The 72089-nt window shown below is 46.6% G+C and overlaps 1 protein-coding gene across 5 annotated transcripts; it reads right to left on the bottom strand.

Moving 5' to 3' along the window:
• Positions 1–11715: 11715 nt before the first annotated feature.
• Positions 11716–71413, bottom strand: ZNF652 (zinc finger protein 652). 5 transcript variants are annotated; one of them, XM_037033540.1, is made up of 8 exons: positions 71112–71413; positions 32273–32397; positions 31777–32169; positions 31237–31692; positions 28443–28590; positions 27995–28110; positions 27413–27557; positions 11716–18817 (listed from the first exon to the last, which is right to left on the bottom strand). In XM_037033540.1, the coding sequence occupies exons 3-8, from the start codon at positions 32134–32136 to the stop codon at positions 18306–18308; spliced, it is 1737 nt and encodes a 578-aa protein (XP_036889435.1). In that variant the 5' UTR covers positions 32137–32169; positions 32273–32397; positions 71112–71413; the 3' UTR covers positions 11716–18305. The 5 variants fall into 5 exon arrangements, with proteins under 5 accessions (XP_036889435.1, XP_036889433.1, XP_036889430.1 ...); XM_037033538.1 differs by having other exon boundaries at positions 31237–32169; positions 32265–32397; XM_037033535.1 differs by having other exon boundaries at positions 31237–32169; positions 71112–71412.
• Positions 71414–72089: the final 676 nt, after the last annotated feature.

Below are 72089 nucleotides of genomic sequence, written 5' to 3'. Positions count from 1 at the left end.
AATGTCCACATGCTGAATACCGACTGTTCTCAATTTTCAGTTCAACATTCCTGACTCCAGGGGACATCCCTCGTTCCTGCGACTGGCTGATCCATCATTCCTCTGCTTGTGGTCCCTTTCAGGGCTTGACCTGGTCACCTCACACTTGTGGGGCCACAGGAGGCCCCACTTGCTTCTGCATCCGTCCTGCAAAGACCCCAACCCACACCTACACCTGTCCATGCACCCAAGGGGGAGACTCTCAGCAAAAGTCTTCTCTGGATTGGTCTGCACCCACCCACTCAGGCCGGCCACACCGTGCAGTCACCCTTCCTGTCATCCCCTGACATCATATGATGTGATTTACTGCCATCTGTGGTTATTAACACTCACCGGGCATCAGCGGGCAGCACAGAATACCAGCCCCAAGCGCGGTGGCCCTGAACAGTTTTCTCATTCCTGATACTGTCTTTAACGTCAAGTCCGAGTTAATGGGCACCACCCGTCAGCTGTGAGGACAAGGCCTGGCCTTCAGCTGGGTGCCCTGGAAACCGGTGATTTGGGGATGGAAGAAGACGTTACCGCCCATGCCCTCTCCTCTGTTTTAAAATAAGCCCTCAGACAGTGATGCAGGGCTCCCTCCGCCAGAGGAACAGAACGAGTAGTAGATGTGAGAGAGTTTTGGCCTATATATATAGTTTTGGCCTATATACCTATATAGATATAGATATAGATATAGGCCTATATCTATATCTATATCTATATATAATTATATAGGTATAGCCTTGGCTGGTGTAGCTCAGTGGATTGAGCAGGGGCCTGTGAAGCAAAGGGTTGCTGGTTCGATTCCCAGTCAGGGCACATGCCTGGGTTGCAGGCCAGGTCCCCAGTAGGGGGCACATGAGAGGCAACCACACATTGATGTTTCTCTCCCACTCTTTCTCCTTCCCTTCCCCTCTCTCTTAAAAATAAATAAATAAATAAATAAATAAATAAATAAAGAAGAAGATATTAATTATATAGGTATAATTTTAGATATAGATACAATCGATTTACTGCAAGGAACTGCACAGTTGTGGGGGACTGGCTAGAACAGTCCAAAATCTATTAGGCAGGTGGCAGGCTGGAACTCCCAGGTGGGAACTGAGCAATTCCACAGCGGAATTTCATCTTTCCTGGTGTTGATCCTCGGGCCTTTCCACTGATTAGATGAAGCCCGCCCCCTTGGCGGGGTACTCTGCTTTACTTGAAGTCAGCTGCCCATTGGTGTTGAATGCCATCACACCTATACTTGTGTTTGAATGAATGAGGGTATGAGTGCCTGGCCAAGTTGACCCGTGGAACGAGCCACCACAGGCCTTGAGGCAGGAAAGGCGAAACCATCCCCAAAGTGTGTGTTCACTCCAGGCAAGGCCAGCTGTTGCCTCACCCAGAGTGGAAGGGAGCCGATGCGATCGACTGCTCTTCACGGGGGGAGTTGGTCTCCGAGGAACGGCAGTGCTCCATCAGGACCATGGCATTGGTCTCTTCCTGGCAGGCTGGTTGGCAGTGGCCAGAAGAATCTTGAGGAGCGGGAGCCCGTGGTATCTGGTCCAGTTCTAGCTGTCCTTCCCTACCTCCATGGGTCTTTATGGGCCCACTGAGTGAGCGCTGGATCGACCAATGGCAGGCTGGCTGACATCCGCTGACCCTGTCCTTCTGTCCACTTAGTGTGTAGTTAGGGCTTATTCTGTGCTGGATGCTCTCTGATGGGCACTAACGTGTAATGTGAAACCCCTTCCTCCTGCTAAGCTCCTTCGTGGCCCTCTAGGAATGAAGCTTAACATTGTGCCAGTAGGCAAAGGAGAAATATTAAAGGGCTTTGTTCCATTCTCACTAGGCAGGCCATGAAGGGTGTCTTTGGAGCTAAGAGGCAAAAATTGACAACTGCCTCAGCCTTCCCTCCTTGAGGAAGACCAGCACTTCCCTGGCGAAGTTGTATTGGACCCTCCTCGTCCGCCTGGTGGCCGGGAGGAGAGATGAGACAGTCCAGAGAGGTGTGCGTTGTGGCAAGGCGGAGGCCTGTGCATCTTCTTCGAGCAAGAGGGGAATGGGGGCCTCTCACAGGGAGGGGCAAAGCACTCCCGGAAGGTCCGGGTGTCACCATTACAAATCTCAGGGTCCCCTCCTTCCCCAGCACAGCCTTGACCTTGTCATTGTAGGCTTTCAGTGGACGAGCATTCAACTCTACCGGGGGCCTGACCCTCAGCTGTTCTGGCTGCAGGAGCCGAGTTTCTTCTTATCTGCCTATAAGGCAGTTGGTTTTCTCTTGCTGTGTAACAAATGATCACAAACAGCTGCTTGAGACAATATCCATCTATCAGGCAATTCTGTGGGTAGGGCGTCTGGGCAGGCTGGGCTGGGGTCTGCCCAGGGTGTCAAGTTCATGTGTGCCAGAGAGTATCACAGGACTAGTAGCTCGTCACAGTAGTAAGCTCCAGGGATTAGGGTGTGGTGTCTCGGGGGTTCCATATTTAGAATTCTGTCTCCTGCAGTCCGCTCTCTGGCCCCCAGAAAGTCACATCCCTCCCAAATGCAAAACACATTCACATCCTTCCAAAGTTCCTGAGGGCCTCCCCCTGTTACATCACCAATCCAAAGTCCCAAATCTCATCTGAACACCATCAGCTCATAAGTTCAAAATTTCACCCTTAAGATCGGATGCAGATGAATCCCTGGAGTAGATCCCTGTAAGCACGGCTCCTGGACACTATTCTTCTCCATCTGCGGGCCTGTGATGCTAAGGAAAAGGGTTCCATGCTGCCAACACTCCCAGCACACAACGATGGGACAGGCATGGGCAACAGTTATATTCTGGTTCAAAACGGGGGAAATGGCCCTGACCGATGTGGCTCAGTTGGTTGAGCATCGTCCGGCAAAGGGAAAGGTCGCTGGTTCGATTCCTGGTCAGGGCATGTGCCTGGGTTGCAGGCCTGGTCCCTGGTTGGGGTAAGTGCAAGAGGCAACTAATTGATGTTTCCCTCCCTTCCTTCCTTCCTTCCTTCCTTCCTTCCCCTCTCTCTAAATATAAATACATAAAATCTTTCCAAAAAAAAGTATGGGGAGAATGTCACCTGTCCAAAGCAGTCTTTATTATTTATTATTTATTTATTTTTAAAAAGATTTTATGTATTTATCTTTAGAAGGGAAGGGAAGGAGACAGGGAGAGAAACATCAATGTATGGTGGCCTCTCATGCGTGCCCTGCTGGGAACTGTCCTGCAACCCAGGCATTTGCCCTGATTGGGAATTGAACCTCAATCCTTTGGTTCACAGGCCTGGGCTCAATCCAGTGAGCCTCATCAGCCAGGCCAAAGCAGTTTTTAAGCCTAGTTGAGCAGACTCCATTAGGTTTCAAGGCCTAGAAATACCCTCATCCCTCTTTTTTAAAAAATTATATTAATTTTGAGAGAGAGAGGAAGGGAGAGATATTGGTGGATTGGTTTGCTGATCCGCTTATTTATGCGCTCATTGGTTGCTTCCTGTGCGTGACCTGACTGGGGATGGAACCCGCAACCTTGGGGTATCAGGATGATGCTCCAACCCACTGAGCTACCTGGCCCTTCAGGGCTCTCGACTCTGCCCTCCAGGCTGTTGGATTCCCCTTCTGGTCACTCGTCCTTTCTCTGGAAAGACAGCACATCTTTGCGGCTGAGGCTTGTCATCCTGCTTCCCGCCAGTAAATCCTGGGGACCCAGCAGCCTTCCTTCATTTGCTGCTCAGTCTCTCTCAGCCTAAGTTCACGGTGTTTCCACGGATATAAATGCTTCATGAACCTCGTGTGGTTTGTGCGGACGGCACAGGGACTCACTCCTAACGGGCCTTTCTGGGGTCCATTCCTTAGAATTTGGCTTTTGCTGAGAAGGCTAAGGGAAAACCAAAATCCCCTGGCTTGACTGAGATCTGAAGACTACCTTTGAGGGAGGTTGAGCTGAGTCTCTCCCAGCAAACTCACTGTTGGAATCCTAACCCCTGGTACCTCAGAATGTGACTTTACCCGGGAAGGGGCTCCTTGCAGATGTGATTGGTTAGGACGAGGCCAATCAGGAACTGGGTGAGCCCTCAGTCCAGTGTGACCGGTGGAGAGTGGGATGCAGACACGCACACAGGGGGCACCATGTGGAGATGGAGGTGACGCTCCCAGAAGCCAAGGAAGCCGACGGTGGGGGGCAGACCACAGGAGCCAGGGCACAGGCCGGGGACACGGGCTCAGTCTCCAGGAGGAACGGACGGACTGACACTCTGATCTCGGTTTTGTCACCTCCAGAACTGTGAGACAGTACATTTTTGTGGTTCAAGCCACCCACTTGGTGGTGCTTCCTGGCGGCAGCCCCAATGAACGAACGCAACTGAACCTCTTGTGACTGACCTTTGGGGCTTCCTGAAATTTTAGCACGAGGCTGGAGAGCCGCACAGCCGGGCTTTCCTCTGTCAGTTTTTGGCGGCCATTTCTGGCTTTCAGCATCTTTTGCAATCCTGATAGGCTGAGAATTTCCCAGATCAACACGTCCCGGTTCCTGTTTGCTGAGCAGTTCTTCCATTAATTTTTTCCTCTGCTCTTGTATTTAACTACCAGCGGCAAACAGAACTCAAATCGAGCTTTGCCTAGAAAACCTCCTCAGCCAAACATCCAGGCTCATCGCTTACAGGCTGTTTTCTACATGACTGGCAGACGCAACCCTGCTGAGCTCCCTGCCTCTACACACCAAAACCGCCCTTCCTCCAGTTCCCACGGCGTGTTCTTCACTTCCTTCTGAGCCCATCGGGGTCTGAAAGTCCAGGTTCCTACTCACAATCTACCCATGGGGACCGAAGAAGCTTTCTCTAAGGCGAGTTCCGATCTCTCTAATTTTCCCCACGTCCCTCTGGCCGTTGTGTTACCCCCAGCGGTGTGCTAAGGCACCCTAGGCTCCTTCTGCTGGGCTCCACAAAACCTTTCCAGCTCCCACCCACTTTCCAATTCCAAGGCCAGTCCCATGCTCTTTGGGATGGGATGTGGCGCCCTCCATGCAGGTACCCACACCTGTTTCAGTTTTTTGTTGCTGTCAACAAGTGAATGTCACAAATGCAGAGGTTCCCTCCGTGCCTTTGGTCAGGGATGGACACCCCCAGCGTCTCACCTTTCGCTTGCACGGCAGAGGCACTCGCTGGGAGCCTCCAGAGTCCAGTCTTCAGAATTAGTGTCCCCCTGACTGGTGTGGCTCAGGGGGCGGGGGCAGGGTCGAGGGTGGGGGTAGGGGAGGGCGTTGTCTCAGAAAGAGAAAAGTCAGCGGTTCAATTCCCAGTCAGGGCTCATGCCTGGGTTGTGGGTTTGGTCCCCATTTGGGGTGCGTACAAGAGGCAATGAATCGATGTTTTTCTCTCCCTTTCTTTCTCTTTCTAAAAATAAATACACAAGATCTTAATACCAACATCTCAAAAGCCCGTGACACTGCCACCCCCAGCCCAAGTGCTGTCCCTTCCGTGGTTCGCCACCACAATTGTACCAGTTTGGCACGAGTAGGGTATCTGTTCCACTTACCACCAGAGTTGGGGTCTTCATCACCAGGGCCCAGCAAGGGTCCGCAACCCCCTCTTAGGGTCTGCTTCCCTGAACCACTCCTGCCTGGCACCACACATGACGTTAGACCAGTTCCCCGGGAACTGACGCAAGTCTTGAGAATCGCAACCTGGGGTCTGTAAGAGAGCAGGATCGGCCGGGGCTCCGGTTGAGCACGGAGGTGGGATGCGATGCATTCACACCAAAGCCCTCAGCCGACCTCACAGTGCCTTCGGGAGAGGGCGGCTCTTGGGAACTGTCCCACCTTGAAGCAACGGGAACTGGTGACTACACCTCTGCACCAACCAGTCGCTGGATGCGGGCTGCCCCTGGGGAGGGCACGGGATGTGACTTTGGGGGAGGTGGCTCCCTTCAGCTGACAGCAATTCCTGGAGAGGGGCTGGGCACAGAGCGGCTGGCACATCCTCAGGAGCAGCTGGGGGAACAAGCGACTTGACCCTGGAGGGCGACTCTGGGTGGCACGGCCAGCATCCGCTGTGATGACCATTCTCTGGGGCTCCTGAGAGCTTCGGTTTGTACTCTGCGTGGACTGCCTAGTGCTGCATGACGGATCACCCCCAACTCAGAGCTCGAAACAGCATTTACAGTATTATCCCATCTTTTCCGTTGGTCATGAACCTGAACTCAGCCTAGACAGTGTCTCTGGCTCAGGCTGTCTCCTGGGGTTACCACAAGCTACTGGTTTGGGCTCCAGTCACCTCGAGACTCTCCGGGACCGGAGAGCCCACTTCCAAGCTCACCCACGTGGCTGTGGGCAGGCCCCAGAAGATCCACATTCAAGTTCACTTCCCTGGTTGCCAGTGGGCTTCAGTTCCTGGTCAGGTTCCCCTTAGGCTGCCTCTTAGTGCTCTTGTGATGCGGCAGCTGGTGACTGGAGAGCGAGAGACCACACTCAGCTAATCTTGGAAATGACCTTGTATCACTTCTGTCATCGTCTACTCCTTAGAAGCAAGTCACTGACTGAGCCAACTAAAGAGGAGGGGGACATGGGGTGAAAACCAGGAGGTGAAGAGCCCCGGGCTGTCACAGAGCTGCCTGTCACCAATGCCACCCAACACAGACTGGCCCGAGCATGCTCCCTGTGTTACTGTATTCAATTCTCACAGTGACCCTAAGGGAGCCACTATCCATCCCTCTTCTGCAGACGTGGAGACGGGCTCGGGGCGGCCGAGTCACTTGCCCCCCGCCACGCCACCACCGTGCAGGAGAGGGGGGACGGCCCCGGTGTGTCTGGCCCCTTACCGTCTCCCTCAGTGATGTCTTGGGCAGCTCAAAGGTGTCACAGAATACGACCAGGTGGACACTAGATCCTCCTTCCTGGTATGAACTGGGAGTGGAGGTGACGGGTGTTACCAGGAAGGGGACCTGGCCCGGAGTGGGTCTGCCTAGGGCTGGCCGGTCGTGCATGGGCACTCGGCTTCGGGCAGGAAAGATTTTACGACATGAGTCCTGGCAATGTGTAGGGAATGTTTATTATGGCTGGGGACAGGGGCACATGGAGGGCTCGGCATGGTGGAAGCGAGGAGAGCCTAGGTGGGGCTGTGTTAGCTCACTAAGAAGAAGTCAGAGAAAAGGGGGCCTTGGTGACAGGGTCAGGGGGTTGCTGATGCCCACTGCTCCCTGGTTGCGGGCCTTGTGGGGCCCCTTTGAGTTTAGGAGACACATGCCAGTGGGGGCAGAGAGAGAGGAAAAGATAGATATAGTCTTACTCCTAGGGGTGGAGAGCACGGGGGCACCTTGGCAATTTGGGGGGGTTTGAAAGGCTGGGAGTCTGGGGGAGGTGTCAGGGGAGGGTCTCAACAGACTATTCATCGGTTTTATGCTGATGTGTCAAAATGAGGTTTGTTTCCTTAACCTCATCTGTCCTCGGGTGTGGGGTGTGGTTGGCAAACTGAATTTCTGCTCTCTCTCTTCCCGAGTGAGGTCACCGGGACTGTGTACCCTCTGGCTGGGCAGAAGGTGCCCCTGGTTTAGGGACGCTAGGGTTTACTGCAGGGCCGCACACGCCCCGGAATCCAGACTGACCAGGTGGTGGCGAACTGCTTGGCCACCTGTCTCAGTTCCCCGGTTCCCCTGGTCCTGGCTCACCCGCCTGTCCTCAGGGACCTAGAAACGAGCAGGCCAGCGCTGTTAGTTACGGCCTAAACAGTAAGCTGCTTCGAGAAGGGGCCATGCAAAGGGATGAGCTCTCTGTAACCGTTACACCAAACCTGAGGGCTGGTTCAAATGACCTACTGCTGTGTGACAAAGCACCCCAGATCTTTAGTGACTTATAACAGTATTGCTATATTCCTAAGTCTTTGGGTTGGCTGGGCAGTTGTCCTGCTGGACTCCCCTGGGCTCCTGAATGTGCATTTAGTTGGGGGGGTCCACAGAGCCGAAAGGCCTGAGATGTCTTTAGCTCCAAGTCCTCAGCCTCGGCAGGACAGCCGGGACGTCCCGGTGCGGTCCCTCGCCACACAGCCATCCGGCCTGAGCTTCTGCACTGGGCAGCTGCGTGCCAAGAGGAGAGAGGCAGGAGCCGCATGGCATCTTGAGGAATGGGCATGTTATTTCTGCCACAGTCACTCGGTCAGGGAAACCACAGGGCCAGCCCAGATTCTAGGGAATTGAGAATGGCCACGCCGCTTACTGGGAACTCAGTGGGAGGAGAGGCAAGGCACAAGAGGGTGTGATCACAAGGAGGTGACTCATTGAGGGTCATCATTATTGCCACTTACTATGGAGAACTTGAAAAAGGAGTTTATGTTTAAATTGCAAGGAAGTGGGGAGGGTGGGGGGTGGTTGTGCTGGGAGAAGGTATAAGGGGAGACATGGTCACGGAAAAAATACAACAAAAAATTTAAAAACTAAATAGCAAGGAAGCAGGTCTGGCTGCTCTGGTACTGGCGGTGGGTTATGGAGCCGAGGCAGGGCTGCGGGTGGCTGAGGCTGGAAGGTCCCCGCCTCGGGCGCTGGACAGGCCCGTGGCCAATCCGTGCTCGGAGCTGCGGGCTCCGACCCAGCCAGCAACGGAACCGTGCACGACACACAACCCGACTTGGTACAAAACAATTCAGGCAGGCCTCCTCAGTGCACTTTAAAATTAGTTTAGTTCATGATCAGCATTTTCAAAAACTGGGAAATATCAAAGTGTAGCATAAAGGTATTTTCTTGAGTTTTTAATTCGCTTGCATAAATAAGCTCCTAAATATGTATACCAGAAAACCAAGTAATGGAAAAATACGTATCTCACCACGGGTCCCAAAGTTTGAAACCCGCTGATCCGTAGGTGTCCGGGGCGGAAGCACCTGCAGCGTATCCACTAGAGAATGCATTAGTTAGCACCGGTAGGTGTGCCGTCAGAGGGCAGAGAGGAAGAACGGCGACCATGGACCCGGGCAGTCTCGCTCCCTCAAGAGAAGTCTGAGACAAAGCGGACCCAGCACAATACGGTTTCCTTCCTGAACACTGGAGTCCTCGCCCGGAACAAAACAGGGTGGATCCTGAGCTGGAGACACTTGCCACTGAGGGTAGCCGATCTCCCCGCTGGCTCAGCAACGGCTCAGAGGGCAGGCCCACCGCTGACCTCGCCACCTGACCCTGCGGCAGACGACTGTCTGTCTACCTCGGGGTTTCCTCCACTGGGACAGGGGCTCCCTGAGAGCAGGGCCTCCACCTGGCGTGCTGCTGGGTCCCCGGGGGCTGGATCAGCGTCCAGCATGGACTAGGCGCTCAACCAGCACGCGGGGAATAAACAAATAAGCGGAGAAAAGGAACCTCACCCTGAGTGCCATATTTTATAGTCCCTGCTTTTCACTGAATGTACTTTGTGAGCTGTTTCCATCTGTGCTTATTTTTCTTCAAACCAGTTCGGAACCCAAGCGAGATCTTTTTTTTTTTCTTCCAAATACTGTTTTCTAGGGTATGTTCAGGTTACCACTCAGTTAGATGGAGTAGTATTACCAAAACCAATCAGCATGGGGCCGGGCAGCGCCCAGGGAAGAGAACTGACCTGTGCGGGTGGGTGGCGGCCTGGGAGACGCGACCTCCTTCGTGGTGAGGGCTGCAGGGTTTGTGGGCCGTGCAGCCTGCTCCCGGGGCTAGAGACAACCAGTGACAGCAGACAAGGTTGTTCATTTTCCAGAAAAAAGACAATCCATTGAACACGGAGACCTCAGAACGACGTCGATGGAGGATGAGGAAGAAACGGAGTGAAGAAAGACACAACAGATATGGCTACTTTTTTTTTTTACTTTGAACATTAAGTTGGTTACCGTACACATCCAAAGGCCCAGCATCTCGGGAACATGGTGAAGCGGTACACTGGTACCAGAGTCTCACAAGAACAAAATAGACAATGCTACATCAAGTGGTTAAAAATACACACAAAAAAAGTAGTTTTAACAGTCTATAAATTTCTTATACTTAAAATCATGATTGAATTGAAATAAAAAAGTGCATTTCAATTGCTAAAAAAATAATATTGGTATAGTTAATGCAAGGGGGGGAATCAGTACATCGGGGGGCCCGACAGGACGCTGGGAGAAAAGACGATGACGACGAAGGGAAGCCGGGCCAGCGCGGAGGTCTGGAGGCAGCCCTGTCCCACCCCGCTGCGGCTCCCGGGCCGGCCCGCTCTCCTCTCCCAGTAGCTCTCCCATCTTCAGAAATCCCGTCCTTCCTCTCTGTCACATCCCCAAGCTTCCGAACTTCTTTGCAGCATAAGAAGTACCTGCCCTACACGGATCAACCTGACCTTCAGTTGCGTCTTGGCAGAGGTAGGAGAGGGACACTGCCCCCTTCTGAACTTGACACAAGCACCCCAGCCACATGGCCTTCACCCTCACGACCTGGCAGGCAGAACAGGGACCAAGCAGCTTCTGTTTCGTCAAACTCCTTTGGACAAATGTTCAACATTCACCAACAAGCTTTGTAAACCTAACACTACACAATTTCTGGCAAGCAAACTGGATTTTCTTTTCTTTAAGGAATGAGGAAAAGTGCAAGTGATCTCAGTACTGTTGGGGAAAACAAAAATAACACGAACAAGTTACACCTGGCCACCTGTCACCTAACCCAATCACAGCTTCAGTTTCACCTTTTTGTCACATGGTGGAGTTACAAGTGGACACCTCCATCTCCCTGTTGCTCAGGGTCCGACTTGGCCCGGGACAAGGAGACAGACAGACGGACATGCGTCAGGAAGGCCATTCCAGGGGCAGACACGGAACTCACGGCCAGAGAGCTCTGAGGGTCAGAAGCCCCAAGATAAGTGACGGAGAGGGAGCACAAACTGACCCCTAACCTGGAGGAGCGGCGGCTGCAGGGGACCTCCCTGACCCCGGGTCTGGCTCCTCAGTGTGACAGGCACCCATCTGGAGCAGACCCCGCGAAGAGCATTTCCTCGCTCACACTGCAGAGCTACCCCCGCCGCCCCCGTCTTTCTCAGGGATGTCTGGGTCCTGCTGGGGGGGGGGGGGTTGGAAGAAGGAGGGTCGCTTTCCTGCTTTAGCAGAGAAAACATCTCCCACGAGAAGGTCAATCTTGGGCACCATTATTTTAAATGTTTTATTTATCTGAGGGAGAGAAACATTGATGCGATCGAGAAACATCATCCAATCAGTTGCCTCTTGTACACGCCCCAACTGAGAACTGAACCTGCAACCTAGGCACCTGCCCTGACCGGGAATCCAATTGGCAACCTTTCCACTTTGCAGAAAGACGCCTAACCAACTGAGCCACACTGCCCAGGGCTCGGGCTCCATTATTTAAAAAGACTAACGTGCCTGACCCACAAGGGCCTCTGACCCCCACATCAACCCTTGTTTGCATGCATCGTGAAGTCTGAGCAACTAATGGACACAGTAATAAGGAAAAATGTCTTAAAAGTCAAGATCTATAAATAAACATGGAGTCAAAAGAGGATATTCTATAGGAAACCTAAAGCGGGCTCTTTCTTTAGAAGGCTTAGAATGGAGAAGCTGAAGTACTTTGTTGCCCCCTTGTGGACAGAGCCAGTACTGCCGATGAAACAGAATCGGTTCCTGCGGAGCAATGAATGAATGCATCTACCCGAAGGGCCCTTTCCAGAGGTTGTACATACATCCTTGGGGGTACAACTGCAGAAGCAAACAGCAACAGGGTGCCACACAGTTCTTTTGTTTTTAGTTTTGAAATATCTAATGAGTTGAATAGTCAAGCACAGACGAGATATTTCTGGGAGGGTTAGATTCTAAAACAGTATTTCCCACCAACTTGCAAAGGCAACCAAACAGTCTCGAGGCCCAGGCAGGATGTGAGCTGGCACCTCTGCCCTTCTGGTCACATGGTCCCTCTCACCTGTAAAAGACAGGTAGGAACAACCTGATTCTTTGGCACATCGGGTACAGAGACAGGCTCTTTGGTTGGTGAAAACCAGCAATGCAAGTATCAGATTTCCTCCTGAAGTTAAGCAGGATTCAGCTTCTGGCTCTTCTTGCCCCATCCCCATTTCCTATGCCCCCCAAACAGTTTTCAAGTAATGCACAACACCCCCAGTCTCAGCAGAGAAGGTCCCCTGGTGTAAAGGGAACCTGGGACTCGGAAGCAGAGGGGGACACTGCTCAGGGGCAAGCGCCCTTCCATACTTGCTCCAACATTTCCTACCGCGGAAGACATGACACACACCAGCACTGTCTCTGGAATGTGGCTTCTCCAAGCGTGAACCCACCACGGCTCTCCATGCATCCTGCCCGTGACCACACGTTCTGTCGTGGTTACTTCAGGTAGCCAGTTCCTCCCCAAAACAGGCAAGCTTCTAGGTCAGTAACAGGGGACTCTCAAGGCAAATAAAAGCGGAAAGTATGAAAACAACAAGACACCCGTGTCACGTCCTGTGGAAGCGGACCTCTGGCACTTTGTAAACTAGCCTTCATCCCAAACAGCCAGCGAGAGACTTCCGGCGCCTTGACCTTACTCACTGTCAAACACGAACCAACTCTCAGGGTTTTGCACTGACCGCCAAAACACACTGTCACTGGAAAGAAAGGACCGAGGACCATTCACAGCTGCCTTCTTAGTGTGCCACTCGTTGGTTTTTAGTCTTGAAAACCTGAGTGTTAGTATTATTAATTTGAAGGAAGGAAAGAGGCATGACATCTTAAGTCAAAAGGAAAGATCTGGACTAAGACCGAAATACTCAATAGCTCCCATTCACATAAAAAAAAACAACACAACAACCCCAAAACCCAACAATAGAAAAACAAAAACCCAACAAACAATTCAATCCAATTTCCACATTTTAAAGCGTTTTCCATTTTGAGGGAGAACAGAAAGGAGCGAGAGGCCTGTACACAGCACCGACCTCGGTCCTGACTGGAAGATGAGCCAACGCTAAAATGTCTCACTAATAAGGTGCGCACGTCACACGGAGAACACACTGTCAACTCCCTTCTACTACATCCTTCATAGAGCATCTATCACTCATATTTTAAAACTTAATCAGAGGAGAACAAGTAGAAAAGGAAGTACTGGAATCACCGAGGGGCTAGAAGATGGGAGAGGCAGGTGGGAAACCAACGCAGGACTTGCGATTAGAATGAAGCCACGGGCACAACCTCGCAAAATGTTTCTGGAAGAGACGGGACGCCGAAGACTGGGGTGCAGCAACAGCAGCAGGCGGGGTCCCCCAGAAACGGGAGGCATTCGGGAAGACTGGGAGGAGCAAAAGATATTCAAAGGACATGCTCGATGACCTTGAGTTTTAAAAGAACGTCTAGTTGCTGGTGAAAGAAAGGAAAAGGAAAAGTAAGGTAAGGGTAAAATATCCCATCCCTAGAGACGTAATAGGTAAAGAAGTAAGATGTAAGTTAAAAATGCAATCTAAGCATGACATGGGGAAACCAAACAGAGATGTTCAAAACCCTCTGTCCCAAGGTCTCAGCTCTCCTGGGAGCCAGACCCACCGGGACGAGGGCGAGCCCCAGTGCTCACGGAGAATGAGAGTCAGAGGTAGGGGTTAAACCGGGGGAAGGGCGTTCCGGGATGCTGGCTTTCTGAAGGCACTCAGGGGCAGGGCGAGAGAGACTGACGCAGCGGTGGGTAGTGGAGGGTCGGAGCGGGGAGTGTCTGTCTGTGCATCTGCCGTTCGGAAATAAAAACTGCAGGGACATTGTGACAATACACGTCTTAGGAGAAATACACAGAGTAACGGTAGGAATCCACTTTATAAGCAGTTTCTCACAACAATATACCTTCTGCGTAGGGAATAGGAAAAGAGGAGTTTGTCTTCCAAACAGGCAACTCTGCAAAATAGTTTTGACTTAGATGAGGAATTTGATAAATGGTACATTATCTGGTTCTTTATTCAAATTTACTCCACCTGAAACTTCAAAGTTGCGACAACCAAGGAGTTTGATTTTCCTTTGAATCGTGCAAAATCTATCTTCTAAGACAAAAAGACCTGATCATAAAGTGTATAAAAAGTCTAGAGTATAAAAGTATAGAATTATGAAAATGGATGCATTGACAGCAACTGCTATGGCTTCCATAGGGCGGAGGGGTCTCTGGCCTGCTTTCACGAGGTAGTGTCCAGGGCTGGAGGGTCATCGTTACCTGTCCTACATGCTACAGATGACGGGAGCAGGCCAGCGACTGCTAGTGCATAATAATGCCACTATCTCTAGTGGCCAATGACCTCTCATTCCTGAAAAAAAAATGACCTTTTGGGAAATTTCTTACCTTGGTTGAAGCAAAGGAAAAAGAAAGCCCAATTATTTATTTGCTAAACTTTACCGTCTGAAGAGTTCCGAGTGAGTTTATTTTTGTAACAGTACATAGCTGATAAAACCCCTAAACCTAATCTAACCGCTTTTCCATCAAATACTTCCCATACAGTCCAGAACAGCATCGAAATGTCCATCGTGTGGACCGGCAACGCAATGAAGGATGCCTGTTCTGTACAGTAGCTCAAATAGAAAGGTTTCTCTAACTTCGGTTTTCTTTCATTATTTTTTTTCTTACAATAAAACCCACCACCATCTGTGTCCCACTAACTGAAATGTGCAAGATGGGGTAAATATATATACATCTGCCACGGATTTCTTTTTCTGCTTGATCTTCTCAAAATTTCAAACGTCCAGTGAAATGAAAATTAAACTAAACATACACATCCACTCCACAAACATAAAAACTGGAAAAAACTGTCAAGAGTAGAAAATGCCCATGTCCCAAGTGTCTCTGCAGGGTATCTTGCCTTCGGTCAGTGCAGGAGGCACAAGCCGAGTCGGGGGAGCGTGTGACCGCAGGGGGAGGCGGCTCCCGCCGGCGCAGTGTGAACGGAGACGCTTCGCCCACGCACTGTCGGGGCTGGTCGTCGTCCACAGAGAAGCGCGAGTGGGAAGGGCGGGCTGGGAAAGCTAATGGACCTGATGTGCGAAGGCCTCTTTGAACCCCCCCCTAAGGTTTTATGTAGCGGCCTCCCTGTTCACTGGAAATAACAATCAAATCACAGAGACACGGAGATGAGGCCACATGCCTCTCCACTGTTCATCTCCTACTTCGATGGAAAACCTCACTCGGTCTGAGCCTACCCGACTTCACGTGAGAGAGCAGCAAGCAGCCTTTCCCCAAGGCCGAGAAAGACTTTATATTTCAATGATAAACCCATGAGAAAAGAATAGAAAAAGGAGGAAAAGCAGTACCAACTCAAGAAAGTCCCTGCGAATTTTCCTCAAGCAGGTCTCAACCCCAGCAACGACACATGCCTTTGAAGACAACACAGCTAAGTGACGAGAGACAGCCTCAATCTGTGTGGTGCGCAGAGGTGGCCGCTGTGGCCTTTGAAAGAGGCATTTAAGTACAGATAGTGGCTGAGAGCCCAAACCCCTCCACAGTCCTTCATGAACAGACAGCAAACGGGGACAAGTTTCAAAGCCATGGGGCGCTCCTGCTGCCAGTGGGAGAGAACTGTGACCTCAGGAGAGGCCGCGTCAGATGCACGGCCCTGGGCGTGAGTCTGGAGCGTGCTGCACCCCATGTGCGTGCATGTTTAAGGCTTAACCCTCGACTTCTTGTACTCAGAGGCGCCAAAGTTGTGAATACTCTTAATGCATTTTGCTCTTCACAGGTAACACGACACTGATAAGGAGTCAATTACGTTCTGGGCATTTCCCTCAAGACCACAAATCCTGAGTCAGAAAAGGTATACTTATATATAGAAAAAACCTGCAATTTCCAGAATGTCCCACAATACCATTCGCTTAGAACTGCATTGTGTGACAGTGCTGATTTAAAAAAATTTTTTTTTTTTTGCTTGAGTGGTGGTGATTATTTGCTTAAGACTGGTTTTCCTATGTATGTGGCAGAGAATTTCTTATGGCTATATTTGCTTGACTAAAAGCAATCGAAGATGACTCCCTGAATTTTCCAGTGTATAATCATAGTACACCTCATAAAACAGTTGCTTCGGTGGTCTCAGGTCCAGAAGTCAGAACTGCTGCCCTATACCACAAATTTATGTAGGACGAAATAAGGTGCAGCCAATTAACTACGCTTCAATTTGCAGCTTTAAAAACTAATTTTAACGTTGCAGGCTTGGCCACGAGACGACGGCCTGCCTGCATAGAGGCAGGGCCCCGCAGGCTCGTCGTGGGTCGTGGGGCTGGAAGGAGAGTGGAGCAGCCGGAGGCAGCCACCCAAGGTCAACAGTCACACCTGGGGTCAACCCTCCTCATTGGTTTGGGTGCCTAGTTAGTTGCTCAAAGAATGTATCCACGTATTTAAAACACCGTTCTTTAGAAATTACATCCAAACCAGAAGGAAAGTTGTGTTTTGAGATACTTTTCTGCCTCATTCCAAAATTTTTCTATGCTCATTATAGAAAACAAAGGCAATGTTGGAGGAAGGAAGTGGACAGATTACACCAGAAAGCTAACGGTGAGGATGTAGTATTTTAAAAACAGGGACTTAACCTCAATGGAAAGAGCTCCACTTTGCCCACCACAGAGCTTATCGGCCAGAAAGGTGCTTAGAGTATGTCTGCATATGTAAAAATAAAAATAAATAGAAGCCAGGGTTCTGATTCAGGCAATGGTTTAAGAGGCTGAGGAAAGAAAATGAAAAAAAAATTCAAGATTTAAAAAATCATGCCAGGCAGAGAAAGTGAATAGACCTAGCGTTGGAATTCAGTTCTCTGAGGTGAAAAATGACAAACTTTTTAGCTCTACTGAGTCTGGATGCGCTTGCTCAGTACAACGCACCAGCCTGTGAGCCCCTGGGTTCCGCCTCGCCTTCACCACGGCCCTGGCCCACTGCGCTCTCCAAGCTTGAAAAAGCGCCGGGACAAAGGCCCAACACGAGAGCTGCCCTCACCGCCTGTGCACGCCGCCGCCGAACTACTCGCAGAGGACACGGCGACACACGCAGTTGCCCCCCTCACCACAGATCTCAGCTGCGCTGGACTAAAGCTCCAAGTGGTGGACCCACCCGGGGGTGCGGCAGCTGCTGTGAAACATCCGTGACAACGCTGGTCTGTGTCACCGCCCAGGTTTCCCTGCCACTACCGGCGACCTCGAGTCTGTGATTTTAGTGTACTGCTTTCCATAACGGTTCTAGAAACATAAAGCAACCTCAAAACAGGAAGTGCACTGAGACTTCGATGTGTCATCCCACGGGGGCTGAACACGAACCCAGTTCCACGGGAAGTGCGGGACAGACGCGGCCGGGATGAGACGGCTCCACCACTTCCTCCTCCGGATGCCAGCGCCTTGACTCGGCCCTCCAAAGCCTGCGAGCTGCGGGCGGCGGCCCGGAGAAGGCCCTGCGCTCTGCTAGCGGCCCACTTGACGGGACACGGAGGATGGGAGCGTGCCAGGGAGCCCAAAGACACTTGAGTGTTAGGCAGAGACTGAAAAACCACCCAGGACCGACGCGAGATCTGCAAGCCAAACCTCACCTTCCCGTGACCCGGTCCGGAGACCCTCTCAGACACACCCAGTCTCCGCAGCACCTTTGAGTTGTACGGGTGTAAGAATAACTTTGAACTATAGAAGTTATATGCATCTTTAAGAATCACATTTTGATGATTATAAAAATTTTTTTCTAGTTTACAACATAGGTCCAGCTACACTGAAAAAATTACACCGCTTATTGAAATACATTTCATTTTAGAAACAGACTACTAAAGTCTATACAAAAACTCTAAAATAATTTCTGTAGTAAAATAAAGAGTGCGTCAGGAGAGCTACACGAAGGAGAAAACTTCCATCTTTCTCTATAATGCTTGGTATGCGGTGAGGCGTGGCTAGCTCAGCTCTGCAGCCAGCACCGAACGCTGAAAAGAATTCATCCCGATACACAGTGACACAGTTAATGCTCTGGGTTAACCTCACAGCCTTCCCGATTAGCACAAAGGAAACCAGGCCTGTCCCCTCTTTGAGGAGAAGTCCAGGATATAAAAGCAAGCATACCTCATCGGCTGATAGGAAATTATAAAATTCCACAAGTCTGAGTACTTGAAATTTAGAAAAGTCACCAGAAAATGCAAGCAAATTGGGCTTCGGTTTGGTGGTCCCCTGGTTTAGATGACAGTCCCCTCCGTGAGCTCGGGGTGGTCTTGCTCACCCCTGGGTGTGCTGATTCGCCGAGACGACGGCGGAGCTCCTGGTGGGGGCCGAGGAGTCTGCCAGCTGCAGACACACTCACCAGCCCCTCTGCGCGCTCACACGTGGGTGCCCAGCTCGCGGAGAACACACGCAAGGAGGTGGATGTTAGTGATGCTGTGCTGGACTGTTCTTCTCTGCCAGGTGCCGCAGAAAGCTGTCCTCGCCCTGGCCTCTGTGATTTAAAGGCTCGCTCTTGAAGAGCGCTGGAGGGGGGGGCAGGTGAGGCACGGGAGGGATGGGCAGGTGGTGTGGGTGATGAGGGTGTGGGTGGATGTGCAGGTGCGAGAAGGGGTGGGGGATGGGCCGAGGGGGCAGAGTGCTCACAGGGTTCATGTTCATCGGAGGGGCGGGGGTGGTGGGGGTGTTCGCCACGGATGGCACCGGGGCGGCGGGGGAGGTCGTGAGCGGGATCTGGACGGCGGGCGGCACGTTCACCGGGCTGGTCACCCGAAAGCACTTCTCCTTGTGGGCCTTGAGCATGTTGGAGAAGCGGAACCGCTGGCCGCACACGTCGCACGGGTAGGGCTTCTCGCCGGTGTGCGTTCTACGGTGCCGCTTCATGTTGGGGCGGCTGGTGAAGCTTTTGCCACAGATTTCACAGATGAAGGGCTTCTCTCCTGAGAGGAACGGAGACACACACACACAATGATTAACTCCTTGGCGGTAATTAGGTGCTCAAGCCATTCCTCAGGTTAGAAAGGACGACTCCTCTCCCTCATGGCGTCCTATGTGCTAACACGGTCTCCCAAAGTGGGGGCTTGGCAAGTATGAGTCAAACTTACATACAACTTATTGTCCTATCATCTAGGTTAGGTTCCAAAGAAATGGCACCCACAGCAGTGACCTTCACACCCTACAGGAAGGACCGTTCATACGGCCTTTCTGGGCTCAGGGGAGCTACCGCCACGGACCACTCTCCCCTCTAAGTTCAGGCAAGTTACTGCGATCCGTTAGTGATGTCTGACATTGCATCCAAAAGTGAGGTTTTGCGGGTAACGTCCTGTGAGTAGCTGCGTCTCTTGGCGTCCACTCGTGCTGAATCCTTAGAGTGGGCCTTACTCTCTAGTGCTGGACCTGGGAAAGGCCGGCCATGCTCAGCCCACAGCGCACGCCCTGCAAGGCAGTGCACCCCCACCCCACCCCCACCCCCGGCAGTGCCACTGGTACCTCCAAGGAACACTCAGTGTCCTGGTGTCAGCCTGCTCCAGGCCCCAGGAGACTCTGACAATCAAAAACGTCCCCACACCGCTTCCAAATGTCCTCGACACGTGGAGGGTTGGGGGTGTGGGTGCACCATTGCTTCTGGTTGGGAAACACTGAGCCAAGGGGTCAAAAAGGAAACAGAACCCTGCAGTTCTAAGGGCACTTGGGGAGAAGTTGGGTTTGGGTTCAAAGAGCTTCATTTTTAAGCTTCCTAACTTTCCTTTAGACTTATGCTCAGTGCCCTGCCATGTCTGCCTGCTTCTCGACCCAGGCTCCCGGGGGCGGGGGGGAACTAAATGACAGTTCAAGTCCATCGACCACGTCGTATGGGAGGCTGAGGTGGGGGCAGAGGACCTGGGCCACCTGTGCCTCAGTGACGACGTGGTTGTACTTATTGGTTCCTTCATCCAGGCTCAGTGTGCGTAGTTTGTACCTCACAGTAACTCCTGCTTTGAGGGAATTTGTTGTCATTTCAGTTGTCCACTTTCTTTTCAACGGTGGCCCTATGCTATTCCATGTAAATGCTACTGTGTGTTGGGTCTCACAGAGCCCTCAGCAGGGCTCTCGGTTTACGACCGTCAACCCTGGTGGCCCTCACAGTGACACGCCAGACGACTAACAGGCCTGTGCACAGGTTTTGTGATTCCTGTTCCCCTGGTAAGGAAATGAAGAGACTTGCGCACGGTTCTACAGCCAGCGCAGGGCCAGCACTTAAAACTGCAATCTGGCCCCAGAGTCATCTTCTGGCACTTCCCGCCTCGCTGCTCTGCGCGCTCCTGCACACTCCACAGAAGGTTCTCCCCCTCCTCCTCCTCCACTCTGGGGTGCTCCCACACCAGGAGCATGCAGCCCTCATTCCGCCTTTGAAGCCCTCTCCCCTCGCCCTCCCTGCATCAAGGCCGGCACTTCCCTTCCGCCCCCGAGAGAGTGGCCTGAACGGCCAGCAGGGCCCTGCGCTCTGCGGTGCCGCGTCTCTCCTCTCCTCCAGCTGCTCTCCACCCTGCCGGGCCCTCCCTGCGGCTCCCAGCCGCCTTGCCCGAGGAGCCCAGCTCCTGCTCCTGCTCTTNATTCCGCCTTTGAAGCCCTCTCCCCTCGCCCTCCCTGCATCAAGGCCGGCACTTCCCTTCCGCCCCCGAGAGAGTGGCCTGAACGGCCAGCAGGGCCCTGCGCTCTGCGGTGCCGCGTCTCTCCTCTCCTCCAGCTGCTCTCCACCCCGCCAGGGCCTGCCGGGCCCTCCCTGCGGCTCCCAGCCGCCTTGCCCGAGGAGCCCAGCTCCTGCTCCTGCTCTTCGGCCCACTCCCTTCAGCTGCCTAAAGACCTCAAATTCTACATTAAGTGGAGTTTTAATCAACTATGATACACCCACCGGATAGAAAGAACCATTAAAAACAATATTACAAAAGTACAGAAATATAATTATTGACATAAAATCTATAATCTATTAAGGTTATAGTATACTAAGTAAAACAAGCAAGTTATAAAAAGTACAATTATCTACTTAAAAATTTTAAAGATGATTCACTTATTTATTCATTAAGATTATTTATTTATTTTTAGAGAGAAGGGAAGGGAGGGAGAAAGAGAACGAGAGAAACATCAATGTGTGGTTGCCTCTCACGTGCCCCCTACTGGGGACCTGGCCTACAACCCAGGCATGTGCCCTGACTGGGAATTGAACTGGTGACCCTTTGGTTTGCAGGCTGGTGCTCTGTCCACTGAGCCACACCAGCTAGGGTGATTTTATTTCTTTCTAGAAAGAGGGGAAGGGAGGGAGAAAGAGTAAGAGAGAAACATCAATGTATCTGAGAAATATCCATCAGTTCCCTGTTGCCCACCACTGACAGGGATCAAACCCGCAACTCAGGTATGTGCCCCAACTAGGAATTGAACTGGCAATCCTTTGGGTTGTGGGACAACGTCCAACCCACTGAGCCACACTGGTCAGGGCTACTACCCTGACTGGGTAACAGATATAGAAAAATACATACAGAAAAAATATGGACAGGAATACAACAGATGTCATCAGTGACTGTCTCTAGGTGATGGGATTATGAGTGATACCTTATGTATTTTTGAACTCATGTACATTCTGGTTTTCTAAAGCAAATGTTTACTTGTTCTACAAAATACATTATAGGAATCCTGCTTTGGAACCTACTGAGCTCCAGGGGCCCTCTGTTCTGGGTTTGGTACTCACTCCCACGTCTCTGAATTACTGACTCACTAACACTTCTTAGGTGCAGTAGACCCTTTACTCACAAACAGCATGCGTTTCACGGAAGTTTATTGGCTTTTAACTTTGTTAGGTGCTCAAACTTGGCTCTAGTCCTGGGTCTCTCTGACCACCTCCCACTGTAGACTTCTAGGATAGTGATTTGCCACAGAAACACCAAAAACTGTTAGAACTCTCCTGCCACAAATCCATGGATTCAAATTAAAATGGGTCCTTTTTATATGAAAATATGGGTCCTTACTCTATATGAAAATAACCTTTTATTTTCATTTCTTAATGTCCTACCAAATTTCCCACATTTGTTGTTCCAGACACAAGGCCATGATCCCAGCCCCCCACTTCCCACTATTCACAAAGCCCGTCTCCTGACTGTGCTAAGGACTGATGTCAAGGTTCCCCTGAAACCCCAAGGTGTGATTACAAAGAGGCTGAAATAAGGAAAAGTCAAAATGAAGTGTTTGAAACTGACCACCTGTACAATGTCCCACTTTAAGGAACAGCTGGCCAGCGGGTGGCTGGAGATACACTAACAACTAATTCCATCCAGGGACCTAGAAGCACATGTACGTATCTTTATGGACGCATCTGAAGATGTGGTAACTGTCACATGTGCTAAAGCCACCCAGACTGTAACAAACAGGACTGTCACGAGTCTGAAGAAGGAACATATGAATGAAGACAGAATCTGCAGGGCGGATAGAAAAGAACAAGAACCCGGTGAGCTGTCCCTTGCAGGGTTCAAAGGAAAGAGACCTGGCCAGCAGATACAAGCATTCTGCGGGCTCGTACGGGCACCCTTGAACAGCGCCAGACATTGGTCCTCCTGAGCTTCAAACGCATTTTACAAGCAGCCTACTGGATGTTTCCACCTGAATATCCCACAGATGCCTCACAACTAACAAGTGAGAAATGAAACGCACTATCCCACCAGCAAACCTGCTCCTCCCCCCACCACTCTCTGTCTTCACAGATGGTTTATAAGCTCCAAATACGGAACCAACACTCGACCCTTCCCTCCCACACCACCGCCATCCAATCAGGCTCCAAGCTCACTGGACTCTACCTCGTCTGTCACTCTGATCTCGCCCGCTGCTATTCCCACAGTCCTCGCCATCACAGTCACTCACGGGAACACGGCCAATACCCACCCAGCTGGCCTCACCGTCTCTGTTCCTGCCCCCCGCCTTTCGTCCACTCTCCACACTGTGGCTTATGGCTGTGTGTGTGTGTGTGTGTGTGTGTGTGTGTGTGTGCGCGCGTGAGAGAGAGAGTGAGAGAGAGAGAGGGACGGAGGGAATCTGGTCCTGCTTTCCCATATCACGTCTTACCACACTTCCTGCCCACCCCCCCAGTGCATCAAACTAGCTGACCCCGCGTAGTTCCAGGTACTTACTGCGCTCCCGTCCCCAACCCACTGCTATGCCTTGCTTGTCTGTGACCCCAACCTGACTAGAAGCTCTGCGAACCTGGGACTACTTCAGTCCTGTTCATCATATAGCAGCCCCATTCAGCAGATCCTCCTAAGTACTTGTTAATGCTTGGACAGACCCTTCCCCCCACAGCCCGGGTGTGCCACAGCGGGACATCTGGTGAGTGCATTAGGTCTGCCCTAACGCCGACGGCCTCTTGGTCATAATTTAGCTGCTGATATAAATTATTCTTTAGGTGAGGAACATGCTTGCCAAAGAACATAAGAGTTTAAGCCACTGACACTCAGCCTTTTCACTGCAAATAAATCAGCCATTTCGTTTCTGTATCAGTAAGACTGTTTAGCTCATACCAATTCCTGATCCCCTCGAGTGCACCAGTTTCTGGGAGCCGAAAACCAGACTCAGGGATGGTGCTTCCTGCCCTCGTGATGCCCTGGGACTCTCTCCATTTTACTACTTGTTACATTAAATCTGTATCAGAATCATTACGCATATGGCTCTGCAGTCAGACTGCCCTGGACAAATTATTTAATCTCCGAGCCTCAGTTTTCTCACCTGAAAAATGAAGATAATAGTAACAACAGGTTGTTGTGATAAGTTGAAAATACCAGAAAAGTGCCTGGAACGGTGCCCAGCACATGGCCAACACTCGCTACCGCTGTTGCTGTTACCACCACTGTCACTGCTGCCGAACTGTTCGCTCCTTGAGAACAAAAATTGAGTCTGAACTCACCCCTGTGTCCTTAGGCGCTTAGTGCTGTGCCTGGTATGGGATGAGCCAGCAGCCCCTCTGTGCTGAACTCAGCCACGCGCACTTCACCCTGAGAGGCCCTGCCTGAGGGCGGGCTGGTGTCCCTGGGTAAGATCCGCCTCACTTCTCTTCAACTGCGGCCCAGCCACCGTGGGCTCCTCCAGTGGTCTCTGCCCCTCCAGAACAGAGTCTAATGTGGTGCCACCCAGGCACGAGAGAGCTGTCCCTTCTCTCCCTTACAGCTAACCCTTCTGCCCGTGTCCCCTCAGGCACTACTGTCACCCTCACTCACCCTTCCCAAGGAGCCAGAGGCCTGCAGGGGTGGCCCGACCTGCTTTCGGGTGCCCTGCTCAAGAGGGGCAGAGCCAGGCCTATCTGGCTGTGTCACACACCTGCCTTCCCAGTGTGAGTGCCACACATGATATTAAAAGGCAGACAGTGAACCAGGGAAAGAACTTTAATATCACCGTCCAACGAGGTCCAGTATATATAAATGCACATAAAGAGCTACGGTAAACAATGAGAACTGCAAGAGAAAGCTGAATACAGAAAAGGCACAAGAAACACAGAAAAGAAAATATACCGATACCCAATGAGCATGTGAAAAAATGTTCAATCTTACTTAACAATTAAGTGCAAGTTAATTCAATAGAAACCATTTCTCACCTGTCTAATCAGCAGGGATTTATCTGGCATTGCAACCAGCTGAGGAACTAGGTGTTTTCCCGCACAGTGGGCGCCCGGCTATTTTGCAACACACTACCAAGTCTGAAAAAATGTGCTAACCCCTCTGCCCTCATAATCCCATTTCTAGAAATTTACCCTAAATAATACTGTTTATCACAGTATTATCTACAACAGTAGAAAAACTGGAAACAAATAATCTAAATGTCTAATGGGAACTGGCTAAATAAACTGGAGATGACACGCTTTACTTTATAGGATGCTGTAAAAACTTGATTTTATTGACTAAGTGAGATAATGTGTGTGCAGCATTTAAGATAGTGCCTGGCATACACGTGCAGGACAAATGATGGCGACTATGACCATTAAAGTGACGGTGCCGTGGATGACACAATGCAGTGCAATAAACAGCAGGTCACAACAGAGTGGAAAGACCCAAACTCTGTCCTATCACTACGCACATGAGCACATGCGCACTCATGCACAGCGCCATTTATATCTACGTTACGAAACTAAAGAATTCTTATGAATGTATGCCAAAATGTTTGTCTACTGATTGATTTTTTTAAGGGGGGAGAAGGAGGGAGGGGGAGAAAGGGAGAGAGAGGAACGTCAATGTACTGTCCACTCATTTATGCACTCATTGGTTGGCTCTTGCATCTGCCCTGACTGGGGATCAAACCCACAACCTTGGTGTTTTCAGGACGACGCTCTATCCAACTGAGCTACCTGGCCAGGGCTGGCCAAAACATTGACAGTAATGATCTATCAGTGATAATATTATGGTACATTTTAATTTTGTTTTCAATTTTCATATTTTCAAATATAGTTGAATAGGTAGGTGTTACTCTCTTAATGAGAAGGATAAAAATTTAAGTGACTTTAGAAGAAACAGGCAATGTTCAGTTTGCCTCACTGGTCCAAGGATACTTGACATAAAATTTTATTCAGCAAATACATTAATCACAAAATAAACAGACTGTCATATTACGGACATTTAGGGTCTGAAGAAAGAAAGAAGGACAAAGGGGAAAAAGGGAAGCAATGCAGGGGAGCAGGAGAGGAAGGAACGGGGAGAAAGATGCACAGGTGGGCACGAGGGGACGGGGCGGGGGGGGGGGAGTGCGGAGGCGGAGGCCCCGGGAGCTGCAGGTCTCTTCCCACCCGGCGTCACCTGCCGGGCACCGCCACGCGCCCAGCACTGTGTGTGAACGTGACACAACTGTCACCTTCAGAAACCTATTTTCCGTCTAGTTCCATCGTTTCCTGCAGAATAACCAAACCCAAATCCTAGAAGGGACTCAAAACTTACAGCCTCTCCAAGAGCCACCAAATTAAAAGAGCATTTGCTAAATATTCTATATATTCTGTTCTCCATTTAGGCTTCAAAATTCTCATTATCTTTTGAGGTGTAATTTACTTAATTAAATTCTTCATCTAGCCCACAGGTGGCAAACGCAAGGCCTGTGGGCCGAATCCGGCCTCCGCCTTGTTTCTACCCAGAGGCAGTGCCAAGCTCCTTGCCCCTAGTTAAGGGGTAGTTACATTTACACAGTCCTAAAGTTACATTCGGCCCTTTGAAGGCAACCACGAGGCTTCTGTGGCCCCTGGTGAAAATGAGTCTGACACCCCTGAATTCTAGCCTAATTCTTAAAATCTGAGGGTGCTCTGCTCTGAACGGGAAGGAAGCCCAGCAGGCAGGCATTCCTCTTTGGACTTAAACAGAGAAATGGAAGCCACGGAGACCCAGTCGCGGGCAGGAATGCCTCAGCACTAGTTAAGCAAAAACGACACCAGGGAAGCAACGTGACGCCTGTGGCCCCTTCCAGCTCCGTCACTCTGCAGGGCGGCAGTTTCCAACTCCTTCACACCACGGCGCACACGAACCAATTACTAACATTCCACAGCACACACCTAAAAACTGACTAGGCACAATTTGGATTCATTCACACTACTCAGCTGTTGTTGTGTTGGCTGCTGTCATTTTTTATTTGACAATCTAAGGGAAAAGAGGTCAGTGCCCCTGACTAAACACTACATGTTTTAAAAATTCCTGTGGCACACAGCTTGAAAAATCACTGCTGCAGACTAACAGAGCCTAGAATCTTTTTCTTTTAAGAGTTTATTTATTTTTAGAGAGAAGGAAAGGGAAGGGAAGGGAAGGGAAGAGAAGGGAAGGGAAGGGGAAAGGGAGGGACAGAAACATCAATGCGTGATTGCCTCTCACATGTACCCTACCAGGGACCTGGCCCACAACCCAGGCATGTGCCCTGACTGGGAATTGAACTGGCGACCCTTTGGTTCCCAGCCTGGGCTCAATCCACTGAGCCACACCAGCCAGGGCAGAGCCTAGAATCTTATTAGAGTCTATTTAAAAGCCTGAAAAATGTTTCATGTTGTTCAATTTGCACAAAGACAGCTAATACCAAAATGTCCAGTTGAGGCTGACCCCCGATGATGGCGTCTTCAAGGGGAGCTGCGATTGTAGCGAGTTCCCTGGCAGCTTCCATGGTCCGAGCCCACAGTGTGGAGGTTACACCCCGAAAACACAATGTGCTCACAGCGTCATTCAACCCCACTAGATGGGTGTGTTCCTGAGGAGCAGTGACTTTTCCTAAGTTAAACCGATCAACGGTTAAGAGTACTGACAGGCTGTTCCATCCCAAGTGGTCGGTGTCCCCCATTTTTAAAGGTCCAGAACCCTTTCCTTGGGGGAAAAAACATACACAAAACAAGTTTCCTGCCGTTTCAGGAGACCCCGCGCCCCCGGCATCCATTCTCTTGAAGGAACCTGCTGTTGAAGGGCACCGACAATAATCTTTTTACAAACAGAGTTGCGAAAGCCTAACCCTCGGTGTCGTCAACCTACGCGTCTGCACTTCGGGCTCGCCTAAGTGAACTTCCCGCTCACCAGTGTGCGTCTTCATGTGCTCGTCGAAGTACTGCTTCATGTTGAAGTCCTTGCCGCACCACTGGCACATGAACTGCTTGTGCCCGATGTGGATGCTCATGTGGGAGCGCAGCTGGTACTTGTACTGGAAGCGCTCGTCGCAGTTCTGCACGGACACAGTGGGGATGCGTGAGGGAGACGCGTGAGGGCCACGCGCGGCAGCGCCCCCCTCCCCCGAGCCCGCCCCCCTCGGTCGGCGAGACAGCTCTGCCGCTGCCACGACACAGGACCTGCTTCTGTCAACTACTTCACTTCGCAGCGACCCTGCAGCTGCGCCTCCAGGAAAAGGGACATTTTCATGCCGTGACCACTGACACATGCCCAACCCCCGCAAGTTACTAAAGGCAAAACAACTCCCGTGTTATTCCCAGTTTAACTCAATCCACACGTTAACAGTATGTTTAACAGGACACTTCACCTCGCAGTGAGATCACAGGGAGCGCTCCGAGCCGGGTCTGGAGGCCCCGCGGGTACAAGGCCCCGCCCCCAGCCAGCCCCGCCCCCAGCCAGCCCCTCGGCCGGGTCGGGGAGCACGCGCCTCACCTCGCATCTGAAGGGCTTCTCTCCAGAATGCTGCAAGGAGTGCACCTTGAGCGACATGCTGCGTTTGAACGACTTTCCACAGGTTTCACATGTAAAAGGCATGTCTTTTGTATGTGCTGCAACACAGAATGCACCATGTTCAAAGTCAGTTCACCCGAAAGCACAAACCGGAAAGGACAGGCGTCCTGTTCAAGGGCATGACGCCATCTCATCTCCCCACACTCACACGGTGAGGCTGTGGCCGTGACGCAGCGCGAGCAGAGGCCCGGGTGTGGACCAGGGCACCGTCCAGCCCGGCGACGTTCACTGCGGACGTGCTGCCTTCAGTTCCAACGAGCCAAAAGCGACTCGAGTGAGGTGGCCTCGTGCCCGGCCCAGTCCAGGGCATGACACACACCGAAGAACAAGGGAAAGTCACCAGTGTGAGAGAAAAGCAGACAAAACTTACCGACCATGTGTTTCCGCACGTGAGCCATGGTGTAGAATTTCTTCTCGCAGATCTCACAGGAAAATTTCTTCTCTGCATATCCATGGACAATCTTGATATGTTCGTGAAGGGACCAGAGTTTCTTGAATGATTTGTTACAGGAAACACACTGAGCAGGACAAATAAAAACAATCTTTATTCACGAGGGCTTGCAGAAAGCCATGCCTGCCTACTGGCAGATGACACGGGTGTGCTTTCGGTCCGTGGCTCAAGGCCGGACTCCCAACAAATGCTATTCTTCCACGGAGTCCGGGTCCCAACACCAGTGTTTGTGTCTTGTTTTCCAAGATGCACCTTTCAGAGACGCATCGGGCGCAGAGCAGCAATGGCAAACACGAGACAAGAAGAAACGGGAAGTCCCACTAATACCAAAGAACTGACTGATGTCAGCAAGTTTGTGTTGTACCTACAAAAAGAACCTCTGAGATTTTTTTTAAATGTATGAATTACCTACAGTGGCTGCCTCCTACTTGTGGGTCACTACTAGGTGTTTACCAGAAAATACCATGTAAGTTAAAATCAGCGTAAACAAGAACAAGAGAAAACAGAATACGTGTAAATGGTTATAGATCCGAAGAAGTGCAACAGTGTTTGTGTACCTTAGAGAATGTCTTTGGAGCCTTCATTAACACAGATTATTGAGATCTTATTATGGTTTTCCGACTCTAATTTGCTCTATTAAACATTTGCCTCAGGCAGAATTTGACGTAACCTCTACACTGTTAGCACTGTCTCCCTTTCCTGTCACAGCCCGGCCCCAGATGCCTTACACGCATGCGGAGAGCGCCGATTTCCAACCGGTGCGCTGCAGGGATTTCTAAAATGCGCTATACCTGTCTGTTCGGTCAGGGCACTGGCCTCTTTTCCCGCAGACTGCCCAATTAAACAAATCACACTCATCGAGTGTGAATGAGTCACTCGATGGTTATTTTTTATATATTGTCAAAAAATACATTTTTTGGTGTGCCACAGCATTTTAATAATTAGCATATGTGTGCCATGAGATGAAAAGGGCCGACAGTCCCTGCCCTACAGGAAATACACGCAACACGGCTTAGTTCCGCATATTATGGATCACTAACAGTCTAGAGTATCAGGCATAAGGTATATGAAAATAAAATGCTCTGGTTGAAGCAAAACGAAGCTAGAGAGTTCTGAGTGACCATCAGACTCTGGGACACGTAGGGAACAAGCTGGTCTTCGCCGTAAACCAATAAAGACCTTCTAAGGTCTCTGTTACTCCAGGCAACAAGGCCCCAGCCAGGAGTGAAAGCACGAGCCTCTGGCTGCACAGTGTTTGATGAAAAGACAGACAATTCCTACAAACCATGTGGTGGGGCAAGGTTTTAATTTTTACTTGTTACTAGGGCATCATGATTATTAGGATTCATAATTAAGAACAAAGCAGTGTCCCTAAGGAATGTAAAGAGAGTTCACTTAGCAGCTTCCAAAAACCTAACCCCATGTTGAAACATACTATGGTGGGGTATAGTAAGGAAAGTCACACACACACAAAGATGAAATGCTTCCTTTTCTGTAACTTAATGAATTTAAGTTTAAAAAAACAACAACTCCAGAAAGCTCTTCAAGAGTCACACAGAGCCTGGTTTGACCCCTAGGGTGCAGCGCTGCATCACGCTGCCTTTGGCCTGAATACTGCAGCCACTTCATCACCAAGCCAGGCCCTGGCAGTCCCTGGAAGGTGGGGGCACCATGACTCAGTCTCCGAGTTGCCCAGCGTCTGGGAGACCAGATCACAACTGACGAGTCAAAAAGCAGTGAACTTTTAGCAACGTGCTCTTTAAAGTAAAGCAATTCACTCAGTGGTTAATTAAAAGCAAGAGATGTGAAAAATAAGGGGCAGTCCAGGAAACAAAACAATTGCACCTTTTAAAAGAAATTTAGCTTGAATATGGCACAAAAGATGTCTAGTTCACATATTTTACCGAGGCATTAATAGACTTACCTTTCATAAGCATTCATGAACACGCATTCGTATGTGCAAACCAATATGGCTCCACATAATGTAATTCACTCAACATAATGTAGTCAGCATACCTCTTACCCTATCACAATACAGTCCTCTGACGGCACCTGGTTTGCATACCCTGTTTTGCTACCTTAACAATACAGCACAGCAGCATCACATGACCTCACTGCCGGGTGGGCAACACTGTCAACCCGCTCGGCCTCTGTTTAAAGTCCGCACACGCCCACGGGCTCAGCCTCTTGACAAATTTAGTGTTGTCATCTCTCCACTGGTAAGAGCACACTCACTGCTGGAGATCTTCCAGTTCCACCGTCCGAGTCATTATGGGTTTGGCCCCCATCGGCTGCACTAGGGCCTGGCATCCATTTAAGCCTAGAAAGGGACCGCTCTATTCCTGAACTTTGCTCAGTATTTCCCACCTTGACAGAGAAGGTGCCAGAATGAATAGAACACATGTCCTACAAATGTGACTCTCAGTGCGCGGTCAGCGCTGACTTTACCTCCTGGGCAAGCACCTACCACAGAGCCCCCTTCCAATGTACCTGGGTTCCCACTAGTCCAGTGTCAGTTGAGTTTAATGCTTTTGAAATGAAATGTTACACTTGGGTTTTGAAAAGGCCAAAGTGGGAGTTTTAAAAGAGAGAAATTGGTGAAATCTGTCCCTTCGGCCTCTATTGCATTTATTCTCTTGGGCAAAAATACCAGGTGAGTCTGAACAGCCAGGTTCTATTCTGGAAAGTTTGCCCTCTCGGTGATGAAACCTACCTGAATGTTTTTTTCACAGTCTGTTTGCTGGTGAAGGGACAGCTCACTTTCCAGGACAAACTTCTTGCCACACTTATCACAAATCTGCATGCGCCTGTGAGTAACGTTCATGTGCTTTTCCAGGTACCAGCGAGTGTTAAACACCCTGGGGCACTTCTCACAGGTCAGAGTCTCTTTCTCTTCACACTTAGCTCTCTGGACTGGCGCTCTGGGCTCCTTTGTAGCCCGCTTCTTACGCTTAGGCGGCTCTACGCTCTTCCTACGACCTCTCGTCGCTCTGGGAGTAGGGGAGGTGGCAGCTGCGGCCGCAGAGGCCGCTCTCCTCGTCCTCCTCTGCGCGACGCCGACTTTCTCCGCTATCTTCTCCTTTTTCTTCTGCCTCTCGTTCTCTCCGTAGTCGCTGCTGTCGTCTGTGGGCTCTTCCTCACTCTCTTCCTCTTCCTCCTCACTGCTTGTCTTAAGAACAGGAGTCTCTTTGGACTGAGAAGAGACACCCTTTTCCCCTTTAGATACATTTAATGTTTGATTATTAAGGTTTACCTCCACTATGATCTGCTCCCTTTTGTAAGAGACCTCCTCCTCCTCCTCTTCGGTGTCGTCAGAATTCTCCCGATCTTCTTTAACGGCATGCGCGTCAGACACGGCCCTTGTCTCCCTGAAATAGGGCTGTTCCTCGGTGTCATGCAGATGCGGTTTGCTCATCTTGGTGTCCACTAGCGCAGAGTAAGGACTTCCTGACTCCCTTTTGTACACTTTGGTGGACAGGTCGAGTTCCTGGTTGGCACCATGATAAAAGGCAGAGGGCACTGGGCCACGGCGGCTGTCCTCCTGTGCCATTCCTGCTGCATGCGCAGCGCGGTTCTCGGCCAGTTCCTGACAGGGACTGGCGGTGTGGCTCATTGGTAAGTGGCCCAATCTGTTAAGCAGTTCAGACTGTAGAGAAATGAAATAGCTTTAAAACAGGGTAATTATCAAGACTCAAATCTTTTTCCATCCACAAAGAATCATCCAAACGACAAAAAAGGTACCCAGGGACCTGCGAGCAATCCTTCCAGTGTGGCAGCACCAAAGCGCAAGTCAAAAGGTTTGGTGTTACGGCAAGAGCAGAGCACTAGGGATTTTCCTTTTGAAGACGTCTGCGGGCGACTTGGAGCATCTTATCTACAAAGAAAAGCAGAGAAAAAAGGTCAGACACCACGACTTCCTTCGTACAGCATGCACGTCCGTCATACAACAGGCACAGCTTAAAATGATTAAGCTCTTTATACATACGATTCTTTACCCCGCTTAAATGGTTCAGTGTGGGCCATTATTTTACTGAGTTACATGAATTTGACAGAATTTGTTTAACCTGTATAACTGATCTTTATCTTAAAATGTTAGTTAACAAATAACTGAACAAACACACAAACCAGCAGGCCCTAAAGTTTATCAACTCCGCTAGGTTCCCAGGGCCCCTCGGTGCCACGGGGTGGTCCCTTCACTCCTCCCTCCTGCTGGGACCCTGGTCATGTGGTCAAAGGTCACGGTTTCAAACCTGTTTGGTTCAGGCCCCTCTGACACAGGTGTTGTTAGCATTAGACCCTAAGTAAACTCTAAGACAGCAGGAGTCACTGTCCCTTCACTAAGATATCCTCAGAGCCCAGCGCAGTGCCTCGCACTCAGCAGGTGTTCAGTATATATTTGATAATTAAATGAACAGCTACTACTGCAGAGCATTCATTACCCTAGATGCTAGGGAACATACTGACGTGGCAAAACATATGGTCCCTGTCCGCAGGGCATTTACAGTCTTATTACACGAGTTGTACACGAAACGCTCTGGGGTGCTGGTAGGCTTTCTCTGCAGTCGGACACCACTGGCCCCCCACCAGTGAGCAAAGGCGACAGTGGGTCAGGCACTGCGGACCAGCAAAATAAGAGTTAGCCAACAGAGCCATTAGAGACTGAGAAAATGCCCCGGCTTTAAGTAATTTTAATCTAGGTATAGATATTACTGCAGACACTATGGTTTTCAGATTTATCAGAGTAATTTCAAAGTGGCCAAGCATTTTCGAACTTGCTCCATGCAGAGCTCACTAGATCCACTCGGTAACTGGGTGACTTTTCACATGTCAGTGCACAGAAATCTAAATTCTAAGAAACAGTAACCATCAAGTTGATACAGTTCCAAGAAAAATAAAACCATCAATTAAAAAAAAGATCAGAAAGGCACACCATTTGCTCTGTGACATAGCTCACATGGCTGTTCAGCCAGCTACCTAAGCCCCGAGCCGTGTGAGTGTCACCTCGAACACGCAGCGTCTGGCTGACGGATGGACGGAGACCAACCAGTGTGCACTGAGGGCCGGCCACGCCCGCACCCGCCAAGGCGCTTGTTACCTGCGGCTGCTGCTCGGTGACCGCCACGCAACCTTGGGGTGGGTTTTTAAACTATTCTTCTCTTTCTCCTTGTGGATTTTTTCTTTTAAACATTATCTTACTCAGGTTACTGCTATTTCAGAAAGGAATGGTGATCAATGCTACCATGTTTTACCTGCTATCTGAATACATATAGTTATACACTTTTTTACTTATTGACAATAAAATTGTGCCTCTGAGAAACTAATTGTCTATAACCACGTATCTATTCAGTGACAAAAGCAATGTTTGACCCCAGGCATGCTAGACCCAAAGCTCGTGGTCTAACTCTGCTATGACAAATGACACCCCCAAAAATAACTTAAAATCAATTATTCCTGTAACTGCATATCTTTTTTGCAACAAACAGTTCCATACTTCATATTTGAAGTAGGAAAACCCTAGTAGCTTTATTCTGCACGTGCCGAAATGTCTGACCCGTGGAAATTCATGTAAACCACTCCAAGTATGTTATTAAACTCACAGTAATCACCTCAAACTAACCAAGGGAGGAGAGATAGTAAAATTCAACTAACCAGCAAAAGCTATTAACAGAAAATAAATAAAATTAAAGGAGACAAAGAAAAGTAAATGAAGAGGCACCCTCTGTGGTAGTCATTCATGCATTCTTCCCAAGTATTTCCGGGCATGGGGGAGACCTGTACCTTCCAACCCTGCCCCTGCAGTTGGCGGGGCCTCTGGCCAGGACACCATGAGCAGAGGTGACGCACAGAAGGCCAGGGCACCTTCTCACCATCTGAGACCCCCTGCCACAGGGACCAGCAGTCTTCAAGACGATGACTGGTATTGTCGCTACCAACCTGGGTCTGTGACAGACTAAAGTGACTTACAGGACATGTGTGCAGTGCAGTGCATTTTTTTTTAAAAAAATTACTTTTACACAGAGTGTGTTTTAAAAGCCATTGAGCCCTGGTTGGTGTGGTGCAGTGGATTGAGCACCAGCCTGTGAACCAAAGGGTCGCTGCTCTAAATCCCGGTTGGGACACATGACTGGGTTGCAGGCCAGGTCCCCTGTGGGGGGAGAGGGGGTATTGTGAGAGGAAACCACACACTGATGTTTCTTTCCTTCTCTTTCTTCCTCCCTCCCCTTCTATGTAAAAATAAATAAATAAAATCCTTAAAAAAATAAATGACTTAGAAGCTACCCTTGGCCTGGTAGCTCAGTTGGTCCGAGTGTGGTCTCCATAGGCCAAGGTCGCAGCTTCGACCCCAGTCAGGGCGCACACGGGAAACCACCAACGCATGCACAAATAAGTAGAACAAGAAATCAGTGTTTCTCTCTCGTTCCCTTCCTCTCTACCTCTAAAATCAATCAATAATTTTTTTACAACTTAGAAAATAAGACAATTTTTTTCTTTTAACAACCAGAATTACGATACTTTATTCTACTTTAAATGATGTGCACATCCGAGTGTATACATTCCCACATGAACCTGTGAGTGACATCTCGCCACCACTAAAGTCGGGGAAACTCGCAGAAACACCAACAAATCACTGTCCCGACGGCAGATGGAGTCTACTCGTTCACCTGGAAACACACTTGGGCTTTCTGCCCACACTGTACTTTCTTCATTTGACTCTGGCACCTTTCCCTTTGAGTTCTGGTGCTAATCTTTATTTTCTTTCCAGAAAACTTAAAATATCTCCTAGGGGCAAAATAAAGTAATCTTTACAAAACCAAAAAAACGCATTAGGGATATTAGAACCTCCATGTTCCACTATCCAACTCCTACTGTGTACCCTCAGTTCTAATGTCCTTATTATAGTATAAACCATCCTAACTTAGTTTTTTAGAGGACTCTCTGGGTAAATACACTGAGTTCTAAGAACCTGAAAGTTAGAGGTGGGCGGGGGGGGGGGGGTGCGTTGGGAAGGAAGGGAGGAAGAGAAACACTGATGTTGCCTCTCACACGCCCCCTACTGGGGACCAGGCCACAACCCAGGCATGTGCCCCGACTGGGGATCAAACTGGCGATCTTTTGTTTTGCAAGATGACTCTCAACCAACTGAGCCACGTCAGTCAGGGCTACCCCACTGATATTTAAAGCTGTTTAAAGTCATCTCTTATGATATTAAAATAACACAAGTTCACCTGTTTTTAGAGATCATCTTCTACTCTTTTTACAAAATAAATTCCAAGATAAAGTGGGTCTGTCCTTAACGTCTTGCTACAATAAATGTAATGACTTAGGAAAAAACACGGCATGCTGGTGTACAAGGCAGAACCAGCAATGGTTTTTAAAGACACAACCAGTCCCAGCATTCAAAATACAATTTAAAAAAATTAGAAAACATGACTGCATATTATAGAAAGTAAAGTGCTGAACATGCCGTTTTCAATGCTGGTTTTTTTCCCCCAGGTGGACTACAAAACGGCAAAATAAGTTTACAGAGTCTTCAAGAATGTTTATTTAATTTGGTTTAAAAATGAAAACAATTCTGTTCCCTGAAAAGTTTTAATGGTTAACTTCTGACAAATTCAACAGGTTTTCCCCTATTGGAGTGCGGTCCTGTGCGCCCCCCCTATTTGGGGCGAGCCTTTCCCGCCGAAAGGGGCCCTGGAAAGGCCCACCCACGCTGCCCCCCGACTCTGCTTCCTTCGCAGCCACAGCTCCTGGTCCTGGGGAATAAGACCCGTTAAAGCATACGGCCCCCCAAAACCTACCAGAAAACTGGGAAAAACGAAGACAGATAAATGCATACTGGCAAAGTTCTTTTAAAAACATAACAGCCACTAGGAAGAAAGGACAGGATGACACTCGGGTCTGTGACAGTGATGGCCCGGCACTTGGTGCAGAGCTTTTCTTACTTTGCAGAAGGTTACTACTCATCCCCTTCTCATCAGGAAAGGACGTTAGTGACTTTTGCCAACGACCAACTAATTTTAAAGTCTTTGGGGAGTCAAATAATTATTTAACACCTACTGTATGCGTAATATGAGTGGAAAAAAAACAGATCTAAAACTTTGGAGGAGGGATAAATCACATCCTGTTGGGGAAACTGAGAAGAGTTTTACAAAGAATAGCACATTTCAGAAAAGCTTAAAAGGCATGTACGTTTTGGATTGGTAGCAATGAAAGCCAGTCTTCGGGGGAGAAAAAGTCGTTTCTAGTGACAGAAGATCAGAGGGGGTACATTCTGAACAAGAGACAGTTTAAGTTGTTCAGCTCTGCTGGAATACAGAGCGTGTGAAAGGGAGAGAAGGTACAAAGGCGAATTTTCGCCGTGTTGTGATTGACCTTGAAGGCCGAGGTGAGGCTGGCATGAATGGCAAGACACAGCCGTCAAAGGGTTTTAAAGAAAGTCTCATATAATCAGACTGGTGCTTTAGAGGTCCAATTATACGATGGCAAACAACCGAAGGCCTATGTTTAAGTATATCTTTGAAATGCACATATATGTAATAAAACAAATATACAACTAAGCAAGATAGAAGAGATTTAAAGTAAGGGAGTTGAAATAGAAAAAAATGAAAGTAGAAAAATAAGATATGAGCCCTGGCTGGTGTAGCTCAGTGGACTGAGTGCGGGCCTGCGACTCAGACGATCGCGGTTCGATTCTCAGTCAGGGCACATGCCTGGGTTGCAGGCCAGTTCCCTGCAGGCCAACTCCCAGCAGGGGACGCCCGAAAGGCAACCATACATTGATGTTTCTCTCCCTCTCTCCTTCCGTTCCCCTCTAAAGATAAATAAATAAAATCTTTAAAAAAAATACTTTAAAAAAAAAAGAAAAATAAGATATGCCAGGGTTAAGATAAAAACCAGATAAAAGCACAAATCATTTTATACTAAATCCTATATCAGTATTGACTATGACAAAATTTAAAATATTTGAATTGTACTTCAAATAACTTTTTAAAAAGAATATGCTCCTTATGAAGTAATTAATTTCCCTACCAAGTAATTAAATTGAATTTAAAACTCATGTCTACACTAAGAGCTTTATTTTTTTCTTAATACTTGCCTGAAATGAATGAAATCTCACCATGTCCCGTCTTTTCCTTCAAAATAACCTCTTAGAATAAGAAACCTTTCGGCATACTTATGGTATACGCTGGGCATACGATATGAATTACTCACAAGGCCAAACTGCTATGTAATCCTAACAAGTGTAGTAATCATTTAGACACCCTGATCTTGTTCTTTTATATAAAAGAAGCCATAATATTATGGCAAGGAAAAGTGTAACCAGATAGGTTCCATCATGGGATAAATAACTAGTGCTCAGTTTTAACTTCATTTTTGCGAGTATCGACCCTTAAATTTTACCATTTTACATACCCCAGTCTGCCAACCTGAAAACTGGGAGGCAGAAAGACAAACGGCAAAACTGAAAAGCTGGGTAAATGCCACACTCTGCTCTACAAAACGAACCTGGTGGCAAAGATAATAATCTGCATTTATACGATGCTTTATAGTTACATAAGGCACATTTAGCACACATTTGCTAAACACTATTCAGTGCCTACTGTGTGCTGGGCACTGTAGGAGCCGGAGCCAACAAGGTGTGCACAGGTCTCACTGGGGAGAGAGACAGGAGCGCCAGGAACCACGCCACAGTCATGTGACAAGGTCAATTATAGACGCCAGCGCAGCACAATGGTGAGTGCGGAGCACAGACTCTGAGCCAGCGCCTGCATTAAAAATCTGGCTCTCACACTTCCCAGCCAGGTGGCCTTGGGCACATTACTTACCCTCTCTCTGTCTCATATTCTACACCTGTAAAACGGAGATAATAACAACCTCTCCCTCACGGGACTGCTATTGGGATTAAACGAGTTATACATAAATGTTTACAAAGTACTCTGCAACAATAAGCGCTCTTACAAGTGTTTCTAAGATAAACACACTCACCTATACATGTAATGTACAGTGGCAGTGTGGAAAAAGTGACTGACATGTCAGAGAAAGTTTCAGAAATGAGATAAAGTGGGAGCTCGTCTGAAAGCAGCAGCAGCACCGAGAGGGGGAAAGGGAGGCAGGCAAACCGCACGCAAAAACAGCTATGTGAAAAAGACGGGAATGAAACTGCACAGGCTTTTGTCTCTCTCAGGTAAGCGCCACTGCCTACAGTGACTGGGACTATTGGTCCCTAGTTCCCAGCTGAGGCTCAGTTTACTGACTGTGTCCCTGTCACTGCTGGCTGGTGATGAAACAAGGGCTGGGGTTCTGGTTTTCTAATTCCCAGTCGCAGTTTACTGTCTCCTGTTGAGCTAAATGGTAAACAACAATTATCGTAAAAGATGCACTTAGGCCTTGAACAAAAAAATTCCTACGTAACACTAAATAAAAATATAAAATTCCAGGCCAGTATTTAAAGGCCTAAGTTTTATGCTTTGCTGGCGGAATCCACTCTCTTAGACTGACTTGCATGGATACGTTACAACTTTCAATGCGATCCACCTGCAGTTTCTGTTTCGCAGCAATCACTCTGACAAACTAGAGATTCAAGTTTAAATTATATTTCAGTTCACTATTTCTTGCAACAAAATTGTTAAGTGTCCAATGGATGAAATCTAAATAAATTTAAACTTGGTGTGCAAGGTGAAAGTTACAGATACAAAATTTATGGTGAAAAGGTTCTCTATCTTAGGATCAGTAGGGTACTTATCCTTCATTTCCAAAGACCTCCCGAAATCAACCTAGGACACGGCAGAGACGCTACCAACACCCACACGCAAAAGTCAACTTCACGACAAACCAACCTCAAATGACGTGTAACAGGGGCCACATTTCAGAGAAACATCATAAAGTGTTCTCAGATGCCTGTATTTTCTATCACTGAAAAAAATAATTTAACCCAATCTCATTTAATAAAATGTAACGTCAGAAATTATTTTTAAGCAGTCTGCCTAATCCATTATCTGTAAGAAATGGGATTGAGAAATGCCTGTCACCTTCAGTTCCAGACAAAGCTTTTGTAAAAACAAAACCTCCACAGTTTTTCAGACATGCATTTAAACGGCACTGCCATCGTGTTTCCTCAATAATGTGCCAGAGAAGCTGGTAGGAGAGGACAAAGGAGAGGTTCTCCTCCCAGGTACTATTTAATTACCTTCAAGCATCAACAGCCTCACATTTCCATATAAGACAATAAATCTAATGCGCATTACTCATCGCACAGTTGGCTTGAGCAAGCTTAACTTTCACCAATAGCGCCCTAGGGCCAAAGAAGAAATCAAATACTAAGTAGGCTACCCTTGAGGACCTGACCATCGTGATTCTGTCATCAACAGACAGGAGAGAATGTACTTTCAACAAAGGAGTTATTTTCAAAAGAAGGTAAGAGCCTTGGCTGGTGTGGCTTACTGGACTGAGTGCTGGCCTGCGAACCAAAAGGTCACTGGTTTGACTCCCAGTCAGGGCACACACCTGGGTTGCGGGCCGGGTCCCAGGTTGGAGGCAAGCATGAGGCAAATAATCCACGTATCTCTCGCACACTGATGTTTCTCTCCCTCTCTGTCTCACTCCCTTGCTCTCTCTCTACAAGTGAATGAATAAAATCTTTTTAAAAAATAAAAAATAAAAATAAAGGTAAGAGTTTGGTATTACTGTTACCTTTTCCTTTAAAATCTGACAAAGTCCCGGCTACACAAAGGCTCAAATAAACGCAGCACCGTCCAAAACGACCGGAAGGCACGACCCACAATACAGACAGTCCTGGGAGACCTCCGTCTAGCCGACCAAAGGAAGTTTCATAGAAAGCAATTTTTAATGCACTAGTCCATTTTCTTTTTTAAAAAACATTTTGTTTATTTACTTTAGACAGAGGGGAAGGGAGAAAGAAAGAGAGGGAGAAAAACATCAGTGTGTGGTTTCCTCTCACACGCCCCCACTGGGGACCTGGCCCACAACCCAGGCATGTGCCTGACTGGGAATCAAACTGGTGACCCTTCGGTTCACAGGGACTCAATCCACTGAGTGACTCCAGCCAAGGCAGAGATTTGTCTTGAAGAAGTTATGGATTACGGAAGGCAGAGCAGTTTGATATAATTGGGGATCTGGCACATGCATTCTTCCGTAGTGAACACGAGACAGTGGAGATGGGAGAAAGGAAAGACTGAAGGGAGGGTCAGCTGAAACAATGACACAGGCTACCAACCACCGAACTTTAGAGAGAGAGTAACACCGAACTTTATCAAATTAAAACCTTGTGTGTATCAAAGGACACTGTCAATAAACTAAAGAGACACCCCACAGAATGGGAAAAAGCACTTGCAAATCACAGTTATGATAAGGGTCTACTAGGCAGAATATATAAAGAACTCCTACAGTTCAACAATAAAATGACAAAAGTCCAATTTTATTTTATTTAAACATTTTTACTTATTTATCTTTAGAGGGGAAGGGAAGGAGAGAAGGACAGAAATATCAGTGCACGGCTGCCTCTCATGAGTCCTCTGCTGGGAACTGGCCTACAACCCAGGCATGCGCCCTGACCGGGAATCGAACCGCAATCGTGTGGTTCGCAGGCCCGCACTCAATCCACTGAGCCACACCAGCCAGGGCAACAAAAGTCCAATTTTAAACGGGCAAAGCATTTGAACAGGTGTTTCTCCAAAAAAGATATACAAATGGCCAATATGTACAGGAAAAAAAAGGCTCAGTATCTTGTCATTAGAAAAATGCAAATCAAGACCACAGTAAGATACTACTTCATACCAAGTGATGGCTATAATCACAAATTGGAAAACAGACAGCGTTGGCTTGGATGTGGAGAAATTGGAAGCCTCGCATATTACCGATGGGAACATAAACTGGTACAGCCACTTTTAAAAACAGTCTGGCAGTTCCTCAAAATGTTTCACAGATAGTTACTATATGACCCAGCAATTCCACTCCCAGGTATGTACTCAAGAGAACTGAAAATATATGTTCAAACAAAAACTTGTATATAAACATTCACCAGAGCACTACTCACAGTCACTAAAAGATGGAAACAACCCAAATCCACACGAACTGGTGGACGCGTGAATAAAAGACGGAGCCACGCCATGGAGTGCTGTTAGCAGCCGTAAGCGGAAATGGAGCACCGATACGTGGTGCAACACAGATGGACCACGAAAACGTTATGCTAAGTGGAAGAAGCCAGACACTACAGGCTACACATTGTACGATGCCACTTGTATGAAATGAGCAGATGACGCAGATCTGCAGAGACAGAAAGTGCATCAGCACTGACAGAGCTGGGGGTAGGGAAAGCAGGGGGTGGCTGCTCACAGGCCCCGGCGTCTTCCCGGGGGATGAAACTGTTTTGGAAACGATGTTGGTGATGGCTGCAGAGCCTTCTGAATACACTAAAAGCCACTGAACACTTTAAAATGGAAAATTACATGGTAGATGAATTACATCTCAATAAAAATAAATAAATAAAATGAAATAGACCATTCGGGTACTAATCGCCTGAAGGTGGCCGATACAACAACATTATCTGAAAACCATGGTGTTTTATATAAATATGACATTACTGACCACTGGTGAGGCCACAGACTCCAAACCGGGCCCTACCGGCCGTGATGCTGCGGCACAGCATGGAAAGCAGGAACTCGCCCCCGCTGAGAACCGGGGTCCAGACGGCCCACTGGGGATCCTCCGGGCTGCTGGGCTGGTGACTCCGCCTCCTGAGCCACAAGCTTGCCCTCCCACACACTGAAGGGGTCCCCTTCGCCCCTGACACTGACTGTGTGTGTGGATGCCTTGTTTCCGTTCTCTGGCCGCCTGCGGCCACATAGCCATTCCCACCCTTTCAACATTAAGAACCATCACGTACGCCCTTCTCCACCCCCCGCGCCCTCCCCCGGCCATGCTCCCATGGAGCTTTGTTTTAAAAAACTGTAAGACTTTGCATTCGGGTCACACATTTTTATTTTTTACTAACCAAATACAAAAAAATAGCCTATCGTAACTTTTTGGTTAGACTGACCGGTTGTGCTATAACTTCCATTCGACTTAGAGAACACGAATTTTAGCTCATGGATCTCAGGCTGGGGTAGCCCGGGTCCAAGGGGCTGTGTAAGTCTTGAAATAAGTATGACACTAAGTGGATTGAGACTGCCACCGGACCGTGCTATGGACAAGTTTTTCCAAAGAAAACGTCAGTCCACCACCCTTCTCCAGGGTGGAGGAACTTAACCACATTTAACACTGTTCCTCGGTGATTCCACTCAATCCTCTACCTTCATCAGAAAACACTTAAAGAAATCTGCCAACCAGTTTGTAAAGAAACCCACAAAGCCTCTGGTACCTGCCATATCCACCACTACCCTTGCTTTTTTATTTTTTAGATTTTACTTATTTAGAGAGAGGGATAAGGCGGGAGAAAAACATCGGTGTGTGAGAGATACATCGATCAGCTGCCTCTCACATGCACCCACCAGGGACCTGGCCCACAACCCAGGCACATGCCGTGACTGGGAATTGAACCTGGGACCTTTCGGTTCACAGGCCAACACTCAATCCACTGAGCCACACCAACCATGACTACCTTTGCCTTTTTAACAGACCCTTTAAAAAAATAAACATAAGTTGTAGGCCGAGTGAAGCAAAACCAGGTAACAACGCTGCAGCTGTGTCGAAATCCAAGGCAGGAGCGCCCAACTCCTCTGCAGGTGGTGAAGAGCACAGCGGACAGACACGTTTTCCGGTGGATGTCGGCAAACCACCCAGTGGCTCCTCCGTCCCCACAGAGAACAACAGCTGAGCCAGAGAAGAGGCTGATTACCGGGGTTCGGGCTGTTACCCTAATCACTCCGAGTTACGGTTAATCAAACTTCGCAACGCACCTGGCGTGTCAGTCTCAGAAGAGACAGGACGCGGCTGAAACTGCTGCTGAGCGAACACAGGCGCTTACCTGCGAACGCGCAGGCTGCCTTTTCTTCCTCCAGAGAAAGAGACAGATTTCGAGTGGTTTCCCATTATACAGGTGAAGTTTATAGGTCAAAGGGATGCTAAGATTCTCCCGTCCAATTCCTACACTCTCCTCTTCGTCCACAAGCGTTGACTGTCCCCCACGTGCAAGGTCCCAAGTCGTCTAACGTCAGGGAAAGGGCTGACTTACACCTTCGAGTATTTATCGTGTTGGTTGCGTTGGTTCTCACCTTCACAAGCTTAAAATCTGCTTGGGGGGCAAGAACCACACACACACACACACACAATTCGTAACTGTCAAATAAAATAAAAGGTGTTTTTTACAGGTGCCATATAATTACTTAAAAGGACAAGAAGGACATAGAGTGGATGGGCTGTGGAAGGCCCAGTACAGAGTGTGACCGGAGCTAGCTCCTGGGGAACGGGGTGGAGGGGGTGGGGCCCTGGAAGGCAGAGAGGACATGAAAAGACAGGCTGAGGAACAGGTCATGTGAGCGAAGCTGCCACCGTGACTGAGCACAGCACCACAGTCAGGGGTGATGAGACAGGGCCTCGCCACAGGAAATTTACGGAGGATGAATCGCTGACGAAGTTATAAATGTAAAGAGCAGGGACGAAAACAGAGGCATCTGACTGGAGAGCTGAGAAATACAGGCATCACTGAAGGTGGCAGAGAGAGCCAAAAATGGGTAATGACAGAGTCTACGCATTACAGGTAAACGATATAGAAAGAAAAGGCTCCAAGATGACCTGGACACCTTAAATTCCCATTCCTATAGCTAATAGTAAAACACAGGTGGGAGGGAGAAGACACGCTTTTTAAAAATACTGTTAAAACAGTCAGCCTAGGATTCAGAGAGAGGATCTAATTCTTTTATCTTCGCAGTGTCTAGATAAGTTGTTGCTCAATATTGCTAAACTCCTTTATAGCACCAACCACTGCCCCCCAAATAAACCCAGACCGTCTTCAAGACCAGACCGCACACTCTACCTCCCCTAACGCACCTCCCTCCCTGTCCCTCCATGAACCCTGTGCGCAGCCTCAGGGCCCCTCAGCCTCAGGGCCCTGCAGCCTCAGGGCCCCGAAGCCTCAGGGCCCCCGCGCTGTGCTGAGACACCACACACTGTCTGCCAGGCATCCGTGGGTGCTGCCCTGCCGCCCCCATCTCCGTCCCTGAAAACTGAAGCTCACCATCGCTCCGTATTCACTTCGACAGCCACTTACTCTTCCAGAAACTCCCCAGCCCCTAGCACTTTCCTCTCTACTGCTCTTGCCTCTGTATCACTTCATTCTGTTCTATTTTTGTGTGATAACTGTTTATATGCCCACATCCCCATGGTCAATGATTGCTTTGTCAGGGGGCCCATGACCATACCTCGGACAGTAAGGTTTAAGTGAAAGTCAGCTTGGAAGGCCATCAGGAAAGATTTCCAAACTCTTAAAAAGCATAAGGAAGCAGTGATCGTCACCCTCTGCTGGATGCCGTCTTGCCTGGACACGATGCCTGGAGCCGTGTACCCATCCTGCATCATGACGGAAGCTGCAGAGGACCGAGCAGACACGTCCCAGATGGCAGGGTGAGAAGGTGGGAAGAACGTGGTCCTGAGGATGTCGCTAAAACCCAGACTGAGTCAATCCTGGACTGAAGCACCTTGTCGCTTATAAAGATAATTTTTTCTTATTTTCAAATTATTGTGAATTGGATTATCTGTCATTGTCCTATGGCACCCTAATTTACACAGTTACCTCATATTTGAGATGCAAATCAGGCATCTAAGTTGAGATGTCAAATAGTCAATTGGTTGTAGAAAGACTTGAAATTTGGGGGTTGGGAAGACAGGATAAGTAGAAAAAAGAAACTTTAGAGTACCCTAAGGGCAGGGGAGAAAGCCAAGAAAAAAGAGGGAAGAGAAAACAAAACCACTAAACTGCAGTGCTAAGAGATTTGTTAAAAATCTCTCAAGAAAGAACTACTCAATTGTATCAAATGCTGCTAAAACGCTAAAGCAGAAAAGTAGCCACTGGATTTATCGACGGAATCATCCCACAACACGAAGGCCCCTTCTCCTTCCACATGACTCCTCCTGCCCGGAAAGACCACAGTCCCGAGTGCGCGCTGGTCAAAGGCTCGGCCGGGCTGAGTGCCGGAGCCCTCGCCCACCGGCTGGAGGCCCGCTCCACCAGCAGGCCGCAGAGTGACGAGGAGGGAATGGCGGCCGAGGAACAGAAACTGCAGTGGGACTCGAAACAGAGAAAAGGCCTGAGTATGAATTTTTTTTAACGATTTTATTTATTCATCTTTAGAGAGGGAGGAAGGAGGGAGAAAGAGGGGGAGAGAAACATCAATGTGCAAGAGAAACATCCATCAGCTGCCCCTTGCATACACCCAGACCAGGGACCTGGCCCACGACCTAGGTATGTTCCCTGACCGGGAATTGAACTGGCAACCCTTTGGTTTGTGGGACAATGCCCAACCCACTGGGTCACACCGTTCAGGGCTGATTTTTACAGACGGAAGAGACCTGAATAGGTACAAATGCTGATGGAAAGGAACACCTCCTACCACAAAAGAACTCCATTACAAGGAAGCATTTTTAGAATTATAGCAGGTTAGTCATTAAGCTTTAAAAAATTGTATACAGAAGAAAAGGTATGATAAAGCCACAATATTAAGCCTCATATCACTTCAGAACATATCAACCAAAAGAAAAAAGATACACTTCAAAAAGTAGTAGTAGTACATGCAAAGTGCCTAATTTTCGCTTGGTTATACTGTAAGATGATTCCCAAATTAAAAACTGTAAGATGATTCCCAAATTAAAACACAAACTCGAAGTACTACACCACAAAAGGCCACATCCTTTAAAAGTCAAGGGTGCCTGTGACATAGCTACCTAAAACCACTCGAATGGCCTCCTAAAACACTTTCAGGTCATCAGTGTGTTCTCAGAGCTGAAGCATTTTCTCCCCTTTGGTCTTGCTGAAGAAATCTGCTGTCTGGAGAGAGAGCTTTCTGTTGCAAAAACTTGTGTACAGCAACCACCTAAGAAAACATTAAAACGTTTTTATGTTCACTTCAGGAAATTCTAAAATTTAAAACCACTCCAAATTAAAATATAACCACTTCAAAGAAAAAGGGATAATTTCAAAGTCAAGACCAAAACACCTTTTGATATCAACCACGGCACGTTGCAGAAGCAGTAACCTAGTTTCGTTCTGAATATTGTGTTTGCTGCCCTCAAGGGAGCTGCAACCTTCAGGCGAGATTTTTTCATTAAGCGCCAGATAACAGGTAAGGGGGGGGGCAGTCAATACATCTTCATGGGCCAGTGCATCTGCATGCCTCGGCTGCAGGGGAGAAAGGCACGGTCCTCGTGAACACACACACCAATGCACGTATCGCATTGATAGGCATCTGCGAATTATTGCCACCTAACTCTAAAATGTTAACTTTAGGCTAACCAAAAGACCCTGCGGCCATTGAACAATCAGGGAGGAGGAGAAAAAACCAACCCTCAGCATCACACAAAATCATTCTTGGCCATTTGCTCCCTGGCACAAGGATTTTCAAGAATATAACCTGAACGGTGGAAGTGGGCAGAAGATGTTCAAATACACGTTTTCTCCACACAGAAGAAGTAACTGCCTTGTCCCCAAGTGTGGATCTCTCTACTGAGTCGAGAATGACGATGCTTCTTTCAGTGAGACAACGATCCTCAGCAGCCATATTTCTGAATGGACAACCTGTTTCAAAACACTATCTTCCCATAAACTCCAGAGAAGTTACTTTTAGGGTGTAAAATACATTAATTAGCAATAATACACACTTTAGACTTTTGTATTTTCTCTGCACTGGGATGTCTAGAAAATGAGTCTATGAAGAGAAAAGGCACTGAGCCCGGGAGGAAGTAAACAGATTCCTCCTGACTTGCAGACAGATGAGTAGATGGAGAAAACGTTTCTGTGGGGAGATGAGTTTTTCTAATGCTTAAAAAAATTTTTTTTACTGAACTTAGTGGGCTGACATTCATTAATAAAACTGTGTAGGTTTCAGGTGTACAATTCTCTAATACACCACCTGGATGTTGTCTAGTGTGTTCACCACCCAAAGTTAAGTCTCCTTCCGTCAACATTTATTCCCCCCACGCTTTTCTACCTCCCCCCCACCCACCTCTCCCTCTGGTAATCACCATCCTGTTGTGTCTTTGAGTTTGTTTTTTGTTCAATCCCTTCACCCCTTTCACCCAGCCCCCCCACTTCTCCCCTCTCACAGCTGTCAGTTTTCTGTATCTATGAGTCTGTTTCTATTTTGCTTATTTCGTCCATTTGATCCCACACGTAAGTAAATCACAGGCTGCTTGCCTTTCTCTGACTGGCCTGCTTCACCTAGCACACCACCTCCCAGGTGCACCCACGCTGCCACAAAGCCAGTATTTCCTTTTTCTTTACGGCCGAGCAGCACTTCACTGAAATGTACCACGACTTTTTATCTACTCATTTACTGATGGTCCCCTCGGCGGCCTCCAAATCTTGGCTTTTGTAGATAACGCTGCAATGTACATAGGGATGCATATCTGTCAAATCAGTGTTTCAGGTTTCTTCGGATATATTTCCAGAAATGAAATCGCTGGGTCATAAGGCAGTTCCACCTTTTAATTTTTTGAGGAAATTCCATACTGTTTCCCACAGTGGCTGCACCAGTCTGCATTCCCACCAACAGTGCACTAGGGTTCCCTTTTCACCACATCTTCGCCAGCACTGTTTGTTGATTTATTGATGATGGCCATTCTGACAGGTGTACGGTGGTATCTCATTGTGGTTTTACTTTGCATCTCTCTGATGATTAGTGACATTGAGCATCTTTTCATAAGTCTATTGGTCACATGTATGTCTTCTTTGGAGAAGTGTCTGTTCAGGTCCTTTACCCACTTTTCACTTGGATTGTTTGTTTTTTTTTGGTGTTGAGTTGTATAAGCTCTCTACAAATTTTGGATATTAACCCCTTTTCAGATATACCATTGGCAAGTATGTACTCCCATTTAGTGGGTTGTCTTTTCATTTTGTTGGTGGTTTCCTTTGCTGCACAAAAACTTTTTAGTTTTATGTAGTCCCATTTCTTTATTTTTCTTTTGTTTCCCTTGCCTGAGGAGATATATCAGAAAAAATATTGCTACAAGAAATGTCCAAGATTTTACTGCCTATGTTTTCTTTCAGGGTTTTTATGGTTTCAAGCCTTACATTTAAGTCTTTAGTCCATTTTGAGTTTATTCTTGTGTGTGATCTAAGAAAGTGGTCTAATTTTATCTCTTTTGTATGTCTTTGTCCAACTTGACCAACAACATTTACTGAGCAGGCTATCTTCACCCCACTGTATGTCCATGCCTCCTCTGTCAAATATTAATTGTCCATAAAGGGGTAGGTTTATTTCTGGGGTCTCTGTTCTGTTCCATTCATTGATATGTCTATTTTTATGCCAGTGCCATGCTGTTTTGATTAATTTTGCCTTGTAATTATAGCTTGGTATCAGGTAGTATGACTCCTCCAACGTTGTTCTTCTTTCCCAAGACTGCGGTGGCTATTTAGGGTCTCCTGTGATTCCACATGAGTTTGGAATGTTTGTTCTAGTTCTGTGAAACACATCTTTGGTACCTTGACAGGAATTGCAATGAACCTACAGATGGCTTTGGGTAGCATGGACATTTTAATGACGTTAGCTCTTCCTGTCCGTAAACATAGTATATGCTCCCACTTATTTTCATCTTCAATTTCTTTACTTAATGTCTTACAACTTTCGCGCAGGCCTGCGAACCACACGATCGCGGTTTGATTCCCAGTCAGGGCACATGCCTGGGTTGCAGGCCAGTTCCCGGCCCCTGGCAGGAGACACACAAGAGGCAACCATACATTGATATTTCTCTCTCTCTCTCTCCTTCCCTTCCACTCTAAGATAAATAAATAAAATCTTAAAAAAAATGAAATTAAAAAAAAATGTCTTACAACTTTCCAAGTACAGGTCTTTTACATCCTTGGTTAAATTTATTTGAAGGTATTTTTTATGCATTGTAAATGGGACTGTTTTCTTAGTTTCCCTTTCTGATCATCAGTGGTGTACAAAAATGCAACTGGTTTCTGGATATTTATTTTGTATCCTGCTACTCTACTGAATTCATTTATCAGTTCTAGTTTTTTGGTGGAATCTTTTTTTTTTAAGATTTTATTTATTTTTAGAGAGGGGAAGGGAAGGAGAAAGAGAGGGAGAGAAACATCAGTGTGTGGTTGCCTCACATGCACTCACTACTGGGGACCTGGTCTACAACCCAGGAATGTGCCCTGACTGGGAATCGAACTGGTGATCCTCTGGTTCACAGGCCAGCACTCAATCCACTGAGCCACACCAGCCAGGGCTTGGTGGAATCTTTAGGGTTTGCAAATAATGACAGTTTTACTTCTCTTCCTTTCCAATTTGGAAGCTTTTTTACCATGGTTTCCATTTCTTTTGTGATTTAACCTTTATTATATATTTTTTCCATTACCATCTAGTCCCCTTACACCCCCCCCCCAGCTACAATGCCTTCTTAATCTAGAGAAAACCACAGCTCACTCTGAATAGATGTGAGTACACTCTGAATAGATGGAATCAATCAGAAACCTGAATGTTAGTTTGTTCGCTTGTTTCTTTGTTGTTGTCTTGTTTTATAAATAACTTTGGTCATAAAGAGAACCCAGTGAGTGGTCAAGGTAACAAAGACAACCTGACCAAACTGGTCTCCTGGTTGGCAGCCTGGGAACATGCGACTAAGTCTCATTCCCTTCATTTATTTACAGTGAAGAAAAGATTTTAATTAGTACTGTGGGGTTTAACTGTAATACCAGAGCCAAAGAATTTTCACACTTACTCCACCACTTTGGCAAAATCTAAGAAATGTGGCCAGGGAAACCAAAGATGGTTTTGATCACAGAAACACGGTTCAAGCCATCACTCCTTCCCTTCCCAGCTCCTCCCTGACAGGTGCTGGGGGTGGGGGGGGGCCGCAGAGGGCATTCACCTAAGAATCACAAAGTTCCTATCAAATAAGTATTGGTCTCTTTCACAAAGAGAGGAAACTAAGGCCCACCAGTTGAAAAGTGAGTTACAAGGACCCTGGGAGACCAAAAGCTAGTTGAGTTTGCAACTGCAATGCTCTTTTCTCCCCTACAATAAAATCCAACCAGAAGACAGGTAACTTTGCAGGTGAGGGTTTATAGTGAGGTTTTCTAGATTTTCTAATGTGCTTACAATGAACATGTATTATTTCTGTAGTAAACAAAACCACTAATCCTGAACTTAAAAATAAATGAATTCATCAACCCCATTCAGATTCAATGTATAAGATCATTCAGATGCAAGGGGGTATGAAAGAAAGTTTTTAAAAAGCACAAATATGCCCTGGCTGGTGTAGCTCAGTGGATTGAGTACGGGCCTGCGAACCACATGATCGTGGTTCAATTCCCAGTCAGGGCACATGCCTGGGTTGCAGGCCAGTTCCCAGCGGGGGACTCATGAGAGGCAACCATACATTGATATTTCTCTCCTTCTCTCCTTCCCTTCCCCTCTAAAGATAAATAAATAAAATCTAAAAAAAAAAGCACAAATATAATGTAACTAAGCATGAAAAACACAAAATCTACACCAAGTCTTAAAATATCATTAGACTTTTAGTAACAGTCAACAAATTTATTGAGCACCTACTATGGGTGAAGTACCACAGACACAACTGTGAACATGACAGATAAAATCCCAGGCCTCAGAGACTTAAAGTACTGCCAATCAGCTTTTAAACAGGGTGCCCACATGTCCTACTTTGGGCAGTCATGGTTTTTACCTGTTTTCCTCAGAGTAATTAACAATGCCCCTCTCTCACATTTCCCAGTCCAGACAATAAATTATACACAGGGTCCGGCACAAATAAAGCCCCCACTTTTATCACAAACTCATAAGCGTGCAATTCTGTAACACAACGATATCACACTCAAGCATGCCGTACAACATTTTAGGTGACATGCTCAGACTGCTGTCCACCTCGCGCGAGACACTCACGTACCCCGCCCGCCACACTCAGCGGAGTTCAGGCCCCACTTCTGCCGGACCCCGCAGTCACCCACCCCCTCTGCACGAAACTGCTGTTCCTGCAGGGCTGATGTTTTAAAGCGCTTGTCATTTCAAGGCTTCATCTTCTTAAACTCATTTTACTCATTTTTAATACACATTACATTTTCTTAAATTATAAAAACCAACTTATTTTACTGGGATGGGAGTAAAAGACAGAAAACTGTACTTGAACAATTAAATTTTAAAATACCAACTTATTTTAGACATTCATCTCATTTTGATATATATTGGTTATACCATGAAATCAAACATTTGCTTTCATCAAGAGGAAATCAACACCTGATTTTATCATGTTAAAATGTACACAGGTAAATCAAATGAATAGAAAAATAAAATCCTTAAAGACCATACACTTGTGGAGAGTGCACAGTTCTTTTAAAACTACTACCTCAACATTCCGGCCTGCGTCTAGCTCAGCGCTGACACACAGTGGGGTTTCCAGACATTCCCCACTAAGAGGAAACAGGGCCGGAAGTGTGCGACGTGAGTCTGGAACGGGCTGTCACGCTGGGAAGCAAGGGCACCAGCAAAGACGACCAGGGTTGTGTCAAAAAGGCCCAGGAGCCAGAGTGATAAACCCCTAACGGACAAGGACAGGGCGGCTGCGTATGCACAGGGTTAGTAACAGCAGCGAGTTCAAATACACCTGTGCTTAAACCCACTGGGCACCTTTCCGGATGCTAAAAGAACCAACTCATTCTTCTGAAAACTAGTGAAGCAAAGGGCAAGAATCAAGTATTTAGTCTGCCATTCCAATTAGATCTGTACCTTAAGGAAACTAAATACTTGTTGAGGGGAAGTTCTTTTTATAGAAGTATTCCAGCTAATAACTGAAGAAAAAATTACAGCATTAGACATTATTTTGCAACCCCAATGAATGAACAGATACAGGCAAAGGTGGCTGATACCAGCACCAGAAGGGAAACAGTCAGCATTGCTTCTTGGTAGAACTATGGGCTGCTACCTATTAAGTAGTCTTGTCTAACACCCACAAGAAAAAATTAACCTTAATCTGTTCAAGTCTGCTGGTCTAAAAATGAACTTACAGGAAGTAAAAGAAATTGAGGAACACGTTAAATGAAACTGCATGGACGCCAGCAGCAAAATCCAAACTATGGGAAACTATATAACAAATTGGATTCTTCAACAAAAACTACATGGAGAGAAAGAGAAAGAGAGAGGAAAAAAAAGAGAACTCATGGATTTAAAGACACGCTAACCAAACACAGTTCTTTGGATCCTAATTTGACGTTCTAGCCCGTGTCTGAATGTTGGAAAAACAAACTGAAAAAACAATCGCAAATTGACTGGGAAATATAGGCACTGGCTGAACTCTTAGTGATATCCAGGAAGTATTTTAGTGTAAAACAGTATTGTACTTGTTTTTGTTTTAAGACTTCTTTTTTTTTGAACTACAATTTTTTAAATTTTTTTATTTCTTTATCTTTAGAAGGGAAGAGAAGGAGAGAGGGAGAGAAATATCAATATATGGTTGCATCTGGTGTGTCCCCCGCTGGGAACTGGCCTGCAACCCAGGCATGTGCCCTGACTGGGAATCGAACTGCGATCATGTGGTTCGCAGGCCTGCGCTCAATCCATTGAGCTACACCAGCCAGGGCAAGACTTCTTATAATAATATACGACATCTAGAATTGCTCCGAAGCAAGCGGAGGGAGGGCAGTGGAGGGAGGGTGGGCACAAATGTGACAAGGTTGGCCCCTCTCTTAACAGCTCTGGGAGCTGGGAGATGCGCATATTAGGCTCACCATACTTTTCTCTTTTTTTAATATTTAAGAATCTCTATAATATAAAAAGGTTTTTTCCAAAAGTAGTATTATATGCTTTGAAAGACCGAAAGTAATATCATAATTCAGAAACATACAGATTATAGCTTGACAATGGAAAAGTATTTTACAACTACAATTAAATCTACTTTAACCCTTTCTCTCCCACATTACGACTATATTTAATTTTCTCTTTACACAACTTAAATTTCCTACTTCTAAAAACTATACTGTAAGCAATATGGCGTATTTCTGACTTAATAAAACTTTAATCCTGAATATGTTAACACATAGTGATAAAATGGTATATAAAAATTAAACAGAAGCAAAACAAGTTGCCCAATGAGACCATCCCTCAGTCCAGATCGGAGCCCAATTTTCTAGACAGTAGCCACCGCTGCATCCCGGACACTAACTGTCACTGCACTTTTCAAGGACAGAACAGTAAGACTGAACCCAAACCACCTCTGTCTTCACACGGAACGTGCCATGCAGTCCTAGCTACAGGTAAGGTCTCAGCAGGAGCTGGCGCTAAAGCGGCTGTGCACGCGCTCTGCTGCCGCCGCACGCGCACTACCCACCGCGCTCTGCCACCTCTGGGTGTGCAGGTCCCACCAAGAGACTGTTACCCAAAGTACACGCGTGTCCACGGAGAGGCTTGAGGATGGGCAGAGGACTGTTTCGGGGGATTCCCTAAACGTGCTGTACCACTACGAGATGGCCAGGATTCTCTCTATATTCGGTAGGTGTTTTCCTAGCATTACCGTGAGTACAATGGTCAGAAGCATTTCACTGCAGAAAAATCAGAGGTAGGCACAGGCCACAACCACAGCTCTCACTATTAAATGAAAACCCACCTTCTGCCCTCGCCGGTGTAGCTCAGTTGGTTGGAGCACCATCCCATAACCAAAAGGTTGCAGGTTTGATTCCCGGTCAGGGCACACACCCAGGTTGCAGGTTCAAACCCTGGTCCAGGTGCGTGAGGGAGGAAACCCATCATGCTTCTCTCTCGAACTGATGTTTCTCTCTCTCCTTTCCTCTCTCTCTGAAAGCAATGAAAAAAATGTCCTAGAGTGAGGGTTTTTTTAAAACCCACCTTTTTCTTTCCCTTGTCTGCTTCCTTCATCCTGAGTCAGCAAATATTATGTGTCTTCAAAGCTAAGCTACACATTTTATTGTTTTTGAAATAGGAACTTAATCAACAAAACAAACAAGCAAGCAAAATATAACCAGAGACACTGAAATTAAGAACAAACTGACAGTAACCAGAGGGAAGCGGGAGGGGATAACAGGGCAAGGAGGGGAAGGGCCATCAAGGAACATGTATAAAGGACCCAAGGACAAAGTCAAAGGGGGCAAGGATTGAGGGTGGGAGGGATGGGGGAAAGTGGTGGCGGGAAAGTGGAGACAACTGTACCTGAACAACAAAACAAAACAAAAGAATGCAACACACTTTTCCTCAGTCTCAGTGCTACTGATTTTGAGTTCTCTCTCCGGTCCTTGGGGAAGATCCAAATGCAGCAGCCACGGTCCCTGGCCGAGGCGCTTCCAAACTTCACATTCTTGTTTGGCTGCTCCCCCTGCCTTACCCCAACATCTAATAAACCAACAAATCCTATTTTTAAAAATTGCCCTGTCCCCCCTGTTCCAATTGCTTACGCCTCCTAGGTCAGGACCTAATCGCTTCATATACAGATTATAAGAGCCCTCTGCCTCCCTCCTTCAAACCACTACACACAGAGATCTTCTAGACTACATTTTCCTAAAGAATTTGGACTGTGTAACTCCTTATCTACAAACCCTTTACTGCTTTCTACAGCCTTGGAATGAAGTACAACTCCTCAGCAATGCCTTAAAAAGCCCTGCACCGTCTGGGCTTTTCAGTGCTGGCTCCCATCACCCTCATGCTCTCTCCTAAATGCACTTCGACCCTCTCCACCACCGAACTTTTGACCACGTCATTCTTTCCTTCTACCCAGAGCACCGCCACCACCACCACCCTCAATTACAAAATGCCAGCCATCTTTCAAGACCTAGCTCAAATGCATCTTCTTGAAGCTTTCCTTAATCACCATTTTTATTTCTTAGAATGCTTAAGAGGATTTTTTTCTTTAAAAAATGTGGTATGCTAATGGAGGGAACACTCAAGAGCTCCACTTAAGCTGGGAGGAAAGCGATTTTTAAAAATCCAAATCTACTCGATGCTGCCAATTTCTTTCTCCTCTTCCTTGACCGTTTCAAGAAATGATTCAAATTAATGTAGTGTTTGGAGGCCAAGGTCTGCCTCAGAAGGGATTCTTGGCATTAGCAAATGTGGAGTAAAAGGCACCCAAGCAGTGCCCTACCTCCAATGGTATTTTGCCTCAAGACCAGCACCTTTCTTTTCTTCAAGAACCGCTTAATACTTAAATTCTCTCAGAGCAAGACATTAGACAGAGAAACCATCTGGCATAGGAGACTCGTGACTGTTACTTTCAATGAACAGACAAGTTAACTTCCCAGCTGACATAAGGTGACGACTACTTCCCTCGTGCTCCTATGACAGTGACTTGGAACTGTACTGACAAGGGGACACTGTGCAAGAGCTGCCCTCACCAACGCTGTAAATCATGTTTCTGCATGGAATACAGAAGTGGTGGGGAAGACGTCTTCCACACTGCCCTAAAGTGGCCGTGGGCAGACCTGTGTCAAGGCCAAAAGATAACTCTCGACGGTATTGATGTCAAAGGTAACCTTGAACACCAGGATCAGATATATTACATGTGGTGCATACGCATGTATGACTGAAATTAACCTATGAGCAGATGTTCTTATTTAAGTAGAGTTTAAAAGCTCAGTTCAAGATGTTTCCAAACAGAAAGAATATTAGTGAAATCTAGTGAAATATTAGTGGAATCTAGTGAAATCTGCATCAAACCTGGAGTTGATGGCAATGTTCCAACGTTGGTTTCTTTGTTTATGTAACTTTAACAAGGTTATGTAAGAGGTGAACAGTAAAGGAAATTGCATGAGGGAGATAGATACGGGTACTCTCTTCTCAAATTTTCTGTAAATCTTAAATGATTCCAAAAGTTTAACTTTGTAAAAAAATTTAGAAAAAGAGAACTTACTGGGATAACACAAACAAAGTTATAATCACTCTACTTAAAAGATTTTCTTTGAATTAAAAAAAGCTGGTTACTATATCAGTTTATTCTCAAAAGTGAGATTTTTAAAACCTAATTTTGTTTGTTTAAGCTGTGATGTTTTTAAACATTCTCAGATTTATTCGGTGAAGACTACCAATTAGCAAATGAGCTGGGTTTTCTCAGCAGGATCTATATACAAACATATGCAGATATTTTTATGATTTAAAGCCCAAGTTGGCTAATGCCAAGATACCTTGGCTGACCTCTGACATTAACTGGACCGGCCGACCACAGCCTACAATGCTGCGTGACTATGGAATGACCTTCCTCAGAGCAGCTCAGCACTATTTTTCTAGGTGTGAGGTGTGGATATTTTTGGACCCTACCATCAAAGAAGATAACGACACTAGAAGGTGATGCCATAAGTATAAAAAGATGTTTACACAAAGGTATTCATTTAGTACTGATTATTTATTTATTTATTTGGGGGTAAAATAACAATGTTTTCTGTTTAGAATAACAGGTACCCCTTTGTTAACTAAAACATCTTTGCTTTCATTTTTGATGAAAGTAACATTTTCATTTATGTCTTACATGACAAAGTAAACAAGTTTACAGTAATTATTGTCTTTTTCTTCCAAGTCCTTAAACAGAGTACTATCTAGCACTATTATGACAAAAACCTTAAAACATAAAGATGCACAGACACTGACATCTAAATTATGCTATAGTGCTGGCTGGTGTGGCTCAGTGGATTGAGTGCAGGCCTGTGAACCAAAGGGTTGCTGGTTTGATTCCCAGTCAGGGCACGTGCCTGGGTTGTGGAACAGGTCCCCAGTAGGGGGTGCATGAGAGGCAGCCACACACTGACGTTTCTCTCCCTCTCTTTCTTTCCCTTTCCTCTTTCTCTCTCTAAAAGTAAATAAATAAAGTCTTTAAAAAATAAATAAATTATGGCACAGATTTACATGAACTGGCACAAGAATATATCCACATTTTAAAAAAGACTAAAAAACACATGAGAATGGGGTCATGCTCTCTCATGATGTGTGACCCCGCACACGTTTGTGCACGCATGTGCACTCACGCTGAGAGAAACCTCAGGCCCAGGACAGGGAGAAGTAAAGGTGCAGAAGGGGACACTTTTATTTTTTCTTTATATTTTCCTATAATCCTTAAATAGCTTCAAATAAGCATGCATAATTTTTTAGAAAATTAATAAAGCTTTTATTTTGTAATGCTATCAAGAAGCAATTTGTCTCCTACTCAATCAAATGAGAAATTAAGAACAAGTACTGGAATCTTTAATTTTTAAAAAAGTGATCTCTTATGACAAAAAAATGGCAAAAAATATTTGCTATTAAACTTTACTATAGTAAAGTTTACTGAACTTTACTATATGTTTTAGTAAACTTTACTAAAGTTTTGCTATAAACTTTAACCCTAAAGAGCTAAAAGAAAGTTATATTATAAAAACATCAGACATTAGCCAGACTAGAGGTTGTCAGTATTGACTACAACATCAACTATACACTTTCAGCTTACAGAGGACACACGCACCAGCACGGTGTTATTACGTGCGGCTCCAAAGAACAAACCAGTTACAAATCAAGTGATCTTCTATGGGTTCGCTACATGACTGCGTGTAGTGCTACAGCTTGTCCTTCCGCTGAGATCAGTCAGCTTGTCCTTCCGCTGAGATCAGTCGATCAATTTTTTTACACAAGAAAACACAAATCTGTCCTCTTGCCAAGGATCTTTCCATATCAATGCATTTGGGAACTGAAAGAGAACTTACAAAGTATTCAATATTCTCTATTATATGAGAGAGTGGAAAAAAACCAAGAGGCTCGGGAAAGTTAAATGGCTCTTCTAAGGTCAACAGCGAGGTCAATGGCAGAGCTGAGCCTACCACCCAGATTCTGGTCATAAGGCTAAAAATGAATTATTCCTATTTACCTATTAGAAAGGCTTAAATAAAAAATACTGGCAATACCAAGTGCTGACAACAGGAACTTCCATGTTTTTGGTGAAAATGCAACAAAGCACACTCATTCTGGAAAACAGTCTGGCAGTTCCATATACAGTGAAACGTACCCACACCATACGGCCCAGCGGTTCTATGCCCAGGTACTCCCTCTAAAAGAAAGAAAACTTAAATTCACCCCAAACCCTGCTCAGAAATGTTTGCAGCGCCTCTGTTCATAATTACCAAAATCTGGAGATAATCCAAATGTCCTTCCACTGGTGAACGGATAGCAATTTGTCGTATAGCCACACAACGGAATATTACTTGGCAATAAAAAGGAACGAGCTTCCAATACACACAGAAACTTAGATGAATCTCAAAGGGATTATGATGAGTAAAAAAAGGTTAGTTTCAAAAGATTACATACCGCATGATGCCATTTATATAAGAGTCTCCAAAAGACGAAACTATGGTGATGGACAAGGGCTGCCAGAGCTGGGGGGGGCAGGGATGCAAAGGAGCTGCAGGACGGGCGCTTCTGAGCAACGGGACCGTCTGTATCCTGACGGTGGAGGTAGGGACATGAACCTGCACGTGTACTGATATTTACAGAAGTGTGTGTCCACAAAAAGGTCAACTTCACTGCACATTAATTTCAAAATGAAAACAAATAACCTACTCAGTCTCTGGCTCCTAAAAGCCAAAAATAATTATGAATTTTAAATGGCCTTTTTATTTTATTTTTTTTTAAGATTTTATTTATTTATTTATCTTTAGAGGGGAGGGAGAGAGGGAGAGAAACATCAATGTATGGTTGCCTTTCGTGCGTCCCCTGCTGGGAGTTGGCCTGCAGGGAACTGGCCTGCAACCCAGGCACGTGCCCTGACTGGGAATGGAACTGCGATCTTGTGGTTCGAAGGCCCGCGCTCAATCCACTGAGCTAAACCAGCCAGGGTTAAAATGGCCTTTTTAGAAGATTTTATATATTTATTTTTTAGAGAGAGGGGAAGGAACGGAGAAAGGGAGAGCAATACTAATGTGAGAAACACCCAGCCGTTGCTCCTCGCACATGCCCCAACCAGGGGCCAACCCTGCATCCCAGGCACGTGCCCCAACTGGAACTGAACTGGAATCGAACTTTCACCTTGTGGGGTAGCCCCCAACTGAGCCACCCCAGTCAGGGCAGTTCTGTTTTTTGAAGTGAATTCTTCCATTAGCAAAACAAAATTATTTTATTTATTTATTTTTTTTAAACAAAATTATTTAATGGTTTTTTTTCCTTACAAAATCTCACGCCAAGAAAAGTACACGTTCAGCTTGGAAAATTACACTAACCTGACTTTGTCTCAATTTCTCTTGTAGTGGTAATATATATATATCTCAAAGGGTTATATGAGGATTAAATGGTAAAGGTTTGCTCAATCAATAAATAAAAATATAGAAATATACACAGAATACAGTAACTTTGGGTACAGAAATGAAAAACAACTCCAATGAAGCAACTTTCAAACTCTGACCGGAGAACCAGGTCCTGACGACTGCTTTTCTGAGAAGTCGTCCCGGGAGTGCAGTCCAAGCCCACAGTCTGATTTCGACAAATAAGCAAACATTCACTACAACGTTATTGCTGTATTTTTATTCTGTAACCACTCTACACAAGTATTCTTTACACCAGACTGTGATAAAAGAGATTACACCAGAGATTTAAAAATCTTTCTACTTATTAACCCGCTCAGTCCTGCCTCACCTAATGAATAAACAGGTAGACTGTGTGTGTGCATGTCTGTGTTGAACGACAGTAGGTGCGCTACGTCTCAGACCAAGACCATAACTTAACTAGGCAAGACCATAACTTGCCTAACTTAGCGCTGGGCAAAATGAGAGTCCAATCGTAACTCTTCTGGAGTTTTAGTTCTTCAAGAATTATCCCTCTAGCCTCGGCTGGTGCGGCTCAGTGGATTGGGCATCAGCCTGCAAATCAAAAGGTTGCTGGTTCGATTCCCAGTCAGGGCACATGCCTGGGTTGCAGGCCAGGTCCCCAGGTGGGGGCATGTGAGCGGCAGCCAACTGATGTTGCTCTCCTTCTTTCTCACTCCCTACCTACCCCTCTCTCAAAAAGTAAACAAATAAAAAAATTAAAAAAAAAAGAATGATCTCTCTATATGGAGTAAGGTCATAAGTATGATTTTCTTTCTGCGTCAAACTCATACTCCTAAGCACCGATTTTAATTTTATCACTCCTGCCTACCCCCATTTAATCTAGTAATAATTTGCTCAGCATCTACTTCAAGAAAATACTTTTTGTTAAGCACTATATGGGCCAGTGATTTTCAAGTTATTCCAATTTAAAAAAATGAAACAGGATAACAATTTTTAAGACTGCCACAGAGACAGTAAGGTAAGCACTGTTTCATGAGACTTGTTTCAGGTGTGGGTGGGGTGTGAATGGGAGTGAACACATGTGGACACTTGTGCAGCGCTTCTTACCGTGGCTCACGGTCGAAGTTTAAGAAATGGTGCTATATGGAAATAAACAACAGTTCTAGATTTAAAGCAGTCTAAGCCTACAACAGCTGGCATTTGTGGACATGTCTTTTATTTTTTAATACTGTTGTTCAAGTACAGCTGCCTCCATTTTCCCGCCACCACCTTCCCCCACCCCACCCACCCCACCTCCCACCCTCAGCCCTTCTCCTCTTTGGCTTTGTCCTTGGGTCTGTTATGCATGTTCTTGCCCTGTTACCCCCTCCCACTTGCCCTCTGGTTACTGTCAGTTTGTCCTTAATTTCAAAGTCTCTGGTTACATTTTGCTTGCTTCTTTGTTTTGTTGATTATACTCCATTTATAGGTGAGATCATATGGTATCTGTCCCTCATTGCCTGGCTTAATTCACTTAGCATAATGTTCTCCAGTTCCATCCATGCTGTTGCAAAGGGTGGGAGCTCCTTCTTTCTTTCTGCTGAATAGAATTCCACTGTGTAAATGTACCATAGTTTTTTTTGATTCACTCATTTACTACTGATGGGCACTTAGGTTGCTTCCAGCACTTGGCTATTGTAAATTGCACTGCTATGAACATTGGGGGGCATGGATTCTTTTGAATTGGTGTTCCAGGATTCTTTGGGTATAATCCCAGCAGTAGAACTGCTGTGTCAAAAGGCAGTTCCATTTTTATTTTTTTGAGAGAATTCCATGCTGCTTTCCACAGTGGCTGCACCAGTCTGCATTCCCACCAACAGTGCACTAGGGTTCCCTGTCCTCCACACCCTCACCAGCACGTGTTGGTTCGTTTGTTTATCATGGCCATTCTGACGGGTGTGAAAAGATGGTACCTCACTGTGGTGCCATCTCTCTGATGGCTAGTGATGCTGAGCATCCTTTCATATGTCTCTGGGCCCTCTATATGTCCCCCTTGGAGAAATGTCTGTTCAGGTCCTTGGCCTATTTTTTAATCGGATTGTTTGTCTTCCTAGAGTGGAGTCGTGTGAGTTCTTAATACATTTTGGAGATCAAACCCTTGTCCAAGGTATCACTGGCAAATATATTTCCCCATATGCTTGGTTCCCTTTTCATTTTGCTGATGTTTTCTTTAGCGATGAAGAAGCTTTTTATTTTGATGAAGTTCCATTTATTCTTTCCTTTATGACCCTTGCTCTAGGGGACATGCCTGTAAAAATTGTGGACATGTCTTTGAGTGCTCAGTGTACCACCTGGCCTCAGAGACATAAGTCATCTTTAAAGAAAAGGAAAAAACCTAACTTTCAATTTGAAGTGACAAAAAAGCTTGAGGAGAAGCTAGAAGCCAAAGCAATCTTTCGGATTTTGCGATAATCTTACCAGTCAGAGCAGATGCAGAAGTATAGCTATCTATTCCTACTACCACATGACAGGAAAGAATTACCATTTGAAATTAGATCATTTTTCTATTATGTATGTATTTTCCAAATGTAAGTTAAACATGTTCTCACTTATCAATACTAAAACTTTTAGGTTACCATACTATATGAAGTTTAAAAATATTTTGTCAGTCTTAAAAGTAAACATGTATCTGGTTTTGAAAAAATTTACCCGCCGAGATGTCTTTGCTACGTAATATATATATGAAGACTTCTTGCTTTCTCTTTGTGAATAACCTTTTAGGTAACAGCTATATTCCAAGATAATCTGGCTCTACCCATTAGGAAACCATAAATAGCTTATTAAGAAAAAGATGACTGTCGACTAAAACTTACACTAAAATCAGTCTTCATATTTAATAAATTATTATTTAGAAAACTACCTAGCTTATTTCTTCTCTAGAGAGTTCCACGTACCAAACCTGACAAAGTGCTGAAATTGCCGCCTGCCCAGTAGCATCAGGTTAGTGACTGGCTGCCTTATGGAAGGGCCTCTCACCCTCGGCACAGCCGGACTTTTAGACCAGGTCATGCTTTGCTGTGAGGGGCTGCCCTGTACACCGCAGAACACTTACCAACATACCTGGCCTCTACCCACCCGGTGCCTACAGCACCCACCCAGCCCTGCTTGTGACAATCAAAGATGTGTCCAGACCTTGCTAAATGTCCCCCGGAGGCAAAACTGTGCTTGGATAAGAACCACTATTTTACAGGTTTATACTTTAATCATTATTTCCATGTTTGGAGAAAAAATGATCAAATGTAGCTTTTAATAGAAATGATGACGCCTCAGCAGTTATTAAAGTGCACGGGTACAGGCCCTGGCTTGTGTGGTTTGCTTGGTTGGAGTGTTGTCCCGTACACCAAAAGGCTGCGGGTTCAATCCCTCATCAGGGCACACATCTGGGTTGCGGTTCAGTCCCAAGTCAGGACGTGCAAAGAAGGCAACCAACTGCTATTGCTCGCTCTCACTCTCTCTCTAAGCAATGAAAAAACGTCCTCAGGTGAGGATAATAAATAAATAAAGTGCACAGGTACCAACTTTCTAAATGTTGAAAACAAGGTTAACTATATTTAACTTTTTCATGTTGCTATTTATTTAAACCTTGGGTTTCCAAACAGTTTAAATATTCAGCAGTTACAAGAATTCCATTAAGTAAAATATATTTTTAATAATTAGCAATTCAGGAAGAATTGTGACTTCAATATTATGAAATGAGATAGTAAAATAAATTGAGTTACAAAACAAAGTTTCAAGAGTTGTAATCATTTTTAAGACATCTTCCATTATACTGAACTCCTCTCTATTTAAGGATAAGCAAACACAGTTTTCCCTTAGGTTGGCTTGGGAACTCTCTTGACATTGTGAAAATACAAGCCAGGTCTTTGAGAATGTGAAAAAGGAATGTTTTGAAATTACTGTGCCCCACTCAGTACCTTAATACTTAATTTAAAATAGGACATTACAATTTTCCTATGGATCAATTGGGTGATATTTTTAAAATAAAAAAATTAATAGGTATACATTCACATGGGTTAAAAGTCCTAATTACATTAGAATACATAGTAAATGGAGCAACACTACTCACACTAGCCCAAACCAGAAACAATCTGAATGTCTGTCAACAGCAGAATGAACAAATAAATTATAAAATATGCATATAATGGAATATTATATGAAAATAGATTATTATATACAATATAGGTAACTTTCGTAAACATAATCTCGTGCTAGGAAGGCACACACAAATGACTAGTACACACTGTATTCCACCTGCATGAAACTCAAAAAAACAAGCAGAGGTAACCTATGATGGCGGAACTCAGAACAGCTGCCACCTCCGGGACGGAGGTCACTGGGAGAGGACAGGGGAGGCTTCTGGAATGCTAATCTAGTTCTTGTTCTAGAAATAATCCATGTAATCTGATTACAGAGAAAAGATCCTATGATTTTTCTGTGTGTACCTACGATTTCCCTACTTTTCTATGTTGTCGACTTTAATTAAAATTTTACTTAAAAAAATAATACAGCAAAGCATCCCTCTCCACCCAAATACCCTCAGTTATCCAGTTTGCTCCCCCAACTGACAATACTAGTTTCTCAGAAAATGGATTATTAGTTTCCTAGAGTTATTTTACGATATGCAAGAAAACCTACAAATATAATCCCTCTCCCACCCAAACTTTTATACAGACAGTAACACATTCTGCCTACTGTCATATGCCTTGTTATTTTCATTCACAATATAGCTTTGAGATTTTCCACAGCAATATATAAAGAGCTTCCTAAGCTCTGGCTAGTGTGGCTCAGTTGGTTGGAGCATCATAAGGTAAACCAAAGGGTCACAGGTTCAATTCTCAGTCAGGGCACATGCCCAGGTTTCTGGGGTTTGGTCTGGTTGGGGTGTGAGCAGGAGGCAATAGGTCAATGTTTTCTCTCACACACTGATGTTTCTCTCTCTCACTCTCTCCTTCCCTTCCCCTCTCTATATAAATCAGTGAGCATGATCGTCAGGTGAGGATTAAATAAAACAAAGTTTCATTCTTTTTGCAGCTATATCAAATTTGTTCTATTTCATGAATATACTCTCATTTATTTAACCATACTGATGGGCATTTATGTTTTCTCCAAACCTTTGCTGAGTTAATTTAAATTACTTTATACATGAAGAGAGGGAGGGAGGAAGGGAGAGGAAGGAAGGGAGGGAGGGAGGAAATTGTAGGGCTCATTAAAAGAAGGACTTTCAAACTCCAGCCCTGATACTATGTTAATTCAGGAAAAGTCCCTGAGCATCTGGGTCACAGTCATAAGAGGAACTGAAGAAAAATACAGATTTATCCATGTAATTGCGAACACCAACACATTCCTTGCCACCTCTCAAAAAACAAATACACTTTACCACGTGTTTCAATGTCCACAGGCCACTGATATTACTTTAGATATATTAAAATAATACAGTCAAAAGCATGAAAACAATTCGTAAGGGTCTAGGTATAAGTCTCATTCTGTAAATCACACAGTGTAATTAAGAGTTTATAACCCAATGAATCCCCAAAACTGAATCAAAACTTCAAAGCTGGAAAGTACAAATATGTTAAAGACTGTATTTTTCACTAGCATTAAAGACAAAAAGGAATCGCCCAACGCTACACAACTTTGCGAAACGCAGGTTAGAGCCCTAACCCTCTAATGCCGCGTGCACAGTGAAGACTCAAAAAATCTGACTACAGAGTTGTTTTTTGCATCATTTCCATTTCTGTTCGTTTCCAACAACCCCTTCTCACCACACTGACTGCTTTACCAGAAACTGACTGAAGCATCTAGCCCTCTACGAGGCCAAATTTTACTCTAGTAAACCAGAAAAAATAATAGTTTTAAAAAACAGCACCTCTCCTCCCAAGAAAAAGTTTATTTACATACAAAATGTATTATAATTGAGAAAAAATCTGTAGCTCAGTCATCTAAATTTTATCTGTTTGCCCAGTTGGGGCTCACCTAACCCAAGAGCTGTTGGTATTAAACATTCTGGCCAAGACTAAATGTTTTCAAGTGTCTGCCAAACTAAGGTGAGAGAGGCTAAGATCACTATTGGCCGGCCCTGTATCAGCAGCCCAACACTACCCACTGATTCCCCCAACGGGCAAGCCCCCAGAAGCAGCTCAGTAACAAACGAAAACAAGGATTAGCAGATTCCCTTGGGAGAACCTTGATGTCGCACTGATGTGTCTGGTTTATCTGAAAAGTCTCTGAGTGACTCTCGTGGGCTCACGGATTTGTCACACTAATATTCTGCAAAAATGACAGAATAATGTATTTATACAGACCCCAAGAAATCCCATTTTTAAAAGCTTTATGCACTAAAGAAAACTCTAAGAAAGAAAACTTTTCAAAGCAATCTCTTAAATTGTTTTTTAAAAAATGATGTCATAATTTACCACAAAAATTACCTTTTTAGCTAAAAACAAGGCTAGGAACTACACACACAATCTGTTGGAAAGGACCTAAAGTGGAGAGTCGATAAAACTTGATAGGTAAGGGGACCTCGCTCTTCTTTCTTTCTCCCAATAAAGCGAAAACGCCTAAGACTCTCCAACCTATAGCACTAATAACAGTTTATAATCGAAACCTCAGAAGAGCAGTAGGAATTCTTTAAGAGAAAATGTTCACAAGTGTTTGTAAAAATCAAAGATAACTGCTAGGTAAACAAGCAGATGAACTAAAATAAGCATCTGATGTCTTCGCTGATTCTACCAAGCACTTTACGGCTTGCACTGCCCATGAAAATCTGCACAAGGCTTTGCACGTGATTCAACTCTGGACACAGAACTCATTGAGATACATTAATGTCTTAAAACACCCCTCTTACCATATAAGCTCTCAACAGGCTTAAAACAAGCACAGCCTGTGGGTAACACTATAGAATCTGCAGCCCAGTTCTAACATCTCCACCGAGTTCAGTCCGTCACAGAGCAACTAATCAAAGTTCCAACAAGCACCCTGCACCTGTAAGGCTTAGGTACGCTCCAAGATAAATATCTGCACTTTTTTCATCCCACATCTACTCAAATGAAAGTATGCAGAGTACAGCACCAGACTTCTACACCTTAAAAGCCAAAATGATCGGTAGTAACGCTCCACATCAGTGTGCCCGACCACCTATTGATTCCTGAATACTCCCTTAACGCAAGTGCCAGCGACTGCGCTACAAGTCTGTGCACAGTGTCTCTCATCCTCCTAACAAACTCCACTCTGCCGAGGGGACACTAATACCAGAGGTCAGGGTGACTTTCCCAAGGCCATAATGCCAGTAAATGGTGGGGCTGGGATTCAAACCCAGCTCTGCCTGGCTCTAAAGAACCATCTCCCCGCTCCTCCTTCAGCTTAAGTCACTAACTACAACACCAGATCACCTCCATCCGAGTAAACCAAGTGCTGACGGAAGCGATGACAAGATGAGAAAGTTATCATACCTAAAACCGTGGCACCAGACCCAGCAAGGAAACGCCGTCACCTCCTTTAGGATAACGAGTTCTAAAGGCTACTATTCAAAATACAAGATAATCCACAGGGGTTTTTTGGTTGTTGTTACATTGTTGGCTGTCTCTCAACGGACTTTTTAGAATAAGGGAAATGAAAGTCGAGAGTATATTCACATTTTTGGTCAAATTATCTAAAACCCTTTTAGAAAAGAGCTTTTTAACAGTTCACTCCTACAGCTGACTTCTCCCACAGCCTTCAGACATGAAAAACACAATCACATCAGTAGCATTACTAATCAACTTTCTTCCTGCAGACTTGAAAAGTCTTCTCTTACCACACTACAAGATTACTTCCCATACCTAGAGCAGAAATGAAAACGCTCTGGTGTCATGAATCAGATCTCCAGGCCACGGTACAGAAAGTAGGCGCTGTTTCCCTTGAGTAGGAGCTGCTGACCTGAAACCTCCTAAGGGCAGGGCGTCTGGAGAGTGAAGAAGCTAAAGCAAGCTGTTCGTATTAATGGGTGAGCTGCTGGCACCACTGCTCCGTACGTGTTTCGCTGTATGCAGTTGTTTTCCAGTTTCCAAGCCCTGCATCTGTCTGGCGGAGAGAAGAGCGCTGTTCTCACAGCCCTACGTGTTAGGCGATCAGCTGCTCTGTGGCATGTGGGTGTTTACTAGGTAAGTGACTGGTTAGAAGAGGTTCTGCCATATTAAAAACCAAGGAAGCACCCTGTCCCGAGATTTTAATGATCTGTCACTACACTATGCTGACAAAGAGAAGTGACATATGAAATGGTTTGGGTTCGGGATAGGCAAATAATTTCTGACAGTAAAACTTGACGCATGACACGAACAAAAACTAAAACCTGTAATATAAGCCACTTCAAGCATGTTTATTAGGTAATAAAACTGCAATATTTGCAACCTCAGCATACTTTCAAACTTCTTAGGGTACACTGCGTAATTATTAGAATAAATGCTATTCTTCAGGTATGTGGAACAGGTTCTATGCAAGATTCCAAGCTCTGTTTCCTTCCCAAAAGCTGTTAATACCATGAATTCCTTAGCCTCTCAGGACCCCCAAAATGCAAAAAAAAAAAATATTAAGGTCTCAAAGGATTTTTAAAAGATTATATATCTTTTTAGAGGCGGTGGGGAGGGAGAAAGAGAGGAAGAGAAACTTCGATTGGTTGCCTCTCATCCTCGCCTAACCGCACCCCGACCAGGGAAGGAACCTGCAACCCAGGCATGTGCCGGAACCAGGAATCCAACCAGCTACCTTTTGCTTTGCAAGACGACGCGCAACCCAATGAGCCACACCAGTCAGGGTGAAAAGGATTCTTTAAGTAAAAAATATTGTCAAAATCGTAAGCTCCTGGAGAGCTGGAGGCTGGGCTTTTTAAATGTCATTGCCCATCACAACACTACCACAAAACTGGAATAAATGTCTGACTGAAATATGATCAAAATGCAGAGTCTCGGTGCAGAGTGTTTTAAACAAGAGTAGCTGACAGTTGTCCCTTGCTTATTGATAGAATGGTGCAAAATGTTCATCCCTAGTTCTATATTTTAAACATGGAGGTCGAACTCCCTAAGTACAATTAAAACCTCTCCATTAAAAATGGATGATTCTGATAGTAATGTCACCCTGAATAATGATATAAAATCACATTTAATAAAGTTGAAAACACCTTCATGGAGCAGGAGCTCTACTATAGGAATGATAAAGCCTTCTTTGAAAAGATCAGATCAACCTCAACCAACATGTAAAGATTCTGGACTGGCATCACAAAACAGACCACTGACTTTGCCGGTGAGATCTGCTACCTTTAGATTATAGTGCAAGGAACATACATTACCGATTGATCAAATTTAGACAAATTATTTTGACTCCAGTCTTAACTTTTCTGAAATAAGACAGAAATGATGCCCTACAAATAGCTAACTCACTGTAATAAAATAGCAAAACACAAAGAAAGACACACACGAGTATACAATCAGCTTTGCTGCTTATTGCTCAGGACCAAAGTAATGCCAACCTTTAAGGGAAACAAACAAAACATGCAAAATAAAAAAAACCCTACAAAACTCAAGTTCCTTTCACTTTTGCATAATACAGATCTTAACCTGAGGTCCCAGGACTAGCTTCAAGACGACTGTAATTACACACAAAATAATGTGTCTACTTCACTAAGAGGGCCCCAAAGGCTGCACTAATCCCAAAGAAAGGTTAAGGACTGCGGAAGGAGACATTTCCAGGTTCACTAAAACTCAGCAGTAAACATTTTAAACAGAATTATACTAAAAGCAGTATCTAGCTGAATACATGTGCACAGTCCTGACACAACCGACCGAGCTGCCGGCCCACTCTGAGGATCACGGTGCAGCTCGCCACTCTCAAATCAGCTTTACATGGGAACAGCACCTGCACTCCGTGCACGCGCGCGCACACACACACGCGCCAGCCACAGCAGCCCCTTCATTCCCTAAGCATACACATGTTGTCAACAAAGCATGCGCTAGTTACCATTCCCAGAACAATACTGGCCTGGTCATCTCTGGGGGAAAAACACACATTCTTCACAAAATAGTACCTGATTTATTTACTGTGCCCTGACAGTAGATGTTGAACATTACAACAAAATAAAAGAAATTCCCACACACATGTATCTAATTAACTCGGAAAAGCATCACTCAGGTACCACTGAGGGTCTACAGGAGATGTATGTAAGAGCAACACTATATGGAGACAATCAAAGACAGACTCACGCAGGGACAGGGTTGTGGAAATCACCCTTCTCCAAAGGCAAAAGCACATTCCTTTGATTGGCACAAGCCACTCCTGACAATGGATCGCGATGACAGTGGCTGCTCAGCAATCAGGAAGAGTGAGTGTGTGTGTGTGTGTTGGTGTGTGTTGGGGGGGAGGGATGTACTAGATGTGATCAAAGACTGGCCCTCTTCAAAAGAGTATATGGGATCTTAAATTGTCAAGGCAGACTTGGAGGGTGAGGCAGGGGCATTTATCATTTCTACAGGAGACGTCCTTCGACAATGAACACGTTATGTGCCCATGTAACAGGGGTGTCACTACCTTCAGTGTCTTCCATCTAACAATCTTTAGTAAAGCCTGGTTGGAGGGGAGGAAGAGGTGGGGGATGAAGAAAGGTCTGTGTTACTCTCTGGGGTGAGTGTTGGGGTGAGTATACGGCTGTATACTATATATGCATTTTATCTCGGGCGGCACAATACTCCCCGGGGGTTGGAGATTTGGGCGCAACCGCAGGGCGGGGGAAGCAGTGGGTGCAAGTCACCAGCTGCTGGGCAGCAGAATGTTCGCAGGAGAACTGGTGCAAACCTCCCCTTGGCCCGCTAACCAATGCAGACCCAGACTCCCCTCAGGCCTCGGGGCCAGCGACTCCAAAACTGCAACCCAGCCTAGGTCCCGGAGGGAGGGAGCGAAGGGGCAGAAGCAGGCGTCCCCGGCCCGAGCGCGGAGCCGAAGAGCGTAGCTCCCCGGGCCTCCCAGCAGGATGGGGGCTGCTCCGGCCTAGTGCACGCAGCTGCCTCCGCGAAGGGTTAACCCGGCGCCCAGAATCCCGGCCGGCCAGGCGGGAGGCTGCAAGGGGCGAAACCGCGACTGTGGTGTGTGCGTGGGGGGCTGGGGCCCCTACTCACCCGGGCCGGCCGCCTCCGCCTCCGCCGCCCCGACCGCCGCCTCGGCGGTCCATCCTGCGGCGGGGGGCCTGTAGCCGCGGTGCTCGAGTAACAACCGCCGGCCGGGCCGGCCCCTCCCCCCCGCCCAAGGTCTGTACTCCCGGCCGCTCCGCAGACCCGGCCTCGGCCGCCGCCGCCGCCGCAGCGCTACGTGGCCGCCGCTCCGACGTCTCGCGACTCCCTTCCGAGCGCGCGAGGGCGAGCGGGGCCGGCGGGGCGGGCGGCGCGCGGGGAGGGAGGGCAGGGGGTGTGCGCGTGTAGATGTGTGTGTGGAGAGGGGGGCAGGGAGGAAGGGAGAGCAGCAGCGAGCGCGCGCGCGCGCGCCCGCGGCCCCTTCCCTCGCCGGCCCCCCCGCCCTACAGGGATCCCGACACCTCCCTCCGCCCGCCCCCCCTGGCATCCCGGCCACTGGGCGCGGCGGGCGCATGCGCAGCCCCTGGGGCTGGCCCTGGTGCACCTTTTCTCTCTCCTGCCACATTGTGAGCGCTCCACCGCCCAGATAACCGCCGACTCCCGCTCCACCCCCGCCTTCCCCCACTCCGCCCACTCCAGAGCGCACAGGTAAAGGCATGGGCTGCGCGTGCGCACCGCTCTCCCAGGGTCTGGGGGCGTGGTTGCTGAAAGGAAGCCAAAATGTCGAGTGGGAGGGAGCTTTGGGCGAGGGGTGTGAGACGCCACGAAACGGGAGGCGGGTGAGGATTAGAAAAAAATTAAGTGAAGTAAGGGGGACCAAAGTAGAAAAGTGGGCCCAAATGAGATTTAGGAGTAAAAGTGCCTTTAGTTCATGAAATAGAATAAAAGAAAAAATCTTGAGTGTGCCCTCCTTGTTACAGGGGGGCTGTGCGAGTGACAGGACGGAAATAAAGGAGGCAAAATGTAAGCAGTGTGGCCATTGGCCAGGTAAATGAGACAGCTAATAAAAACTGGAAGAATTTGGAG

Source organism: Sturnira hondurensis, unplaced genomic scaffold (genome assembly GCF_014824575.4).
Source record: "Sturnira hondurensis isolate 20B ecotype Veracruz unplaced genomic scaffold, ASM1482457v3 Scaffold0021632, whole genome shotgun sequence".
NCBI lineage: Eukaryota > Metazoa > Chordata > Mammalia > Chiroptera > Phyllostomidae > Sturnira > Sturnira hondurensis.
This window is presented reverse-complemented; position numbering and strand designations above follow the sequence as displayed.

Bases quoted from the DNA above. Each gene is read 5' to 3' on its own strand.
- ZNF652 (XM_037033538.1), bottom strand. From the start codon at position 32,136: ATGAGCCACACCGCCAGTCCCTGTCAGGAACTGGCCGAGAACCGCGCT. The intron at 28,591-31,236 runs GTAGGTTTCATC...TGTCCTGCTCAG, and splicing joins ACTGTGAAAAAAACATTCAG to TGTGTTTCCTGTAACAAATC. The intron at 27,558-27,994 runs GTGAGGCGCGTG...GTGTCCGTGCAG, and splicing joins AGAAGCCCTTCAGATGCGAG to AACTGCGACGAGCGCTTCCA.